Source organism: Amblyomma mixtum, chromosome 5, assembly GCF_055824585.1.
Source record: "Amblyomma mixtum isolate Tamu chromosome 5, ASM5582458v1, whole genome shotgun sequence".
Lineage (NCBI taxonomy): Eukaryota > Metazoa > Arthropoda > Arachnida > Ixodida > Ixodidae > Amblyomma > Amblyomma mixtum.
Genome location: NC_143016.1, coordinates 34,489,546 through 34,550,493, shown reverse-complemented (window position 1 = coordinate 34,550,493; position 60,948 = coordinate 34,489,546). Strand labels below are relative to the sequence as shown.

General features: G+C 45.6%; 4 protein-coding genes across 4 annotated transcripts; all 4 read right to left on the bottom strand.

Annotated features, from left to right (window-relative positions):
• Positions 1-2,431: 2,431 nt before the first annotated feature.
• Gcn5 (Gcn5 acetyltransferase) lies at positions 2,432-30,599 on the bottom strand. Its single transcript, XM_089543890.1, has 20 exons — positions 30,293-30,599; positions 29,964-30,161; positions 27,451-27,577; positions 26,274-26,419; positions 25,477-25,566; positions 25,139-25,329; positions 22,863-23,054; positions 22,054-22,163; positions 21,305-21,466; positions 21,128-21,187; positions 20,586-20,659; positions 18,605-18,813; positions 17,496-17,622; positions 15,228-15,338; positions 11,269-11,412; positions 9,291-9,405; positions 8,604-8,634; positions 6,155-6,224; positions 5,932-6,016; positions 2,432-3,411 (listed from the first exon to the last, which is right to left on the bottom strand). The coding sequence occupies exons 2-20, from the start codon at positions 30,144-30,146 to the stop codon at positions 3,218-3,220; spliced, it is 2,421 nt and encodes an 806-aa protein (XP_089400016.1). The 5' UTR covers positions 30,147-30,161; positions 30,293-30,599; the 3' UTR covers positions 2,432-3,217.
• A 7,740-nt stretch (positions 30,600-38,339) lies between these two features.
• On the bottom strand, positions 38,340-46,839 carry LOC149341725 (estradiol 17-beta-dehydrogenase 8-like). Its single transcript, XM_089543889.1, has 4 exons — positions 46,751-46,839; positions 44,268-44,480; positions 42,616-42,809; positions 38,340-40,888 (listed from the first exon to the last, which is right to left on the bottom strand). Exons 2-4 carry the CDS (start codon positions 44,416-44,418, stop codon positions 40,499-40,501), a joined length of 735 nt encoding a protein of 244 aa, XP_089400015.1. The 5' UTR covers positions 44,419-44,480; positions 46,751-46,839; the 3' UTR covers positions 38,340-40,498.
• Positions 46,840-49,161: 2,322 nt separating this feature from the next.
• Positions 49,162-53,960, bottom strand: LOC149341724 ((3R)-3-hydroxyacyl-CoA dehydrogenase-like). The gene is made up of 3 exons (XM_089543885.1): positions 53,671-53,960; positions 51,872-52,065; positions 49,162-49,648 (listed from the first exon to the last, which is right to left on the bottom strand). Exons 1-3 carry the CDS (start codon positions 53,819-53,821, stop codon positions 49,247-49,249), a joined length of 747 nt encoding a protein of 248 aa, XP_089400011.1. The 5' UTR covers positions 53,822-53,960; the 3' UTR covers positions 49,162-49,246.
• A 107-nt stretch (positions 53,961-54,067) lies between these two features.
• LOC149341723 (estradiol 17-beta-dehydrogenase 8-like) lies at positions 54,068-59,378 on the bottom strand. Its single transcript, XM_089543888.1, has 3 exons — positions 58,664-59,378; positions 57,483-57,676; positions 54,068-55,142 (listed from the first exon to the last, which is right to left on the bottom strand). Exons 1-3 carry the CDS (start codon positions 58,812-58,814, stop codon positions 54,741-54,743), a joined length of 747 nt encoding a protein of 248 aa, XP_089400014.1. The 5' UTR covers positions 58,815-59,378; the 3' UTR covers positions 54,068-54,740.
• Between the last annotated feature and the right edge of the window lie 1,570 nt (positions 59,379-60,948).

Below are 60,948 nucleotides of genomic sequence, written 5' to 3'. Positions count from 1 at the left end.
ACTCAGCTCTCTCCCCCCACCCCAACCCTACCAGAGAGGAATGGGAGGCGGCCCTGCTTGGCTGCTCGGACCTTCAGGCCCAAAAGGCTTTGGTCAAGAGGGCTAAGCTGGCGGCTTCGACCAATGGGGTCCCGGAATAGGGACTCCACCCATTGCGGGGCTCTTTAAGAAAGCCTCACCTCTTTTATTAAATAAAGGCTTTTCATCATCATCATCTAGGCGACGGGGCGGAGCGAGCGCGCGCTGTCATGTTGCTGCGTGATGGCGCGACTTCTGCTAGGCGCGGCGACGGCTCAAGGTCAGCGTAGCTATGGCACGACGGCGGCCACCCGAGGTCTCGCTTTGGCTGTCGAAGTGTTTATTTACGCCCTGTGTTATATGTGGGAAAGCACACTTGCGGAATTTCGCACGAGGTCAAGCTTAGCAGCGCCCGAATGCGATCGGTCCACGCGATAATCGCCGGAGAAGAATGCGAAAAGGATGCATTGTCTTCCAGACACTTTAAACTCGATCGTCGAATAGTTTGCCCATATATTGTGGTTTTCCCATGGTCAAATTTTTGAAAATAGGCACGGTAAACGATCGCTGCTGAATATCTGAAAATTCTTGTATACGAAACAAATATAATACGTAATCGATTCGTATTAGAAATTTCAAATATGCGCACCCTTCTACAATTTATAAATGTTTAGGTTTATGGGGGTTTAACGTCCCAAAGCGAGTTCATGCCATAGTGAAGGGCTCCAGAAATTTCGACCACTTAGGGATCTTTAAAGGGACTATGCAATAAATTAATTGCGATTACGTAAAGCAGACGAGAGATAGGCATTCCATCACTCGTCACCCCAGCGAAAGAATTTTTGAGCTAGCATCAAAAATAACGAAGTTATAGACGATTAAAAATCACGCTCCCCCCCCCCCCCCCCCCCCCCCCAGCTCGTACGCGCGGAGCACCAAGAAAAAATAAGGAAAACAGCTCTGGGACTGGGCCCCGCCCATGATACGTCATTCACAGACGTTCGGTTTGCAACTACCCAGCCCCCAGCAGCATAAAGCCCCAGCATGGCCCCAGCAGCAGCGTCGGCAGCGCCTCTCCGGTCTCTCTTCGCCTTCCTGGATCGTGGCGCACGTCGGATTTCTTCGCTTGTCACTGCGACAAGGGCACTGCGAGTGGTTCCCGAACTCCCGACAGAAAGAGGCGGCAGAGGTAAATTGAAAACATATGCGTGAAGGTAATGCCCTGGCTCGCGCATGACCGAGGGGGTCGCGCGGCGGCTCGAGCAGACGATTTTCACGGCTACCGGAAGCGTACCCGTGACGTCGTGGCTGCCGTGGCTCCAGCGAATGACAACGTGTGGTGGCCTGCCGACGTCACGGGACTAGTGACGTCTATTTTCCAGATTTTAGTTTCAAAGTCGGTTGCTACGATGACACCAATCGGCCCGCGAATTTTAAAAAACGCGGTTTTTAAAAATTCGTAATAAATTGCCGGCTCAGTTCCCAAGACTCATACTTGGTGTGAATGCTTCTTAGCGTCATTTCTAAGTATTGAAAACATTTACAAGTGACTTTTAATTCACTGCATAGTCCCTTTAACGTTCACCGACACCGCACAGTACACGGGCCTCTAGAATTTCGTCTCCATCGAAATTCGACCGCCGCAGCCAGGATCAAACCCGCGTCTTTTGGATCAGCTGCTGAGTGCCATAACCCCTGAGGCACCACGGTGGGCATTTTTATAAACGAAATAAAGGCTTTGATTGTTTGGACTGCATAGTAAAATGTGGAACATGTGAGGTGCAACTCCACCCTCTAGCCGTAAGCACTGCTCGTTCAATGCTGGCTGTGCGATCGCTTAGTTGTGTGTGTACAGTGCTGTGTCACACAAAAGTCACGCTGTGTGTACAGCATGACTTTTTTATAGTCACGCTGTACACACAGAGAGCAGTAACCGGCGGCGCGCAGCCCGCAAATCGCCAACATCACGATCGCTAGTCGCGCTGTGTGCCGCAAGTAGTGGGCTGTGGCCGCACGGCCGTAGATAAATCTCATAAGCTGCGAACAGATCTGTGTGAACACATTTCCCATACTTATGCGTATGAATTTTGTTTGTTTTGAATGATACCAAGTTTTGGATGACACAAATTTGTTCACGACCCTGCGGGATTCGTATCTCCAAGATCCTACTGCATCTTTGCTTAAACTAATACAGTGCCGAGGCACTGGTGCCAAGCACATTCACTAGGAAAGATGGAAGCAAAATCTCTTATAGAACATTTATTTGCAGCGAAATCTGCTTGTTCCCAATTATACCTCCATCCCATGAGACGGCAGCTCATGTGCATGCTCATGTGAGGGCAGATATTAAAAGTTCAGAAATTGTTATTCACACAATGACTGTAAAAGAAATAAATGAGATAAGCCAGCAAAATAACCTTCATGTTCTGTAATAACACAAGGAAAGTAGATACAACAATAAAACATACTTCATACATAGATTCTTCAGGGTGATGACTCTACTGCTACAAGATATTCCTAAAACATTGCAAAGTAGCACAGTAGAACATGCTTTTATACACTGAGAGAAAGATGGAACAAATGAAATGAAACTTTGGACAGCCAATTCACAAGCTGAGATCGTGCGATATAATACAGGGGAACTCTGATTCTCAAATCTGCAGCATTTAATTATTAAGAGTGTGGGAAATCACATTTTACACCAGGCAAAAGTACTGAAAGAGCTCCAGAGTCCATACTGAAGGATTTTATACACATGATCATGACATGTTAGTGCTAAGCACGAGTGAACACACGGTATCTTGACAGAAACTAAGCCCATCAATATACCTAAAAATGGAACCCCAATGCAACCCTGACGAAAGCCAATATATACCGCCCTACAGCAGATAACTGACTATTTAATGCTGAGCATTATAAAACACAAAAAAATTGATTAATGAGTGAAGAGCAAAGGCTGGCATAAGGGTTTTCGTTAAACCGGTATCTCGTGCGCTTGTATATTGGGCACTTCTATGAGAAGATCTAAAGTCACTGACACATGTTGAAACAAACAAACAAAAATGCAACAAAACACCAGGGGATATTCATCGGGTTATGCTACTGTACCCTGTGGTGACCCAAGAGCACACATGAAGGCTCTGTGAGAACAATGCGGGCAACGAAAGCTCAGTGTGTTGAGAGGCAGCATGCCGTGCTGTCACTTGTCCCAGAGACCTGCCTCCTTCATTTTGTTCTGGAAGAAGCGGTCCAGAGTGTTGGCGCACTTGTAGTACTCAGTGTCGGGGCTGTTGTAGGCACGGCAGTTGCTGAAGATCCTCTGCATGTCCGCAATGAACAGCCGCTTGTGCACATAGTAGTGGTTTTTCAGCCTTTCCGCCATCGTCTTCAAGTCTGCAAGTGACACAAAGACTCCACTCAGCTAATGATGCACACAGCGCCCATAATCTGTGAGGCTAGTTAACAACTTGGTACTACAAACAAAGAAAACAAGAAAGAAAGGACAAATTGGGGTCAGATTTAAAATTTCGACCATCCATGCACACAGAGTTCGGCTGTTCTCAAAAACGTACAGTACACTCAGGCAGAAGAGCGCTTTTTTTTCTCAGATGTCATGGAAAAAATTCATTCTACAGTGACTACAACCTGCTCACGACATTTGTATCAAATTAATTTATTGAAACAGTCCTTATGAGACATTCACTGGAAAAGAAAAAAAAACAGACCCAAGCATTGCATTAATCTATTATCTATTTATTGATGCCTCAAAATGATGCCTCTATCTTCTCATGGGCTCCATCAAAATTAAGACAGGGTCTCTTCCACATTTATGTGATCCTGATGCTTTCCTAAAGATACTACAATGATATAGCATCAATAAATTGATGCTAAATGAAAAATAAGTTGAACCTGGTTATAAGTAAGTCGAAGGAGCAATTTCTTCGTTACAGCCGTTACTTCACTACAGCAGTAGGTGACCGTGATCACTACTGTTGAATGCCAAGAGGCTTACGTGACCCCGTGTAGACCTAGGACAACCTAGCTAGCATTTAGTACGCCGCTTATGTTTTTGAGGGAGACTTAAACATATGCTAAAGCACCCCAATTCGGCTGACTATCGGTAAACAAACGGAACACGTCAGCTTCACCAAAGCGCAAGCATCCGTTTCTTATGCGACCCGAACAGGCTTCAGTGCCTTCAGAATAATGCCAAAGATGACAGGGAGACCTGGCTGCTGTGAAAGTGGGCAGGTAGTGGCGATTGCAGCACCAGTACCCGTTCCGGCTGTCTTCCCCGTGTGATGTAGGAGCACACTGGCCACAATACTTCACTGCACAGCAGCAGCGTCTTGTGGAAAAATGGTACGCAGGACCAAAGGCTAACGAAAAAACCATTTGAAAACAAGGGATCTCAGCTGATTTCTAGTTTCCATCAAACCGGGGGCAATGGGTATTAGTGACTGCTTCTCTGTTGCAGACAACTGTGGACAAAGTGCTCAACGCTATGTAAGAGTCCTTCGCTGTCTGACATTTCCTTGCGCCCCATGCAACTGCTTTGATTATGGCTGTCTTCTGGTCAAGAGAAATTGTTTGAAGAATTGAAAAAAAAAAACAGTGCAATGGAAGACGAGACAAGAGAAGGACAAACACCAGCCCGTATTTTCCCTCTTCTGGAAGAGAAATTGTCTTGCACTTGTGTTTTCCACCACTTGCGAAATCTGCGAAACGTCGATACATTCAAGCAGACCAATGCACTTCCTAACAGTCTAACCATGTGACCGCATTGTGTAAACGAAAACTATACTGCAAATGGCACCTGACGAGCACAGCACGCTCACAGAGGACGTGTGTTTTTTTTTTTTGCTACAGTGAGGCTTTGACTGTATTTGGGTGACATCTATTGCATTCTCACACAGAACCAACCACTCACAATATTAAACAGATGCATGTAATCAACACTACAACTACTGTCACCCAAGGCATTCTCCGGATTTAAGCAGCGTTCTTAGTAACTTACAGCCACAAAATAACTGTGAAAGCAGCTAGAAAGCAGAATTCTTATAAACTTCAAAACGCACACAAACAGCACCTAGGCACCACTAGGAAAATGCAGCACTTAAGCAAAGCCACTCGCTATACAGGGTGTTTCACCTAAGACTTTCTGCAATTTTTAAAAATAAGCTATTTGAATTAGATGCGCGCTTTTTCTGGCATAGCATTGTCAGTGGTGTAGTGCATTATAATTCAACTAAGACGTGCTAACTAGCAGGCTTGTTAACCAATATTTAATAGTTAACTTTTAAACTATTACCGTTGGGCTCCTTAATTATTGAGAGGCATGCAGCCCACCGTAAGTAATGTCCATATCCGTTTTTAGAAATTCGAGAACGCGATTATCCTCGGCGCTGTGGCCCAACAAATTTCGCCTACATCGCGCCAAAATACATGCGGTTTGAGAAGCTTGCAGGCAAAGCAACCTCTCCAGTGAGCCTAACTCGTCCAAATAGCCAAAATTTGTTGGGCCACAGCGCCGAGGATAATCGCGCTCTCGAAATTCTAAAAACGGATATGGACATTACTTACGGTGGGCTACATGCCTCTCTATAATTAAGGAGCCCAACGGTAATAGTTTAAAAGTTAACTATTAATTATTGATTAACAAGCCTGCTAGTTAGCACGTCTTAGCTGCATTATGATGTACTACACCACTGACAATGGTATGCCAGAAAAAGCGCGCATCTAATTCAAATAGCTTATTTTTAAAAATTGCAGAAAGTCTTAGTTGAAACACCCTGTATAAGTAAAGAAAGGCTCAAGTTGAACACTGCAAGCATCGAGGTTATAAACAAGAAAAATGTCAAGGTTATTCACTGTTTACTGTCGGTAGCCTGTTCCCTCACAATATCAACTCACCCATTGGATACTTGATGTGATCATAGTAGTCAGGTGCCTCAGATTTCTCCACTGGTTTCACGAAGGGCCATGCACTACTGTGATTCTGAAAGGCAGGAAATGGAAAACCCACATAATGGCACCAGAGTCCTCCTGGCCAAGATAACTTTTAAAATTTTTTACACTTTGGAGTATCTGACACTGCATTTGAAACACCAGGCCACAAATAAGTAGAAAAACTCACCTTAACTTGTATCAACACAGACTTCATTGCTTGATATGCCTGATCAGGGTCCATTTGCTCCTGCTTTACACTAGAAAAAAAAATGAAAAGTAGCCATATGTTCATATGAGGCATGCCAATGAACATACTGACAGAAGAAAGAAAATGGGGAGAAATATAAGGAAACAAGAGATTAAGCACAATATTTTCTTGAATTATAAGGGTAAGTAGTCTGTCCATTTTAAGAAACAAGGGCGAAAGTTGACCATATTCAGTAAAATTTTATTGCGTTTCATTTAAAGTAAGGTTGCATGCAAAGAAGAGTACTTTCACATTGAATAACGCTGTTCTTGGTTCTAAACACTACACCTTCGAAGGCCGGCTACCTGAAGGTTCATCACCATTCAACAAGTTGTAGTGAAGGTACGAAATGTGGCAAAAACTTCAATAGGTGGTGGCACTGGCCCCATAACCCATCACCGCTTTGTACATTGGCCCCTCGAGTTTTTAAGCAAGACCGAGACATTGTCCGTAGTCAAATGCAGACATACAGGTTCAAGGCAGTTGTTATTAAATAAGCCAGAGCTCGAAAAGAAAAACTGATTTTTTGCTTGGTGTTAGTACAACGCTCAATGTGTACCACATAGATGCGCGTAAGGGCCGTGCTTGTGTGCGGGCCACACTCTGTTTTCTTGAAGGAAATAATAAAGAAAAGATCAGCGTAAGAGCTGCACCCAAACATCCCAGGACCCACGCGGGAATAGCCTTCAAAATACACACACACAGGCACTTGCATGCGCTGCCCATAGATGGCGCCTGAGGTCATGGGTCATTATCATCATTGTCAACTTTTCTCTCCGCCGCAATCTCCTGCTATGCACTATTCATATCAGCATCAGTCTTTTGTGGTTGTCAAAGGCATGGGAGTTGACGTAGCGTGGTATAGTTCGCTGCAATTGTGGCTTTCATGTGCTGCCACCGAGCATTGCAATTTTAGCACGATTGGCAAGCACCTTAAAGGGACACTGAGGAGAGCTCTATTAATATTTTTTTTATAGCAAAATCCGATAGTTCGGCATTTCATGGCTTTGTTGCCACTTGGCCGGCAGCGAAAGATGCATTTATTTCTAAGAAATTTGGATTCGAAGTTGAAAAAGTTTTTCCCGCCGCTCTGATTCAAACTTGGGATTCTCCTATGACAACACAGGACTAAGTGACGTGAAACATGACGTGCACATGACGTAACGCAGACTCCGTGATTTCTGGTGGCCAGCAGTGCGGCCCAGCAGCAGCCGAAAAGAAAGCTACCGCCAGCCGCACGTTGAAGGCATCTATCGGCTATTGCGGCCGTCGCTTCGTTTACGTTTACACCGGCGTTTTGCCAGCGTTACAATGGATCCCGTTCTCGAAGTCGTCAACGAAGTTCTCGCAAATAGACACCTTTAGCATACCGTGTACCTTGTTTACCGTTATCGGAATACCGGGAGCCCACATACCGCTGTGAGCAGGCGCTGATTGATCCCGGCGCTGCAGGAGCGCGCGTAGCTGTCGGGTACGTGGCACCATCTGGCAACATCAAGGAGATTTGCGCATGCATTTGCTGCGCCTCAGTGATTCGTGGCTTCTCATGTCCTAGTGTTGCTAGAACTATTGGTTCTAGCAACACTGTTTTGTCCTATGACGTCATGGAGCTTGTACTTGCGAGTTTGGCCTGTGGCGGCGATACCTGTATTTTGGTTCTTGCTCTTTTCTACGTTACAAGAGCTTTGTTGTCAGTATGAATGGCGTTTTTGTAATCAGGAGCTGGTATTCTGTCGATGCAAGTCAACTTCAATTTCTCCTCAGTGTCCCTTTAATGGATACACAGCTGAGAGTTTTATCTCGAACATGGCAAGCATGCAGCGGGCAGGAAATTTGACGTGGACGAGAAGGGTGTCTGACAATGGTGCAACCAAAAGGATGCATTGAGGAACACAAGCTGCAAAAAGCACGCTCTCCGAGGCAAGCCGTGAAAGTTTCCTCGAACTGGAAGAAGAGCTGCTCTGCTATGTGATGGAAGTGTCAAAACAACGGTTACATGTTGACAACAAGAATGCTGCATGACTTTTTGGGGGATGAGCGTGCACCAGAGCACAGCACCAGCTCGGAGTCGACATACTCTGCGAGTGATGGCTGAACGTAGAATAAATGCCGCTCATTCCCTGATTGGTGCTTTTTCATTAATTTTTTTTTCGCACATCACGTACACGGGCCGCCCCGCAAAAATTGGCCCTCAAATTTAGAAAACAAAAGTGCGGCCCTTACACACACTTATACAGCATACACATGGAAGCCCTTCCCTCAACTGCCACTGCATATGAATCCATTTAGTTTACATTTTTTACAAGTACATCCTGAATGCGATAAAATCTGTGTACTGTAATACAAAACAGAAAAGGTCATTTCAGCACTGAGTTTATGCACAACTTACTATTTCTTGTCTGGTTTCCAGCCTGCTTCTCCTGTAAAGAAATCAAGCAAACATGGCTAAATGCAATATAACCCTTGCATAAGATGCATTTTATCTCTTCACCCACTTATTGTGAAAAAAAACCAAGAAGTGGAATCATTTACCCCAAGCAGACAAGCACCATTCCAATTTGTGCACTTAAAGACTGCCGCCGCTACCACCACTGAACAGATCATCCTCCCCCAATAAAATGAGCTAACCACGACAGCTAGCACATGGTAGAGCGAGAATGAATTGGTCAACAACTCGTTAGGTGCTAATGAGTAATCGCTCCTTTATCGCAAAACTATTTCATATGTGCACAGATAATGCACAAAGCTGTGGCTGCTTTGCACCATGTGTACAGCACATATTCAACAGCTGCCAAAGGGAGTGTTTTTTTTTTCAAGCTATAGCTGGAAGTGAAGCTAATGGGCAAACAGTCAGCACAGTAAACCTGGCTAACAGATGCATATAATCCTAACGAATCTTAGTAGACAAAGCAATAAACAGGTACCTGGCACCTGGCAAAGATAAACAAAGATACTATTTACCACTGCAAGATGATAAAAAAAAGAGTGGTTCGTGTAGATTAGAAGCAAAAAGATGACTTTGAAAGAAGAAGAGGAAAAGACTTTGAAAGAAGAAGAGGAAAACTGTTATGCATACGGAGGCCTGGAATGCTCTCAAGAGGAATCTCCCGGACGCCCTCCTTGAAGCAAGGCACACCAGGGTACACTTTCTGCATGTGCTCCTGTTGCTTCTCGATGAACTTCTTCACTATCTGCAGCATTCGCAAGGAAAGGCATGGAAAGAGAAACTAAGCAGAGGCAAGAACAGATTTGCCCAAAGATGGGACCTGGAACTTATATTATGCCATTTTACTTAATTATCTCAGAATACTGTAGGCCTACGCATTCAGCTATTTTCCACACAATGAAATGAATAAAACTATACATAATTTAGCAGCATGTAAAGAGACGCTCTAGTTCACTGAGAAAACCTTCTGACAAAAATACACACGCTGGTTGCGTGTTGTGCTATTTTATGACGCATAAGCGACTAAGGCTATCATGCGGCAATTGCAGGATAGAAACACACGCTGGCAATGAATTCCAGCCTTCCACTGTTCTGAGAAAAAAAAAAAAAAAACAGCACTGAAAAATTAGTTTAAGCGAAATGGGAACAAGTGTGTTCATGGATGTCATGAGTTCATCTCTATGGAGTAGGGTTAATGTATTCCGAAAGTTTATTTTTCCCTGATAAGCTATTATAGAGAAATGCCAATCGACTAATTTTCCAACAGGCTTGCCTTTATTGCATTCACAGTCACCTTCACAGGTGGCAAAGACATTTCTAAAGAAGCAAATGTATCTTGATGCATATTAAGTTAACGAGCTTTTACTGCGTATGTACAGATGAAACCTGGTGTTACACTTGCTAAATGAAGAAAATTTCCACCAGGTTTAACGAAGAACACAGAGATTTAGTGTCTGTAGACAGCAAAATTACTTCCAGCAAGGACACATCAACGAATGAAATTATCACGTAGCAGAGCTATGGCAGAAACAGTAAAGGAATGACCCTAACATGAACAGTGAAATCCCTTCATTGCCATTTCTCAGAACAGTGATCACATGTCCAACATGGGCCTGGCAGGGCCCCACTTGCATATGGTGACAATGAGGCAAGCAACATAAAATGCATAAAGGGATCTCTTGGTCAATGTCTATAAGAGCAATCACAGTATGCCACAATGGTATTCTCAACGAACTGCTCATGTGTAATGTTAGCCCCAAAAAATTTTAAATAAGGAAACTTTCCACTGTCAACGAAAATGACAACACATCTCAGCACATTAGAAAACAACGGGGAGAAAAAACATGACCACAATACCAGAGGCATCAACTTTTCACAACAATCTTAAGCAGTCCCGCTTATAGAGGGTGTTTCACGTAACTTGAACCAAGGATTTTAAAAAAAAGCGGTAATCCGCAGCCCGCTGAAACCAACAATACATTGTTGGCCATCATGTGGCGCTCCTCTGAATATTCTTTTTATTGTGCTTAATTAGTTAATTAACTAAGATGAATTATGCACATTTTCGAATATTCATTTTAGTGCCAAAACCATTACGTTAGGTTGTAGAGCAGGTTTATAAACAACCAATCCAGTTTATTGTAGCATCATAGCCTCAGTCGCTTTGGGACGTTAAACCCCAATAAACCAATAAACCATATCTCCTACGGGGTCCTTTTTTCCGGCATCTAAAGAAAGCCCGCGAAATATGAAAAAATATCACACGACTACGCTCATGTGCTACCAAATTGAAGCGCTCTCAACAGCGTTTCGAGCAAACAGAGCAGGGCCGCTGACCGTGGCGAAGTTAACGGCCGCCGCTCTTAGCAGCGGGAAGTGCTGACACACTGTCAAACCGCTGTCTTGGCACTAAAATGAATATTATAAAATTTGTGTCATTAAACTTAGTTAATTAACTAATTAAGCATAATAAAAAAAACATTCTGCGCAGCGCCACATCATCGCAAACAATGTATCGTTGATTTCAGCGGGCTGCGGTTTATTGTTTTTTTTTTTTTAATCCTTGGTTCAAGTTACGTGAAACACCCTGCATAGAAGTACAACCTACCTCCTTCTGCTTGCGGATGACATGGCTGAAGGCTGTGTAGGATATGCGCTCGTCCAGCTCACAGCCCATGAGGGTGGCCCCCTCGTAGTCCTTTATGTATCCCGTGTACACGGACTTGGGTAGCTTGATGTCCTTGGAGAAACCCTGAAAGCACAGGGTACGAGAATATGCACTCACAAATAACTGCACCATCCCAGCTTGCTCATCAGAGATGTACGACAAGATGCCAAACACAAAGGAGCCCTGGCAGTTCTGTAGCACAAGCTGCATGCCATGTCAAAAGATTAGCAGCAGGCTAGTCCTCTGTTTCACTCATTCCTGCTTACTTGCTTACTTTCATTATAGCAGTTCAAAACTCCTTGCAAAGCAGAAATGAGTAGAAAAGCAAAACAATAGGCTAGATAACACCCACTGCCATCGCCAGCAGAGGATCGTGGCCTAGTATTTATGCACAGTTTTCGTGTATTGCACGAGGTAAATGTAGGTGGCACATAATGGGAGCTGTCATTGAGTTTTTTTGCCCCGCTTTCTACTTATCTGTCAACTGAGAATGTAGCATTTCAAGAACAACACAGAGCAAGGAAGTAATGAACAAGATGGAAGAAATAGTAATGATGAACCAAACTGAAGCAAAATAAGTGAAAAACACAACTTTAAGCTGAAAAATTGCACTGCTTCACCCATACGTAACTGTAGCCTGTTCTTTTTTTCACAAGACAAAACTGGGTGCACCATGGCTGGTGATGTGTTTAAATCACACAATTAAAGTAATCAGCTTTTCACCATACTGAATTATTAAAAAATTTACATTTTCTTTACAAGTGGCAAATCTGCAAAAACTCAGTACATATTTATTTATTGTACCCTCAGGGCCAAAGGCATATAAGGAACACTTGTGGCCATGCACTAGTGCCTGCACGATACGTGATATACCTAGTGTGCTATCCCAATCCTAATTTCCCTTCATGAAAACAATACAGTTCCAGGGCAGAAACTGTTAATGCATAAAGTAGTGCCAGAGCAATAACCTTTCTCAGGTTGTGAATCAACCATTTGCCAATACGTAATTGCAATAAACATCCTGAACTCAGTCTATGGAGATAAATTAAGCTTTTTTTGTCTCTCTCATTACATAGGGTTCTCAGAGGTGTTTGTTATTTTGGCACCAAACATAATGAAACTGTTCGTCCTTTCACCTTCATAACTCTCCTAGTGCGAGCTTCACCATCTCGTTTTTGGTCAAGTATGGTATGCGGGAAAGCCCACTTGCAAAATATATGGAGCTCCCGAAGGAGCAATTCGAGGTGCCACAGGAAGGCAAGCGATAATGCAAAAATCCCACCTGTTGCATTACAACCTGTGCATACTTAACTGTGTGTAATGGCAGGTGTGACGATGATTGGAGGGCTTGTTTCTAGAAAAAAAATTGCTTGGCCGCGTAGTTTCTCTTTCTGAGCTTTGCCACTAGCCCGTGGTGACGGCGGCTGTCGGCCCGCGTATTCACCGGTCAACTGAACCCAGCTCCGTGCTGCTTTCAGACACCAACTGACGTGTCACTGGTCATTTTTTTTTCCTTTTTAAAAGAAGTCTCACTATTCCGACGCCAATGTGCATTCCCTTCGCTTACGTCCGCAATGTTCTTCCAGCCCGCCGAAACTGCGCGTTCGTCACAGGCTTTTCGGTGCTCGTGCAACAGAGCCCCGTCATAAGGTTTGACTTTGCTTTCGCATTTTCAGCTTTATTTTTTTTTTCGGAAGCGCAGGGCATTTTATAAATCAACCTTCAGCTAAACTGAGCACACCTTCCGGTTCCTTGAAATCAAAATTCCTTGAAATCAAAATATTATAATAGTTTTATTAGCTATCATGTTACTTTAAGTTGTCAATCATGTGACAATTCAAGGATTTCATTTTGCATGACCACATTACATATTGCATACTGTTATGCTGTCTAATCAAGTAGTACACATTTCTGTGCATGTGATGTTATTTTTTACATGGTGCTGAGTCAGTCTAGTTTTGTTTATATCAGTTACAAAGAACGTACCGTATAATGCGGAATACAGGTCGAGGCAAAAATATAGGTCGAATATAGGTTGAAGCAAAAAAGTCAACATAAAATTTATGAGGCACAAAACTTCGTTTTATTCACTGGTGTCACCAGACTCGTAGCCTCCTCATTCGTCCGAGCTGTCTGAGCTCTCGTCCGAAGAAGACTGCTTCGCGCTGGCTGCGTCCCACAGCATGTCGTCCTCGGTACCGTCCAACGAGTTGCTAATGCAACATTTCTTGAATGCATGCACCACCATATCGTCGGGCAGTGAGTGCCAAGCCTGAGCCACCCAGGTGGCCACAGTGGCGAGAGGCGGCCTGCGCAGCCGGCCGGTGGGAGTCTTTGGGTTGTCGCCCGCCATCCACTGATTGTAGAGTTCACGCACGCAGTCTTTGAAGGGCTTATTCAGCACGACGTCCAGTGGCTGAAGTGTTGAAGTCATGCCCCTCCGAATGACAACGAGCTCCGTCCTCCCGTCGCGGAGAGCCTGCTTCACACCGGCAGTCAAGTGCCCGCGAAAGGCATCCAACACAAGCATGCTCAGACACCGCAGGAGTGTGCCGGGTCGTCGATTCCAGACGGTGTTAATCCAGTTGACCATAAGGGCCTCATTCATATAGCTCTTTTCGTTCACGCGAATGATAACGTCCCGCGGGAAAGCTTCTTTCGGCAGCGTCTTGCGCTTGAAGATTATATATGGGGGCAGCTTTCTGCCATCTGCAGTGCACACGAGCATTACCGTGAAGCGCGAATGCTCGTTCCCTGTCGAAAGAAGCTTAACTTCCTTCGCGCCATGTTCGCACACTGTGGTGGACGACGGCATGTCGAACCACACCGGCGTTTCATCGGCGTTGCCGATCTGTCCCAGCAAGTAGCCATGCTGCTGCCGGAGACAGATAACATACCGCTGGAATTCGACCAGCTTGTCCTTGTATGCCTCTGGAAGCTTCTGGCAGATTGATGTGCGCCGGCGAAGTGCAAATCCTTTGCGTCGCATGAAGCGACGAACCCAGTAAATGGAGCCCTTGAATTGCTCCTGGGACAGTCTGGATTCACGGGCGAGCTCGATAGCTTTGATGCGAATAAGCTCTGCTGTCACTGGCTAGGATCTGGCACGATGCTCGCGGACGAAGTCCACCACCTTGTCTTCAAGCTCAGGGTGCACCGCGCGACGCCCGCGAAAGGACGTCTTCTGCGCGTTGCAGGCAGAAAGCTCGATTTTCTGTGCTCGCCAGTACCGGACGCTCTTCTCCGAGACGCCAAAGTGTCGCTGGGCGGACATGTTCCCATACTCTTCGGCGAATTCGATAACTTTTTTTTTAAACGCCACGGTGAACTGACGTCGAGTACCGGTACTCATTTTGTGGGCTGTCGTGAAATTAATACGTTACAATGCCAAGAACGATTACCGCCGTCAATGTTTAGCCGCGTCGGTTGACAAAGAGGAAGGAAAGAATCGTCAACATGGAAGCAATAACGATGCGGAGGCCAAAATGTCCGCGGCTCACACATGTTGCCAGACGACTATTCAGTTTGTGCCAAAGGCCGGTATATAAGTCGAGGGGTGACCTTTTGGCAATATTTTTCGAAAAAAACCTCTACCTATATTCCACACTATACGGTACACTATTCCGAGAAAAAAAGGGATGGGGCAAAAACATTTGCCTCTTTATCTTTTTCTGTAATACTTTTTTGTTATTGAACAGATATTTGATACTTGATTCAATATTCGAAGCCATCTTTTCTTCATATTCGTATCTGATTCATATTCGCATACCCTTAGAAAAGAGACACCTGCCAACATGAAATCTAGAGTGCAGAACTACCGTTGGCAATTATATGGCCTAATGGCTTCTAGTATTTTGCAGCCTGCTATAGCAATAAACCATAAAGGGTCCCATACAAACCTGTTTTTTGAAATAGCCAATAGCAAATTCGTCGGCAAACGTCAGAAAGTGAAGAATATTCTGTTTGACGTGATAATCTTTGAGGTGGTTCATCAAATGTGTTCCATAACCCTGGACACAAAAAAGAAAGAAACACACCACATAAGTACCAGACAGCTATTAACTGTACAGTATTAAATGGGACAGCAGTCATCACTACTGAAAACAATAAAGTTCCCTTTCCAATCGTGAATGGAAAAGGCAGAGCAATACAGAATGTGTCACTCCTACCAATATCTGTCTGCCAGTAATAAATATGATCGAATGATAGCCCATGAAAGAGCACACAACACAACAGAGTGGATAGGAGTGCAGTGCTTTAACAGCTACCAGTAATGCTAGCCAGATCAGACCACTCAAAGTTTGGGTAAGGACACATCAGGGAAAGAGTACCTTATCATTGATTTTGCATTCAATCAATGAATAAAAAAGTACAAGGCTCAAATTGCTGGGACATTGCAGTGCATCGCATGTGCTGTCCAATTACTACACTCAGGTATCACACTTGAAATCAACAAATAAAATACCAATATCTCGTTGTATCACTTTCAAAGTTTATTAAAATAAATACCGTATTTACATGATTGTAAGTCGACCCATTTTTCAAAATTTGAAAATCCGAAGTGGGGGGGTCGACTTACAATCGAAACCAAAGCATCACACTATAAATAAAGGCGAGACAAACGAGACAAGTGTGGTTGCATTTTTTGCTGCGCGGCTCCGTCGCATCGTTCTTGCCTTGAGCAGCTATGTCAACGCGCAGAACCGGCATCCCCGCCCCGCGCGAGGCGGCCAGCTGATGGTGGCTGTCGATAAGCAGCAAACCAGCACCAACCCACTCCCCACACGTGGCCGCAGATTGCGTATGCTGATAAGCGGCGGCGGCCCGATAACGCCTTCGCGTTCTACTCCTTTTTTTTTTTTACTTTCAACCGCGCAATCGGCGCCGAAGGGAGCGTCTGTAGTTGATGGAAGGGCTGCTGTTCCAATCGTGGCGGCACCCCCCTCTGAACCGCAGCGGCACCAGGGAGTGTCGGTAGCCGACGGAAGAGCCGACGCCGCTCGCGCGTAATTTCTCTCTGGCTCTGACGCATTCGACTACTGCCGGCCGCGTTTCACAAGTTTTTAATGTAGTGCTTCGTCATTTGTGCTCCAGGTCTGATAAGCGACCGGCGCTCGTTCGCGGCTACATTCAAGATGTCTGTCATTCTTTATGCCGAAGAAACGAACTGCGCGCCGGGTCGCAAGTTCGACCTTCGCACTGAGTGATACAGGAGTGGCAGCTACAACGAGGCAAAATTTTCAGCTGTTCCTCGCGATGTCATGATGTGGCTTTTTGCGAAGTGCAGGATTTCTCTGCATGACGATGTTAGAACGACGAGCTGTGGGACTGCAGCAGCGATGACGACATGACGACGGCAGCGCTAGCGAGGACGATGGCGCAAGTGTGGACGAGTAGCCCAGTGACTAAGACATTTTTGTTTTGGAATGTGCCCACGGGCACTTCCGCGTGCGGCAGCCGATAGCGGCTGGTGATCAGCGGAGGCCACAGGATAGTACTGTCGCGTTCTAGTTCTACTAATAAAGGCCAAGTTTAAATGACCTCAAGTTTTTTTTTTTTTCACAATTGTGATGTGGGGGGGTCGACTTACATTCGAGTCGACTTACAATCGTGTAAATACGGTATCACAAAAATACAGAGCTTGCCAAGCCTTGCACACAGCAATGAAAGTTACTATACTCGAAAGACTGGAGCTTAACTGTAAAAGAATACTTGGCCCTTTTTTAACAAGCGGTTTTTCATGTTTTCCCGAGCTTAGAAAGCCACGCAACATACAAGTTTCAGAAGAATAGGGATGTAAACGTACGCTTCGCGTTTGTGAACAATGCATCCCGTATAATCTCATGCAAGGGTCGCACCACTCTATGGGCCACATCCTCTGTTCTGGACTAGATAATTTAGAAAAAAGTACATTAATACTTTCTTTTTGTATGGGCCACACCTTCAAAATTCACGCCCAAAATAAAAAAAGAAAGTGCAGCCTTTCCATGAGTTTATACAGTATGAAAATGAATGATATAGAAGTCATAAGTTAATATCCAAATGAAAATTTTCCAACAAAAACTTGTTCCATATCTCACTGACCTATGTGCCGCATGCGTGCCAATATGCATGCACTTTTCGACAACAACAGCGACAAGAATGATGAGTCAAAGGTGGCAGAATACCTTGACTTGCTCGTTGGAAGTGACAGCACAGAAGACAATTTCCGTGAAGCCTTGCCCCGGAAACATCCGAAAACAAATACCTCCAATGACTCGACCTTCTTTCACCAAGGCAAGGGTGCGATGCTTCCTGGTATACATAAAAAAAGAAATGCATCGATATGACTAGAGTAGGATACAACTTAAAAAAACAGAAGTTGCTAATACTAGGCTGCGGCCCGTGGCGTCCTGTATTACTCTGCTGGCTAATCACAACTTTAAACAAAATAAGCTTTCTAATGTTTGACTATATCGAACAATCCACATATCAAAATTCTAGAGCACACAATTTTTTCATTGTGATAAGCTTCTTGTTTACGTAACAAGAAACTTTTAAGCAGTGGACTACTTTTTTGTCGTGGAGGAATTCTGTGCGTGGAGGCTGAATGTGGGCGGAGCTTCTCTGCAGACTTAAGGTTTATCCGACTATAGCTTCCTAGCCTGGTCATAACAGCACCACTACTATGTCTTAGATTCAACACAGTCACTTAGCCGATATACACCTTATCATTAATAGTATGCACATCATGCAGCGTCATGAGTGTTGCAGCTGCAAGCCATTATCCGGACTTTCCTCAAAGGCTACAACGATGACGAAGCTATGTGTAGCTTATCAAGATGCGAAGCCCGGGTCATGAAGCTCCTGCACAGCAACGTGAAGTAGAGCAAAATAAGCAACTTTTTTCATTAAATTTCGTTTCTGGAAAATAATCTGTGTGCCCATTTGTCCATTTTCACGACAGCAAATTTCTCGCGAGAATGAAAAAGTTTTCCTTCCCCAACAGTTTCGTTATTGCAGGGTTCGACTCTATAGTATTCCACTGCCGACTTGACGGCAAACTACGTTCAAACACCACAGCTATCAACTTCCCATCACAAGCATACTAAGGGCAATAAAACCGACCTGCATAACATGGCATCCAGACCAAATTAAGAAGAGCACTAGGAGGCAAAATCTGCTTAAATGGGTTCCTGACTTTCCAGCATCACCTTCAGGCCTGGTTCAGAATGACCACATGTCAACAAACCGCACAAACAGATCCGGCTAAATGGGTTGAAACAGTGGGCCTTACGGGTCAAAGACGAGCCTGGTGATGTACTCCTTGGGCATCCTTGGCAGCTGGTGGGAGAAGACGTTCTGCAGCCCCACCAGCCATACCAGGGACTGCTGGTCCACCCGCCGGCTCAGCGAGTTGGCCACCAGGTGAAACTCAATCACCCCTCGCCGCTCCTCAGCTCGCGCCGCCTCGTCTCGCGCTGCCAGCTCAGAGAAAGCATTGTTCTGCAGCAAACACAGCCACAAGGTTCACGCACGGCCGATTACTTCTCAAGGCTCAGTCAATGATAAAAAGTGCTAACTGTTGTCTGCTGTCCAGTGACATACACCAGGCTACTGCAGCCAGCAAGCTGGGAAGGTTCCATATGAGTAACAACAACTGCTGTAGAGTCGTGCTGCTATTGTAAGCATCAATGCAAGGTCTTAGCCCAATCTTTAAATGAAGCATCTGTACCTGAACTGTGCCTGGGCTCCAAAGCATAGCCGCTACACACAGCAACTTATACACCGTCATACTTAAGGAGGCAGCATTGGCATCATACAAAATTCAAGTACTGAACTTGCCATGCTAAGACAAGGACTCTGAATGCAATGCGTGAGTTCAAGCCACTGACCACGACAAGTCAGGTGAACAAAGCGATACGACTGTCATGGTGCAAATCACAGCTCCAGGTCGCAGACAGAACAAATGTTTATGAATACAGGACTCTGCTGGAGTAGACAGACATGTGAGCAAAGCCAATTTGTATAGCCACATTATCTAAAAGCACAACTTTAGTTGCCAGTTAGTGTAGGAAAGAGGTTGTATATGGTTTGCACCACTGTTATCAATGTTTAGAACAAATGTTTATGAACACAGGAATCTGCTGGAGTAGGCACATGTCAGCAAAGCCAATTTGTACAGCCACATTATCTAAAAGCACAGCTTTAGCTGCCAGTTGGTGTAGGAAAGGGGTTGTCTATGGTTTGCACCACTGTTATCAATGTTCGCAATCAAGGTCCACGCAACGTCATCAAGTCACCGCCTTCCGTCATCGGCACTCTCCAGGCATCCCCACTCCCGATGCGTGAATTATCGGCGCCAGAATCACGCGAGCAACCATGCATGGCCTGTTATTTTTCACTGCTTCAGCTATTGTTGCAGTACCTTGCGGTATGATCCTCCAAAAGCAAAACAGCGGAGATACACCGATGACACTGGAGCATGGCACATGTCAACTGCAGTTACACATTGCGGTCATAGCCGTTCCTCTCATGTCAGTTCGCAAATTATCGCATGAAACTTTTTTGCCAAATTTCGAAACTCAGCACAAACTAACAGATAGTCAGCATAGCGATTTCGTTATATCAAGGTCAATCGCCGCAACACCTTCGTTACATGGAGGTATCAAATTCACGCGCTTCAATGGGGGCGGCGTTGGGGAATTGAGAAACTCTGTAATATTGAGGATTTCGCTAAACCTCCACATAAATAAATATGAAGGTTTGTTACATCGAGGTTTAAGTATATCTCAACACCCTTAGTTTGTAAGGTCAGTGTAAACTCACAGGAGTTTCGGCATCGGTACAACCAATGCTAATCCAAAATGTGTAAAAAAAAAAATGGGCACCCACTTTAGCAAAATTAACAGTTGTTTTGATTCATTTCTTTAGTAACCCTTCATACTAGGTATGTACTCAGAACAGCTTTGGTACATAGTGATGGGTGTAGTACTGTTCGAATATCTATTATCACAAAAGTTGTAAATATTAAGGATATCCCGAAGTGGCAGGGAAACCCTTACCTAAGTCCAACAATCAATAGGTTGAAGTAAATGGGAAAAAAAAAAATCACCAGGGAAAAATGCGTGGCTGTTAAGTTGTGACATTGCATACAAAATAATAAATGAAAACTGCTTACCAATTTGTTGAGCTGTGGAAATATGAAATCAATTAGCCATAACTCGATATAAGAAAAAAATTAATGAAGAGAAACATGAACAAGCAGTATGGTTTACCTCAGGGCCAGCCATTTCCTTTGGATCAGTGATTGTGGCAATCAACTGAGTGAGCACCTCTTCTGGAATGTCCCCTAAAAGTAAGAGCGCAAGTCATGGAACAGAGTAAAGCTAATCAGCATGTTTATGCAGTTCAATGAAAATGACAAACCCAACAAGAAAGAAGTTCGCATTAAAATAGCTATCTTTCATCAACACAAGCCTTTAACAAAACTTTTCAAGAGTAGCTGTCCTGCAGTAACCCTCTGCTACACCCGATAGCACAGGGTCTTGATTTAAATCGCAAAGCTGGTCTTTACTTCTTCATAACAGTTTTCCTTATTTTTTCCGCACTCAAAACACAGTTATTATAAAAGGAAGTTGGCATATCATGACAGCTTGTAGTACTTCAGTCAGTGACAATGGTTACAAAAACAAAACCTAGGGTCTTTACGGGCAAAAAGGAGCCTGTTCAGCGGACATAAAACTATCACTGCCAAAATATCAATAGTACAAACACACATAAGCTCTTCACAGCAAAGCACCATTGCCTCCGTTTTTACCTTCAATCTTGCGCCTCTTGGGCTCTGGTATGCGATTATCTTCACTCGGTCGTTTCTCGCCTGCATATCAAATAAAAAGCAGAAACATATTTAAACCACATGTGACTAGGCTGTTTCGCGACAGCGACAATTATGAAAAGGACACAAGTCATGCGACCGAAATGATTTAAATCTCACCTTGAGCATCAGCAGTGCTAATGGACTTTGACGAACGGCCGGTCGCATGCAAACCAGGGCTCTGATTGAAGGTGGTGCCATTCTCATTGCCTGAACTGGGCGAGTTAGCAACAGACAGCTTCTCAATGGCCCTGGCATGAGTTGTTCCATTGCTTGTTACACCTGCGCATGTTTATCAGTCCTGCATTCAACAATTCATAATGCATGGCCGCACAACATATGGTCCTACTAACATAATCTATGATCTCGGAGATGCTGCAAACACCATCAATATTACGCAAACGCATTTTTCATAAAGTGCTGTCGCAACAGGCTAGAGTAGTAAGTATGCAACAACAGTGCACTGGGGAAGTTACAAACTTGAGTAAGGCAGGCTTTCACCATACTACCACCATACTACTAGGAGCTTCTGTACCACAACAAAGCAATGACAAGTATTTTCAGCTCTCTGCTTAAATCTGGCAGTCTGGGATTACACAGTGCAAACTAACTACATCCAACCTGTTCTTGGAATTACTGATAAATGGCACTCAGGGAACACTGGACATTCTTGGACGCATGCCTAAGCAACTTAAGAAAGGAATAAAGTGTACAAGTGGCTGGTCATGTGGTACATCACACAGCAGTGAGAATAGCTAGCCAAAGTCAGGTACCTGTAAGCTTAAGCAGCATGACCCTCTGTATTTCAAGGAGTGCTTTTGTCTAGTATTGTGGCAGTTGCGCAAGCATGACGGGTAAAAAGAACTCACTTCTGTCGGTAGCTGTATTGGTGGCACTGCTCAGAGGGGTTTGTTTGAAATCAGGGTCCCATATAGGCGAGTTGTTTCCATAAACTTCTTCCTCGAGCACAGACAGGAATCTGGGTGCATAACAAAGAGACTGCCATTATACCTCATTACCACACTGAAACAAGACAAGGGTTGTTAATATGTAACTGCACTGAATTAACCAATCCATAAAGCAGCTCAAATCTTGGCCATTTATTTTGAAACCAAAGAATGGGAGAGTGAAATTAGTAAGTTAAGCCTAGATAAAATGATCCTGTTCGACTACAGCTACTCCCTGCCACCAATCAATAATTGATAGCACACATATCCACGATAAAGTTATCGTAATGATATGACCAAATGACATACAAGCTTAAAAGCATGCAAATACACTACTTGCTGAGCAATATAGCATGTCCCACATATGGCACACTTAGAGAATTTTCCTCTTCTTCTGTCTTAACAAAACAATTAAAAAATTCTATTGCTTCTCACCACTGTAGAGCCCCAACACTAAATACCACATAGCTCTCTCTTCAAATTCAGCTTAATGAAAAATGCATCACTAAATCTTCCACTATCAGCACCAAAAAAGAAAGCCCACAGAGGTAAAACTCAAAAAGTACAGCAGTGATTGACACATACAAATATGATTTGTGTCTACTGAAACCTCTTAGCTATGCTGTGCACCATTCTTGAGTAAAAAAAAAAATATACACTAATAATAATGCTTAATGACTTGACAGCATGGCTTTTTTGTGAAGATAGTCTGCTACCATCAGCAAACGAACCGTGGGAAGTGGGTGAGCACAAGTGTTCGCTTTTCTGGAGGCATCTTGTCCTTCTCAGCTCGAAACTTGTCCAGAAGCTGACGGCGCATCGTCTGGAAGACTGAGCGGAGCAGCGTACGGCCAAAGATGATGGTTGTTTCAGAATGAGGCAAGCTGTCGCAGAATGCTGGGACATGGCAGAAACACAACCACCTGAAAAAGACCCACAAAAAAAAAATTGACTCCGTTATCCTGTGCATAAAGAAGATAGTTCTGAATGTCTCTTTGCAGTGAGTTAAGGCACTGCACAAAACAAAAGCTAAGCAGCCTACAATGGAAAGAGAAAAGAAAAATGAAAGTAATGCCTCAAACTAGACAGGAAGTGGTAGCTAATTTTGTAAAACTCCTTTGTTGTATAACTTCTCAAAGACTGTGGCACTCTAATGTCAAATGTACCAAATTTTTTTTTCTGACTCCAAACGTCTTTCCTTGCTTTGGCTTTGCTATTGCGCACGATTCCTATCCTAGTGTGCAATAGGACAAAATGAAAGCAATCAGCTTGTCTCTGCAAAACGGATTAAAGGGGCTCTGGAAGAAGCTCTCAATAAAGGTGAGGTATTCTAGCAATGTTAAAGGACGTCACTTCATGAATGACCTCCAGCAAAAATTTTTTTTTAATGCGTTTTGTACAAGTGAAGTTATCTGGAGACTAAATTTGAATTTCACTGTCTTTGCACCTTTCATTCTCCTCTCGTCATTTTTTTTTTGCACACTCAAAGGGCAGCGTTCCTTCACCGCTCCCAACGCTGACACGTGCAGGAATTCTCAGGGGGTGTGGAGATTCCTGACTCGCCAAAGCAATGCTGCTCACTGGCCACAGCCAAGGTATCAGCACAACGCCTGAAAGAATCTGAAAGAAAGTCAGCGAAACGTCGATAAACCTGTATAAGGCTGAAAAAGCGTTTTTTGATCGCTGCTTATCCTCACGAAGCTGAATGTCTTCCTTGCGCATGCGCCGACAGTGACATATATGTACGTGTCTTTCTGCACATTAAATCAGTTGTGAGTGGCGCTCTGTCTCGTCTTTCTTTCTTCTCCTGTGTGTGTGTGTGCGTATGGTTTGGCGCCTTTGAATTTAATTATGAATAACTACCAACTAGCCCAACAACAAGTTCTTCTAATCTAACGAACAGCCATCTCTGGACAGAATTACGCAGGGGTGTGCAACGAAGGAGGGCGCAAGAATGAAAAAGTCGGCAGAAAAGACTCGCCAACTTTCACACGCGATTGTGGGTTCTCTGCTGCGTGTAAAGTGTATTATTTGGCTCAGGTGTTCATGACTGCAGAATGTAGTGATTGAGCAAGTTCACATACTCGCCTTAGGAAGTGTTTCTGAGCCCCTTTAAGGCTGTACCTCACCAATTGTACAACAGAGCTTCTTACAATCAGTGTAGCTCTAATAGGACCTGAATAGCATTCTGAAGGCAGATGAGATATACTTCTTCCGACTATTTCAATATATTCACAAAAACCGACTATACGCTTCTATTCCTGACAACTCTTCCACAATGTACCACTTCCGAAAGCAAAGAAAACTGGTACCTAAAATCCGGTCCAATTACGGTAAGCAGACACTACGCTACCAAGTTCCTACAGCCATAAATAATTTACAGCCACCTCTTGACTTCAATTCTTCCGCATCTTGGTCCAATAAGAACCTTAAACATTACTTAATAAGCAGTAACATTAAATTTCCATAATACTTCACTCAAGATTTCTTTACAGCTACTGTGTATTCTGTGAATCATGCTACTTTGTTAGATGATTATGTATTCTGATCAGTAAATCTTGGTTGTGTTGCCTGCTCTTGCTCTGTGAACTTTATGTACAGAAGTGTGTGTTGCAAATTGTTTTTTTTTGTCCATTATTGTATTACAACCTGCATATGCGTCCTTTTTTTTTTCGTAACTTGTATTACAAGTAAGATTTTTTCAAATGTTTTACTTTTGCCACTGCATTGCCAACCGTGTATGGGTGCTGAGGCCTTCGTCAGGCAAGTCAGCCTTTTGCCTCATCTCCTCTTTCCATGGAAAGAAATAAACTGAATTGAAAAAAAAAAAAAATGGAATGCTGTAGCAGTGAAATTTCCACAAGCACCAATATTGCTGGAATCTCGTTCACACACAAATCGATCGTGAGAATGTGTTACTGCGTAGTACCCAGTGGAATGTAATGATATGAAAGACTTGTTGCTTATTGTGACAAAAGACCAGGACACAAATTCTGCACTCACTGACCTGGTGTAATTTATTTTGTATGCAGCCGCATCTTCGTTGGGTAAATGTTGGCGCTGCTGTTTCCTGGCTGACGGTGTCTCCAGCTTCCAGTGGTTAAGGCAGTGCAGGAACATCTTTGCGAGGTCATACATGGTCTGCCACTCTTTCTGAGAAAGGTGGCCAAACTTGTACATCACGAAGTTTATCACTGCCTGTTGTTGTCCAACAAAAAAACGGAGTAGTGGAGAGTCAGTCATGGGTCGGACAAAATAAAAGCAAACACGTGATTGGTGCCACATTTTTATGGAATAAGAAAGGAGTCGGAAAACAGAACACAAAGCTAGAAGGGAATCAGTCACCTTAGCAATGCTTGGTTTCTCAAAAGGTGGATTTCCCAGGGGACCTTCCACAGTGGGACGAGTCATCAGAAGGATACTTTTTCGTAGTAGCTGCAATAAGAGTGCCACATGCAATGAAAGAACACCTTTAATTTCAAGCAGTGTAAAAAGTTAGTGGGAATGATTCAAGAAAGCTCCCAGCATACCACTATGAAGGAAACATTTGAAGCATACAACGTCAAGAAAAAAAGGCACGACCTGCATTAGTTAAATGCAGGTCTTCTAGTTTCTGTACGTCTAGTTTCTGACTTCTAGTTTCTGTACTTTCTGCTGTACAAGTTTTCAACAAGACTGCCAAGTGCATGTGCTTAAAGTACATAATCTTGCTGCATAGAAGTACATAATCTTGCTCAGTTTGGTCAATAACTAGTGCCTGTATTACCCCATTCATTTCTTCTGCATCGATCTTTTTCTGCCATTACACCACCACTGAAGAGTTGGGCCAAGTACTCCTTACTTACTATCAATAAATTATGGTAGTAGAAAAAGAGCTGAGAATGTGAAAGCAAAGGAGGAACTGGTACACTTCCAGTATGCCACATAGGCACACTGAAGCATGACAAAGCTGGTAGACCTCGCGCTGCATTTCTGTCCAGCATTTCCTAACCAGTTGATGGCCTTGAATCTTTGTGACCAGACTGCTGGAGAACCCTATGCTGACAATCAAAAACTGCTCCCCTTACATCATAATAAAAGTGAATCGTTCTTGGAAGGTTCATTTCAGAATGTGTCAAGAGATAAAAAGGTGGTGCACTCACCTTAAATAAATAATAATACACTTGTTTAGTATCAGCATCCTCTTCTCTGTGGACACACATGAACATGTTTTCAACGTCCACAACTATCCCAAGAAGCCTATTGAGCTCTTCATCAGGAGCATTCTCTAGGTGGGACACATGTGCTCCTGGAAAAGCGATTGTTCCTTACAATACAAAACATTTGACCACGAGCAATCAACTTGCAATACATTGCCATATCTTCAGTCAATCCAATCACTGCCTGGTTTCACAAATGACAACAGTGTTGTCACTATTTGTAGTTTAAAATGTTATTTATAACCTTATGCCACAAACAATAAAAGAAACAGTAGTGTAAAAAAAAAATTACTGTTATGTGCCAAGGCACACTCCAGTGAAGGGCATTGGATTAATTTCTACCATGCGCCGAAAACTCATCACACGATAATTTTCACAGTTTGCCTCCAGGACGCAGCCACGGTGGCTTAGATATAAATGCCCTCAGGCTGTCACGGACAATAAGCGAGAAATGACAACACTAAATTAGGTACAGATGAAGCTCAAGATGCACATAAACAGTGCTTTATATCCTTGCCCCTATATGTGCACTTGCCTATGAAAGTCAACTCTGTAGAAAAAATTTAATTTCTTTATATCTCGTACTGCTTTAGATTTAATGTTGCACTGTATAATTCGCAAACTCACAATCAGACTCCATGTATCTCTTCAAGAATGGTTGGAAAGTCGCCAATGAAATATTTTTTGCTAATGTAGCCTCCTATTAACCTTGGCAACAGGTGTTCGCAGTGTGTTATCATACACCTAATTTCAAATTCCTTGAAAGTTGGCGCAATGCGTTACTATGTATTATTTAACGTCGCTCAATGTGAAACTCTTCTGACTTTCAAAAAAAGTTACGATATGTACAGTGAAAAATTATAGTGCACATATTTAGTCACATGATTCTCGCATACAAAATGTAAGAGCACGAAAAATGAGCTAAAGGTCCATAAGCTTACAGGAACAAAAACTGAATATTTCATCGCAACCCATTTTCCACTGGTTCTCGATTAAGAGTACTACATCTGCTTATATGACAAGCCCCCGCTCGACACAGGAATGCATGTAACGTTTGGAAACTGCATGTAATCACTACATGGAATTTACGAATAACCACTGTTCCCAAAGCCCAACTCACCCAATATGTGGCTGCAACTACGACATGGATCATTTAGACTGGCCAAGGGTTGAGGTCCTTCAGGGCGCTGCGGTGTTTGCGGAGGGTTTGGGTTCTTCCATCCATTACATTTGCAGCCATCATCAGCCTGCAGTAGTTAGAGATCAAAACATTACAGGCATTTCTGGCATGACTTTTACATTTTACCTTTAACAACACTGTTTCATGGCAACACATGCTTCCATAATAGACTTGAGAAATGCACAAAGTAAAGCTGAAGCAAAGGAAGCAACAACTAGAGCGCTTGCCACATTCTTGAAAAAAGCTGTTGTAATGCATATGTATCTAATGCACAATATGCAAAAAATAAAAAGGCCATAGTGGTGTCAACCAGTGCATATGCTCAAATTGATGAAGCCCACCATTAAGAGCCTAGCAGCACCATCACATGCACTTAGCTACAAAATGGCATTGCAATGGATGTTCTGTCATGCAAAAGTGGAAGTACCACTGAAGGTGTTCATGACAGATGACTCCCATGGACATGCGCCACTTCACTTCAGATCGTGCATCACATTTCTGCGCATCAATTGATTTTGTTATTAAAGATGCATGTAGAGATGTTCTGAAATTTACTTGTGAATATAATGATGCTTGTTCTGTTTCGACAGACATGCCACACCTAAGGAAGAGTCGCAGTGACCTGTTAGTACATTAGGAGGATAGCTATCCAGTACCACTTGCAACATGATTTTTCCTGAGAAATTCAGCATATGCCATGGCTTGCGCATCATGCAACACCTATGATATTAGAAGATCAACTACACATTCTGATTGCCAGCAGCAAAAGCGAACACATGTGGGGAAATTACGCATAAATTACAGAGGCATCTCCAGATGTCACTTGCTTACATAGATACATTTGCTTAAGTCACTGCCGGTTATAACACGAGTCCTAGAGATGTAAAATTTCAAGAAATTTTGAATGGCATGAAAAAAACCATTTTTTTTCAGGGTTTTTTTCATGAAAAATTGGAAATTTTGCAAAACATGACAAAAACAGATTTATTTGCAACAGCACAACGATGATTAATAATGCTCCGAAGTTTAGTCGAATATGCAGTTATAGATGACATATTGTGAAACGAACTTCTTGTTCTATTGCACCGAGAAGATAAATAATGATTTCCACTTCAGGCGAATATGGAGATATATCATATTTGTGGTACGAACTTCTTGTTCTATTGCACCGAGAAAGGGAACATGAAAACTGATCTACAAGTCACTCCATATCGGACTCAGTGTCACTGGATGCAGCACTACGCGCAGGAGCATGGATTGAAGCTGTGTCCACAGCTACGTTCAACTGCACATACACAAGCTTTCGAATCCGTACCCCTGAAAGCCTGTTGCGAATCTTTGTATAAACGTGTCCGAAACGTGACCAGTTTCGTTTGCAGCTGGCGGATGATGGTGGTATCTGCAGCAGTCGGCAAGCCAGAGGAGTTAGCGGCTGGTTGGTGCAAAGGCCTTGCCACCAGGTAGATGGGGCCACGTGCTTCGCTGAAGACCCCTGTCCTGGACCAAATTCCTGCGGATGTCCTGTACTCTGCTACGTTGGAAATCAAGAAGCTAGGCTTGTATTTGGCTAAAACCACTTACGTGCACAGCAGCCTATGTTATTTATGCCATGTGCGTAGCGCTGTAGAACTTGCAGCCATTTTGTTCAACTTCAGCCGTGAATTCAAGTATTAGTGTGTTTTTAAGTCAAGCCTGGACCTTATATCCGACCTGGCCTTCAACCCGCGCACTCGCAGCATGAACGTTTTAAAAGCACTACCTGGCACCAGCGATGACGACTGCTCTCCAATTGCTCAACGATGCACGCTATAATGGTTTTCAAAGCAAAAACAAAAATCTAAACTAAAAGCAAGCTGTCATAAAACCTTGAAATTGCATTGTGAAATTTTCGATGTTTCTTTCCATTTTTCCTCGTGTGAAAAAAACGAAAAAAAAAACGGTTTTTTTTCCAAAATTGCAGTGTTTCTTTCAGGCCTTCACATTTCTAAACACGACAGAAAGCTGAATAAAAATGCAAAGGTCAGTACATAGTTAAGTGCCTCGTTCTGTAACTGCTAAGCATGCAAACGCTAAAAATTTGGAGTTACATACAGAACTACTCCCAGTGATTTCAGCACACAGAGCAGTTTTGTATTTTGAAATTTCAAAAAGGTATGGCACGGTGATATATCCAGGGCCAAGCTTGTGTAGATCCGCTTGAGCAGGGCGCAGCATACAATGAGAGAAATTATAATGCACCTCACGGTTTTCAGGCTATATTCTTCAGCACATCAGGGCTTTAAGCGTTGTTTCTAAACTGAAGAAGCTGCGGCAAAACTTCGATTTTCTTGCACTTCAGTCCGCCGCTCAGGAGTTTTACATCTGTTTGAAGCCGATTGCACACCGCGGTACGCAGATAACCCGTTTGATAGATGTAAATGAGAAAGAAAATGCACTGAATAACGGGAACGAACCTTGCATGAGGAATAGATGGCAAGTTTCTCAAGTTTCTTATTCAGTGGCCAGCTTTTGACTTGCGCCTTTTTCTGGGCGATTCGTTGCAGGTTATTCTGCCGGTTCGGCTCGCCGCCCGACGATCCCTGCTGGCTGTTCTGGCCCGGCGCAGTTGCAGCTCCAGCTGGAGCCGCGGTGGACATCGTCCCTGGGTCGCACTGCAAAGGAGCGCCCAATCAACGCGTCAGAACCAAACAACCAGACCGGCCAGATATGCACCGCCGCTTAATGCAAAATCAAACGCCTGCGGCACTACAGTGACGGCCGACTAGGAAGTGGAACAACTCACGTTTTTCTCAGCGTGACCCACAAGGAATCGCTGGGTGCTGGGAGAACTTCGGAGGTGCTAACGCTTTTTCACTACCGCTTGGCATGGAAGTGCGTTGCATCCCAGCGCCAGCGTATGCTACCCACCAACGGAAATTGTCATAACGACTAAAGCAAGCTTTGTAACGACCCTCACGATCGCGGTTATGTGATTAACGCCAGATCGTGATCATAAAGCCCGACCGCCCGAGCACGAGTGCAATGTTTACGTTGGATTTGCCAATGGACGCTTCGTTTGGTTCTCCGCTCGCCAAGCATTGGCCGCGAGCTTCCATAGGCAACGGGCGAACGTAACTCCGGCGCCGACGGAGGCGCCTCTCGCGGCGAGCAGCGCAGCGGAGACAGGATACGCTCGCCGTCGCACGCATTGGCAGTCAGCTCCGTATGCCATCTGATCGCCGCGGCTGGGCTGCGTGCTCTTTTTGCGAAGAATGCCGGGGTCAAATACGAATGATTCTCCTGCTGTTGTCAATCTGAAATAACAATGAGAGATGCGAGCCAGAAAAATACAAGCGATGAACAGACGTAGCTTACCTCGAGATCTCCACGCTCTTCGGCGGCGCGTTGATTATACCTGTTCTACACGGGTACTTTCGAATGACATCTGAGTCGAATGGCAGTCGAGACTTGGAATGGAATTCGAACTCGACGGACTCCCGCGGTGCTACACGGCACTTTCCAAACGCATTCGAAATTCTCAGCTCGTTTTCAGTGTACAACGACGACTACGGTCACGCTAGTCCGACAACGGCACTATCACGGTGAACAGCAGCATGTGATTATAGCGAACTATCTAGTTTATTATAATATTATTGTAGTGGCACAAGTTTTTTGGCTAAACGACACCGACTAGTCCGATCAGCGGACGGTCAGCTTTCATGCCCTCGGGAGTTCGGCGGCTGAGCGAAAACGCGCTGAGGTGACGGTGCGAATACATGCGCGCTTATACATTATGCGGATTGGAAATAAGCGAAACGAGCGCCTATATTTCACATGTGCACACATGGACACTCACTAGCGACAACCACTTGCCAAATTAATTTCAGTCGACGACGACTCCGTTCCCTTCAGCGACGACTGGCGAGCCCGCAGGGTTGGATCGGTGATTGTGAAGAATGAATTCACAAGTTTTAGCGAATGCAAATGGTCAACGAGTGTAGTTTTGACAAGAGTGACATGAAAGCAACTATTGCTTACATCGCAGAACGAGCATACGATGAACGGGAAGCGGCGGTGTGACTCGGGCTGCCGAGCAGTGCTTTACGGCCAGCAGCAGTCGTCGCCGTCGCTAGCTTGTGGGTATCAAGTTAAGCCATTTCAGTTAACGCGAACGGTCACCAAACATGCTTCTGGATAAAGTAGTTTAAAATAAAGTACGGGGCATGTCGGAGGAAGCCGGGCGAGAAGCGCCGGTCCTACGCGATGTCAACAACCCGGCTGTCAAGTGTTTCTCAGGCGAGCGATCGTGTCGGCGCTTCCCACAGATTGTCGCACTGCGTAAACAGGCACGGGTACAACCGGTACAGAAGAGAGGAGATTATTTAATAGAACTAAAGCGCATATTTCGTTTTATGTCTTGCAAACCAGTACAAGCTGTTCATACGCAGCGATGTAAACAGCAGCATGAGTACAGTCGTCCTGATCAGCGCACTCCTGGGGAAATTTCATGCACACGCGGTAAATGTTCGTTGGTGTACTATTATCTGCAAGCACTCACTTAGACGGAACATGAACTATTTGCTAAACAAACAGCAGAAAAAAGCGAGTAGCGGGTATCGAAATGAACAGCCACAGAGCCAAAAGGAGTCGCGCGGCTGTGGGCGGGGCGAAGCGACGGCGGCAGCGACGGCTTCGGTCGCTTCGGGCTGTGCTCGCGTTTCGAAGGCAAAAATCTGGAATGTCTCCGCGGAGCTCCGTCGACTCGAATGTCATCTGAACCGAATGCCGTTGAAAAACTTCGTGTAGCAGCGTTAGCTCGGCAGTCGAGTCGAATGACATTCGGTTGGAAGGCATTCGAAACGCCCGTGTAGCAGGGGTCTGCGCCATGCATTTCCCCCTTATTTCGGAGCCGCTTGAAAGCACGAGCTCTTTCACGTTGTGCACGTGACCGGCTTCAAGCAAAAGCTTGCCCTTTTTCAAGTTCGCTCCTCGGAAGAAGGAATTCAAATCGTCCAAATCGCGAAAGGCCGCCGATATAACCATCGGCACGCTTTCCACCGCCATTCTACCAGCCTCGCGCAAGGCTGCCATGCCGTCTGCTACGGCGGAGCAATCCTGCGATATGTTCCCCGCCTGCCCGCTAGATGGCGCTGGTTGTTCAGCGATCGTGGCGGCTCCTGACGACTGCCCGTTGCCTATAACCGCCTATGCTAACCGCTAAACAAAAAGGGCGCTGTAAGTTCAGTAAAATAAATAATGAATGTAAATAAATTTTAGTTTCATTAAAGTTGTATTCATTATATAATTAAAACTTTGCAATTATTTTATGTTTTTATTGCGTGCATTTTTAGAGCAGTGACGGGAACTAAAAATTGCACAGATGTCAGCGGTAGTCAGTTTCGGTTTCAGTTACTTCATCGCGATATCTCGAGATGACATGCTGGCGAACTTACGTTGAAAAACGAATAATTCCTGCGCATACAGCATAAGATTTTTTTTAATAAGCTCTACATTTTGCTAAAATGAGTCTTTATCTTAAGGAAGGTAATAGCAGCGCAAAAAACGGGGACAAAGGAGAGACACAACCAACAGTCCTGTTGGTTGTGTCCATGGTTGTGTCTCTCTTGTGTCCCCGTTTTTTTTTTTTGCTCTGCTAACCACCGACTAGCCCATACAAAAATTTTGATATAAGTCTTTACAACGAATATGTTGTGACTGTCTGCCTGTACGGTCTTCCACCGACGCACTTTTTTGGGCGACGAGAGCAGGTGCTAATGCGTGCCCACTCGCGGCTGCTGCGAGTGGCGGAAGGTGAGAACGACAGCGGCGCGGATTTTTGAGCGTGCGGCGTGCCTCAACTGTTTGAACATCGACCATGCACAGAGACAAAATCACGTGTCATGCGCTGCAATGCAGTGCCAGAACATCGGAACCAACAACTGTGCCAAGTTCATCCGATTCCCACTTGATCAAAGGTAAGCCAGCCGTGACGAGTGCACGTGTTTTATGATGCGAATATTGATATAAACAAAAAGTACGAAACCATGCTATTATGAGAAGCATCCCGCTTTACGCCAGCATTAAGAATAGACAAGAATAAAAAACAGGCAGAAGCGCTGAACGGTGGGTAAGAATTCAGTAACGGATTACAAAACAGTAAAAACCGCGTAGTAAAACAAAGTGCAGTAGGTCAGCGTTAGAAGGGAAAGGTATACGAAAACCTAAAATGTGTCTAAAGATTTAAGCTTAGCTTTGCATGCAAGCGTTTCTTCTACTGTTCCAGCGGCATTGGGAAGGCCGTTGCAATCTTTTACTGTTCGGGTGAAGAAAGTCTGCGCATATGTTTGTGACCAGCTGAAAACAGGGAAGCTTAAAAGGGAGCTTAACGAAAATGAATAGTAGAAACGATGAAAAAGGACTTAACTGGCTAGTTTTCGACGGTGCTTTAATAATGGCAAGCTGAATCGGTTCTTAAGATCGGTTACACTTGTGTAGGATGAACAATCGGCATGAACAAATCTAATGACGTGATTTTGATTGCTTCTAACCTCCCAGAAAGGAAATCCTCATGTGGGTTCCAAATGGTGGCTGCATAATCTAATTTTGGGAGCATTAATGTGGTGTAGGCTAGTAATTTTACATGTTCTGGGGCAAACTTCATTGAGCGTTGAAGATAGCCAAGGATCGGCTGGATGCTGCAGTGATGAGGTTGATGTGCGTTGACCACGTAAGATCGTCAGACAGGTGCAATCCATGATATTTGTATGCTTTAGTAGCATGTACACGAAAACCGCAGATAAAGTAGCTATATGGTATTAAGTTGGAGCGTCTATGGAAACGCATGACCTCACACTTAACAATATTTGAAGACATTTGCCATTTTCCACACCAGTTTCCTACTGCTATAGTAAGTCATGCAAGCTAATACTCTCTTCCAAAAGTATTAGTTACATAACAGGTTGGTAGTTACACGAGTTCAACTCGTACGTGACTGTCGAGGTATTGTGGTCCTGCCGTTATCTCACAGTTACATTTGCGCTTCATGACTGGCACTATCATTCAATCTGAAATATTGTGAGACAAATATATCTGTCTGTTTGTGTGCTTTATAGGGGTTTAACGTCCTAAAGCGACTCAAGCTATGAGGGACGCCGTAACGAAGGGCTCCGGCAATTTCGACCAGCTGGAGTTCTTTAACGTGCACTGACATCGCACGGTACGCAGGCCGCTAGAATATTTCCTAAATCGAAATTCGACCGCCGCGTAAATATATATGAATTATATAAGTTAATGGTTAGGTGAGCAATATTCATACATAAATCATAAATAGATATGAATTACATATGAATATTGTTCACGTAACCGTTAGCATTCAAAGCATGAGTTATGGTATAACATCTTATCGTTCGCCATTGATTTTTTAACAACAAAGAGCACAAAAATTGTTCTACAAATAGAGTGCAAATAAAAATCGTTTTTTCCATTTTTTTTTGTTTACGGAAGTCAGTCCGCCCACCCTAGAACCAATCGCTGTGACCGCCACTGGTACGGGTCCTTTCCGGTGACTTTCTCATGCTCGCGCCCTCCTCCGACTCACGCTCCTACGTATTTATGTTCAGAGATGGCTATTGGTTGGTTTCTTTCAGACGTCACGCAGCTACCAAGGCCGCGACCAATCAGCCGCGGTCTCCAGCGGGTCAGGAAGCTCCGCCCCCCGGGCAATGCCCGCGTGCGTCGCCAGCTGGCGGTGGGGCCGAGTGGGAAGGGCCGGCGGAGGAGCGCCGACCTTTGAGCATGCGAAAAGTGTCGGGAGAAAGAAAGGCGCGAAGACGCTGAAATTCAAATTTTGAGTACAATTAACTGAGCTTTTACAAAACGCATTAAACAAGTGCTTGCTGGAGGACATTCGTGAAGCGCCGTCCTTTAACATCCCAGAAATACCGCACCTTTATTGAGAGCCCCTTTAATCCCGCAGGGGAATCTGTTAAAGAGACGCTGAGGACAACTCCATCAATATTTTTGTTTTTTCAAAGCAAAATCCGATAGTTCGGCATTTCAGCTTTGTTGCTGCTTGTCCGGCGGTTAAAAAGTCATTGATTGCAAAGAGATTTGAATTCAAACTTTTTTCCGCCGCTATGTATCAAACTCGGGACTCTCTGATGACGAAATACCCGAAAAGTGACTTAAAATAACGCAAACGTGTACTCCGTGATAGCTGGCAGCAAGCGGTGCAGCCCCAAAAAATACTTCCGCCGGCCGGGCGTTGAAGGCCTGTATCAGCCGCCGCTATAGCGTCACTTCGTTTACCTTTGCACCACCGTTATGATGGATCCCGATCCTGACAACAAAGTTCTCGCAAAGAACAGCGGCCTACAATTCCGCGGCCTCAACCCCACACAGTGTGCGATGGTGCAGTGCTTTTGAGGGCTGAGGCGGCGGGTCTGGCAGGATATAGTCCGAGCGCTGAAGAGTCGGCAGCGTCGGCAGTAAGCCGAGCTATACTGGCGTGGCAGGCATTTGTCACCGCTGAGCCATCGTCACGAATGATGAGTAGAGACTGGTGCATATGCAAATTATGTAATAATAGTCCTCGTAGCACACGTTGTGCCGCCCAGCGTCTGGGTACATTGACAATGCGAACACGCCAGGGGCGTTTGCTATAGGCACCCTGCACCCGCCAGGCACCGCCACCGTCGAGGCTGCGTTCAGCTCCCCCGCGCGGCCAGTTCCTCGTCCCTGTCAGGAAGGCTCGCCCCGCGACAGCGATGGGATGGCATCTGCTAGCGGCTGCCGCTGTTCGTAGAGGCGGGATTTCGACCTATGCATTCATGAGGCTGAAAAATTCTTTCGAGGAGCGAACGTGAGGAAAGGAACGAAGCTTTTTGAAGCAGGCCATGTACACAACGTGAAAGAGGCGGTATCTTGCGACGGGAGCGAAGTAGCAGCCCGGTACACTGCGCAGACAAGCATCCCTTCGCCACCGAAAACCATCAAATTAACGCTAAGAAATATTTGTATCTGGTGCCTGTTACCGCTGAACTCTCACTCATTTTTTTATGTACCTATATTCCAGTAGACAGCTTGTTACCGCAAGCTGTAGTTGCAAGGCAGGCATCGTAGGCAAATGTAAATGCGCTGCTGTCGTTGCCGTGTTTTTGGAGCGGTGTGAAACGCTCTCCAAAACGAGCCACCCGCAAGCCTGCAGTGTTCCTGCATTTAAAAAAACTTACCCTAAACTTTCAAAGACGGCCAGGCGGCATAACATTGAAGGTAATTAGAAAAGTCCACTTTTTGAGCGAGCGGCGCAAACTTGACTTCATAACATTCTCGTCTGCCGCAACTTCGGTGTTCGATCTGAAATGCCCTGTTCAAACTACGCCTTGAAATGATGTACCCATGGCGTAATCTGCCGCTCATATTTTCTCATTTTTCCAGCAACTGCCAGGTCCTTATCGTTGCAACACGTGCGTCAGTGTTTTGATGATATGAGATGTCCAATGAACTAGCTTCTGCAAGCAGAAAAGGATGCAAGCTGCGGCGAAGCGCCTGTGCGCACTGAAACTCAGTGCGGAAAACATAAAACTTTTTGACTGGGATTTTGCAAAAAAAAGGAGTATCCCAGCTATTTCATGCAGGATTCTTGCAGAATGCGTGGGCTCAAAAAGCGGGATTTCATTACAAGCTTTGTTTAATTTCTACACATTCAGTACAAGTACCCTCAATTTTCGACATTAGAATTGTACTAAATTATCACCCAGTCGTTCAGATGTGGAGGCAAAGATTTATCAAGAACATGTTGCCGTTGCCTCTTAAAACGTGCCTTTACTGTCGAAAAAGACGCTGGACGACACGGCGCAGTGGAAGCGAGCAAGGATTCCGCGCATAACTGGAAGTAAGGTAAACGATTCTTAACTGCTCAAAATTTCGGCTTCTTCCACAGGCGTGACTGCGGGCGAGTTATGCGTGGCTTTTCAAGACCACATATTGTGTACAGCCATGCATGAGTCAAGTAAGCTTCTGCACGGGTTTGACCACTGCTTGACCAGAAACCGCGCGTGCGTGTTGCCCGTCGCGAAAGGTGGGCAGTCTCCCAATGTCGCGTCGGAAGTCCACAAAACCTTGTCCCAGGAGAATTTATATATGCATTATTGCATCCTGCAACACAGCAGTGTGTCCTGCCATTTTTTGCTCGGTAAGGACGCCCAAAACTGCTTCGGGACGGCGCGCGCAGCACAGCGGGAGCTGTCGGGCTGCCCCAGCCTTCCTGACAGGGACGCGCGCGCCACCGCCAGTGGCGCGCGCGTCGCGCTGGAGTTAGATGCGCAGGGTGCCTATAGGGTGGAGGCTCGTGTAACAAGCCACAGTTGTCTTCTTCGTCGCAGGTGCGTGCCGCGGCATGAACTTCGTCGAGGAGCACTTGGAGTCCCTCTGCTACTTCGCACTTGTAAATCGAGGCGCGTCAAAAACGAAAACACGCGGGCACACAAAGCGCATAGCCGCGACGCACCCCAAAACACACCTAAACTCAACTGGCCGCCTGTTGTGCGGCCAAGTGTAGGTTTTTGTTGGCTTTCAACAACCAGGTTATCTTTTTTGAAGCGAAAAGCTTCACTACGCGGGTCAGAGCCGAGCTTCGCGTGAGCAGAACGGCGCATGCGCGAAACCGAGTGACGTCACGCGCCGCGCAGGTGGTCGCTCCTCGCCATGCTCCTCGCCGCTGCTGCAGCCGCCGCCGCCGCCGACTCCGACGCCTGATCTTTCGGCGCAGCCGCGCGCTACTGCGCATGTGCGTCGCCTCCTCGCGGTCGCTACAACTGCGCGCTTCGCCTCCTCGCCCACCGTTTGACCTTTCGTTGCAGCAGCTGCGTATTGCAAGCGTCGCACCAGGCAACCCTCTCCGCATTCCTGCGGGCAGTTTTAACCGCGCCGACCGACATCCGTCTCCTCCTCCGCCTCCATACAGGCAGTGCGTGGACGGCTGTCAAACCAAGCATAACTGAAGCTTGGTTTTCACTTGTATATCCAGGCTTAACCAGAGCTAAGCCACTGCCTAATTTTTTCTGTCCTCAGCGCGTGATAAATGGGCACTAGTGCATGGTTTCAGGATAAAACATATATACTTCAATATCCAAACGCGAAACCTTCATTCACATTTGTCAACCTAAGAGATCCGTGGCGTAGATTTGTAATGACCGAGTAACTACACATTTACAAAGTAAAGCTAAATCTCAGCTTTCCTTCGTAGCCGTATTGCTGCGCTTTGTGGTCGCTAATGGGTACTCACTCCCTTACTGCAATGGCGGAGGATCCTCAAGACTCTACTGCAGCTACCACTGCGCAATCTAAAAACTTTGGAGCTGACAGCAAAGGCCATAGTAGCCCTGGACTGAGGGCCTCTCCCGGCATAGGGGATCTCCTAGCGAACCAGTTAACGTTTTTCACCACCACCACCATCCAGGGTTGCCGTTGGTGTCCACTTCGCGCTAAATTGACTACTTTATTACCCCGTCTGGCGATGAGTATTTCAGGTTGGCTGCATGGCTACCTTCTGTCCACTTTGAACTTTTACGTTGGTGCATTTACTATCCAGTTTTTTTATTCGCCGCCAACGAGGCATCGAAGCCTCCCTACGCGTGGCTGTAACTACGCACACTGTATGCGCACGTGGCGCGACTCTAATGAAGACATCGTAAGAGAGAATATTTCAGTAGACCAAATGCAGTGAGAGAGCGCTGCTTCAAGTCCTTGAAGCAAATGGCGCGCGATACACTAATACAGTGGCTTCCAAATGCCTCGTCTGCACTTCAGAGGCTGGATGCCGTCAATCCTTATGACAGAAAGCGCTAAGAGCCGTGAAGGCATACTGCAGCTGCCGCTGCATGCATTTTCATGGATGTTCCTCCTTCGAGCTGGAGGCAGAAATACCACAACTACAAACAATTAGCGTGCACTTGATCACACATCATGCTTGAGTTCACGGGATGCACAGGGATCGTACCGACGCTTGAGGTGAATGCCTTTTTCCACACCTGGCGCAGGGCACACTGAAAAGTATGTCAGTTCCAGTTTCTGACGCTAATGCTGACGCTGAGCGCGTCTTTCCTGTGTAAACATGACAAAAAACGCAGATTGGCAAAAAATGAAACGGTACTGCCTGGGCTCTTACATGAATTAAGTTCGGCCTGCGACTTCAAGGATAAACAGCCTCAACGTCCTACTGGGTTTTTGCCTAGAATTGGACAAAATCAGTATCTACATATACTAAACACTTAATGATTCATTTATTTATTGGCAACGTACCTGTGGCTTGAAGACCAAGCAAAAGGGCCAGAATATTTGTGCCTATTTTCTTTTTCTTGAGCTGTTTCAAAATGCCGATATCCATTGTTTAATAACAACTGTATTCCTAATAACGCTTCTGTTCTATATGACCATAAATTTGTTGCCAAGATTAAATGGTGTGGCTACTTTGGCTTTTTTATCTAGAGTTCTGGCTCCTTTTAAATTGCGCCCAACGGCAACTAGGCCACCATCAATAAGACGTCTTCGTATGCGCTATGCCGTACCTGCAACGCATTTCATGCTCTGCTCTCGACAACAAGGTCGACTGTTATTTGTGTTGACTAAGGTCGGCCCAGCTGCGACACATGCTACAACTGCGACAAGATGCTTCGCACTGCACATGACAACGACTGACCGCCACTCTTGAGTCACAGAATTTGCTCACGACGGCCCGAGTACGATGCCCCTCTGGCAGTCGATAGCGGCCAAAGCATCATCCGCCTTGTCCGTCGTCATGACTATACGCGAAGATGTCACGAACGAGATTGCGTTTTAAAGGGCGTCGAATAGAAGAACGTTCCTCAATCAACTGAATCTATGATGTCATGAGGACAGAGCCCATCAATGCTTGAATCGCTGATAAAGACTTCTCGGATGCAATCAATTTAATCCTTCAACAGTGCTCAACCGCAGGCTGTCAGAGTGCGTGCATCCCTCACATGGCGTATCAGCCAGTGACTTCCAGCGTGGCACCGGTCACGAAGGAACTCTGCTGGCAGCAGAGGAAGAGGATGGCTGCGGCCACCTCTTCGGGCTGCCCGATTCGCCGCATAGCGGCCAACGCGATGAAACGTTTCCGGATTTCTTCGGGAATCTGATCGCTCATCGGTGTCTGTATCAACGACGGCAGCACGGCGTTGCAGCGGATGCCGAGAGGTCCCAGCTCTTTCGCCGCTGTCTTGGTCAGTGCCACGACGCCCCCTTTCGATGCTGTGTACGCCACTAGATTGGCACAGCCGGTCCTGCCCAGGAGGCTGCCCACGTTCACGATGGCTGGGCTGGCGACGCCAGACGCAATCATGGCCCGCGCTGAGGCCCTTGTCACGAGAAAAGTGCCCTGCAGAACAAGGCAGAACCACGTGTAGGAAATTGAACTGGTGTTATACGGTCAATGAGAGATTTCCGTGGTGCGGTCCTAGTCGCACAAAACTAATTAAAATGGCACAGCAGTCCGGAGGTTGCCGATAAGGTGGTAAAAGTGTTTAAATTACCTCTACAAGTACGACCATTTGCAGCTCGCGCGTGAAATGGTTTGCTTTAATGGCTTCAACTGTTAACTCATTATAATTTTGCGGAGTGTCCCAGGAAGCCCGAAGCCTTACATGTTACTTTCTTTGTTTTCGTTAAACGTTAATACATTGTTCTTAATGTAGTTTTCCAGCGATTGAGAAAGGTTAAGACAAGGTTTGGAACAACATTTTTTTTGCGTTATTACACGTTTAAACAATAATTGTGTAACTTTCGATGAAATAGCAGGATCCTGCAAGAACAGACCCCTCGACTGTGATGCACAACTTCAATCATCAGTTGCAAGGAGCATGGAGCAACGAGGCCGACAAACACTGCAATACACCATAACAAATACATGCAACTCACGCACATGTACCTGGCCTCGAGCTTATATAGTTAGCCACGAAGGGTGCCAGTGGAAGGGGTGGGTGAGTGACAGGCTAACATCTCTAATAAAATTTTGGGGCTTTCAGTGCAATCTATAATAGGCATGAACGCAGATATATAACTTCAGAGTTATGCCAGTTGTAAAACATCAGTTCTGTGCGAACGATAGCAAAATTACTAAGACATAACGCTTAAAAGTATTATCAACGTTGTTTATGGTCATAATTTGAACTTTATCATAACAACTTAATTTCGAACACGGCATTAGCATAGTTTCAGTTTTAACGGGTAACTAATGTTTTTCACTTGACATATGACATTATTTGTAATATTTAAACATTAGTGTAGCATTCAAATGTAATATATAGACTGGAACTTACACAATTTTATAATATTATTCATTTTTTGCTGCTAGGTTGTAACATCAGGTCATATTACTGTCATTGATCATCCCAAAATTAATATTGCACACTGTTTTCAGTGATGTAACTGTAAAACAATGCATTGATGTCCACGAAGTTAAAGGAATAAACATCACAAACAATACAAGTCATGTACCATGAGCGGACGCAACTACACAAGCAGTCTCGTCTTTCAGTCAGGCCTACCGCTATTTCCTCAGTACTACTTCGGTGATACGGCTGGAATTATTATTTTTTTTAGAATACACTGCGCATGCTTTTGGTCGAAGTCGTCCACTAGTCTTATCCTAGAGTCACTCGAAATCTTATCTGCTTCCTTCGAGACTCCCCAGAAAGGATGCACCCAGAGCAGCATTTCAGGGTCTAGACAGAGGTTAGGTTGTGCTAGAGGAAAACAAATGCCCTGCCTGCAATGGTCCAGACAAGCTTTAGTGTGGGCAATTAAAAGAAATAAAAATAATAGTGCCCTGCCCGCACCGCTTACAGCACAACGGGCAATGGTCCAGACAGTCGCAATCCGTGCAATGTAAATAAAATAGGTTTTCTCGGTGGAAGACGGCTGCAAACGTACAAAAAACTCAGCACGACGGCAGCGCCTGGAAGCATGTAGCATTGAGCAACACCCAACGCTGAATTGTGTAATTTACTGCACGTGGCCACCTCTGAGGTCAATAATAAGGTAATCAGTTGTTGCTAGGGGCCAGCCGCCATTTTCAAGTTATTTCATCATTGTTAAGAGGCTAACCTTTAGGTTGACTCGAATGATGTTGTCGAAATCCTCTTCCGTTGTATCAACCAGTGGCGAAAGTGTGCCTATGCCAGCGCAATTCACCACGATGCTGACAGGCAGCGGCTCCGTATCCTTGATGTCAGCGAAGAGTTTGTCCACCGATTTCGAGTCGCCGACATCCACCAAAGCTCCTCTGTGGGTGACAGAACCTGCGAAAAGCACGGCTCAATCTTCAGTCTTTACGATAATCATTACTGGTGTGCCACTGTCGTAATCCACTGGAAGTTCATCTTCAAGGGTGAAGGAGGAAACTGTCTGCGTTGCGCTCCTCCGCATATATTTTTAACCGTAAAGGCCACGAGAAATCAGGCTAATAATATTTAGTGAAAGAACATGTTACTGATTAGCTGTAATCTATGTTATTGTTTATTACCTGATAATCGATTGAAGTTTTAATATCAAGGCTTAAAGAATTTCTTCCCGAGCCCAACCAGTTTTGCAAATGTTAATTAATTGACCTGCAGTCATTCTCAAAGGTTAGCTAATGTTTTCCTCCAAATTTTCTTCAAACTTTAAACATTATTTTCCCACTACATACACAAAGCTTGAACGACAGCTCACCAGCTATACTTTTTACTAGTAATTTCTTGCTGTTGAAGCACTGAATTCGAATGAAAATGAGGTTCAAAAACGGCCATAGACTGAGCTTCGAGTGCACCATTTCAAGCTGACCTGATGAGTCTCAGTGCTGAGTTTCGATCACCTGCCATCCTTCGTGATTTCCACTGTCTACTTTTTTGTTGCGTCATGAAACAAAATGGCATGTTGGCGCGGCAGGAAAAGGAAGCGCATCTACTACCGTTTACTCATAAAAAGGTACACCTGTTCGAGGATTATGTGTTGTCCATGCTGTTCCGTGGTCTCTTCCTGCAACTGCCTGCATACAAGGGCGGATTTCAGGGTACCTCTTGGAGGAGGCTGTTTGGGGGGAGGGAGGAGGGTGCGGTCTTTTTTGAACCATGTATTTCTCAGTCTTTCTTAACAGAAAAAAAAAAGATATTCGGCAGAGTTATACCATGTAAAATATCTCGCTTGGGAGAAGGGGCGGTCACTCCTCTGCCCTCCTCTCCCTTTAAATCCGTCCTTGCAAGCACGTACTGATTAGACTGATTAGTTCCGAAGGAGTTGCATTGGTAGGGAAAAGTACCTCAGGGCCCTTCTAAAGAAACAAAAAACGGTTGCGATGTAGATATCATCTTTGGCTTCTCATCAGTGCACATTGTCTGAAATTCTAAGCTTTTCCGTACGTGAAACATCTTTTCTTTCTTTTGCATCTACCCAAGTACGTGACGTCTGTCATCACAGCTGAAGTATATTGTTAACGCCGAAGATAAGGTCTCGTCGATTAAGGATAAGACTTTGGGTTTGGCTCCGATTATACAAGGCCGCGGAATCAGTGACCGTTCGATGAACTGCACTTTACTATAGTTCATATATGACCGAGCACTGAGGTTCCTGCTCCAGGCTTGACCCAGTACGGCTTCTCCAAGACCACCGGTCACTTTACTTAGGCATGTATAAGGTTGCCTGCTTCGAATCTCTGCGAAGAAATTGATATTGCTTGAGGGCTGAGCGTGGGTAACGAAGATAATACTCCGAGAGCCTACCTGGCAGTGACTGGGCCACCGCGTTAGCTGCGTCTAGGTTTAGGTCGGCGACTATCACGGTAGCGTTCTGGGCTGCCAAGGCGTCGCAGACACACTTGCCAATGCCACTGGCCCCTCCGGTCACCACGGCAAGTCGACCGCAGAGAGACATGCTGACCGTTCCTGGTACTGCTGCTGCTGACTTGAACCTGGATCTGCAGAATCGCCGCCTTCCTGGTAACAGATGTGCACCGTCGACTTTCATACGTACACGCACAAAATAGTGGATAGCGCTAAGCGCCTTCGTAAGCCCGACAAAACTTATTCACAAGACTCCATGTTTTAACTGCTAGCGCTGTTTCTGTCATCTCATTCGAATGCGAAAGAATAGTTTTACGGTGTTAGCTGTTATTAGGTGTCTACTCAGTTTTCCTCCTGAGCAAAACTTAGCAAGCCCATCGCCGGACACCCATCGTTAAGGGGGGATCCGGCAATCAAAACTATTTTCGTTATTTATACATAAAATGTAACAAAATTTGGCACATACGTATAATTTTTCACGCAACTTAGTTCTCAACATACTGGATGGTTATGTCAGCCAACCATCACTGAAGTTGGGTTTGTATGATGTCGCATGTCATTTCGGCAATGACCGCAAAAAACCGCTAGACATTTTGAAAGATATTGGGCTCAAACCTGGTCTGCACAGACTGAGAGCTATCATGACAGGTGGCCAACATAGTTACTGGAGGTCTTCCTGGGACCTCAACCTTCGGAAAGTGGGCCCAGCACGTTCTAGGAAATCGCCCTGTTGGCAGAGGCGGCTAACGTTTGCTACCGAAGTGGTGGCCTTGTGGCAGATGCCTCGCATTCGGGAGGTTCAGGGTTCGATCCTCAGTGCCCAGTGCCTCCGGAAACCCACCGGTTTTCTAATGGGTACAAGATTTCCTCCGGCCTGGAGTTGGATTTTCTGCTGTGAAATGCTTGGGGAAAGGGTCTTGGACCAAACCCATGTGTTGACGGGCCAGTGATTCGTTCCGCCATCAAACAGCCTTAAATCTGCCTCGTGAGGACTTTCTTTTTCTTTAGTGTGTCTCTACAAGGCCACAGTGGCGAGATTTTAAGGCGCAGGCTCATTTTCCAAGCCATGGAACCCTACGAAGCAAAGCACCAGGCCGGGGCATAGCTTGTGCCCGTCTTGAGAAAACCGGTTGGCATCCGGCCGGCAGCGGGAGTCGGACCCACCACCTCCCGAATCGGGTGCTCTACCACGAGGCCACGTCTGCAGTGGCCACGAATCAGATGGAGACTCGAGGGTTACGAAAAAAAATGGAATTCAGAAATCAAACGTTTTGATCAGATCAGATTGGCATTTTATGTGCTGCGTCCACGCTAAAGATGCCGACTTTCGGCCACGTGACCAGCACCTGCCGCATATACGAGGAGAATGTGCTAACCACTAGGCCACCGCTGCGCTGTCCAATTATAAGAAGACTGCGCCTACTTCATATCCAGCGCTTGGCGTTTTACGTCGCCTTTCAGAGGTCGTATCTGACCTCGTCAAGGCCTTGGTGCCGCATACCAGTGCTGTCGCAACTTTCTAGTGGAAGAGTGGCCTTCAACGCCGCTATGCTACAACTTGCAGCCGACCCCGAGGAGCCGGACGATGAAGAAAATGATGTAGTGGTAGACGAAAAAGGCAAGTGGAAACATTGGAGAATTCCCTGCTCTCTTGCGAGGCTTTGGATTGCATGAAGTTTGCTTATACCTCCACAATTACGTAGTAGCTGCCGGTAGATTACCTTGTTAATTATATCTATAATCTCCACATTTAAAAGATCTTCCGTAATTTTGATATATGCAATATTCTGATCTTGTCTGCTTTTTTTTTCTCTCCTCGTTAGTTAATCTTTGCCATATTACCCAAAGCACAGCCATTAGCTTGGCACCAGTTTACCCCCTTCCCTTGGCCCTCGTCACCGAACCTTGACCTATCCCCCGTCGTGGGTATGTGCCACGTCACTAAGGCAACAACAACAAAAACAAGAATACTGCGTGCAGAGAATACAGGGGGTTTCCATGGACAATACGTGAGAATTAGTTTTTTCATCATATTCACATTCAGCGTGCATATTTACACCCTTTTTTACACCCGAATTCACAACATGTACTCCCTGTGATACACACCGCGAATCTAAAGAAAGTCTGAAGAGTCATCTACCTCAGGAACTGACCTGCTCATCACATGCCTTTTAGGTTTAGTTTGGTTTTATTGTGCTTAGCGTTCCAAAGCAACTCAGGCTACGAGGGACGCCATAGTGGAGGGCTCCGGATAATTCCGACCACCTGGCGTTCTTTAACGTGTCCTGACATCGCACAGTACACGGGCCTCTAGCAATTCGCCTCCATCGAAAATGCAACTGCCGCGGCCGGGATCGAACCCGCACCTTTCGGGTCAGCAGCCAAGCTCCATAACCACTAAGCCACCGCGGCGGCTTACGTACCGTTTCGGAACGTGGGTGGCCAGCAATGCAGAACAACGTCGAGGTCCACTTCACGTAGCCGCCAACGCTGGAGTTTGGGGCACAGTTGTTTTGCACTGAATGTGATTAAATACAGCACACATGTAATTTTTTGTGACGTGAGTAAATGAGAAAACAAAGACAAACTCGGCGCAAGTGCACACCGTTTTAGCTCAGTTGCGTAGCGGCACAGATGTCACGCATGTGTTGTCAGGTTGACCACCTCACGTATGATATACGTGGCAGCTGAATGTTGACTTTCAAACGTTCCGCGGAACAGCAGGTTTGAAAAATGGCGTGAACAGTAGCGGTGAGACCGAAGAGGGCATTATTGCAGAGGTCCCCATTATACCCTGCGCGGTTAAACCCTACTGCTCCCGTCTAGTCAACGATACTGGAATGTTTGATAGATTCCCAATAGACCGAAATGAAGGAAAAATAAGTACTACATGTTTAAAACGACCTACGCCGCCACTATATTTTGCTTGCATCTAACTTTCACAGAGACCGTCGACCTGGCCGCCGTGAGCAACCTAAATAAATCATGATAAACGCGCCCAAATGAAGAAACGTACAGGAATAAAGGTTCAGGAAAGGCAAAATAATAAAAATGCGGCCATTTACAGAAAGAGGGATTAAATATTTAATTACAGGAGATGCTTTCAAAGCGGTAAATTGGATGAACGGCAGTGAAGACGCTTTCCCCATGCGGAGCTTCCACCGCTGCTTTGAACTCATTACGGCTGCTCTTGTGACAGGCTTTTAATTATAGCACCGGAGGGCTTGCGGGCTACAGATTCTAGAGTTCAGATCTTTAATAGAGCTTTTCTAGTTTTGTTCAGTAATCGTGACACCTCGCCCTTTCAATGCGAAAGTCCCGAGAGTGAAATGGATGAAATTAATTAAACTCGGACTGGCGCGCCATGCTATCTTTTTTTGTATTATTGGTGCTTGCGGGTGGGCAGAATAAAAAGTCCAAAGTAGTAGTTTAGACAGCCAATCAAGTAGCCAGAAATTCTGACGCTGCGGAATTCGCTCCAACGAAAGAGCGATAATGAAGCTTCAGAAGCGCCACAATAGCTAGCAGTCGCATGCCACGAGAGCTTTACTAATCGATTGGCTCTCGGAAAACGCCCAGACTGAAGAAAAATTCAAATGAAGGAGCAATTGCAAACAGGGTCCAACTGAACGTAGTCATCATATACGGCTGGTAATTGAGTGGCAATTGTTACTATATAACACTACTACAATAACACAACTAATAGCCCTACAGGTACACAGCAAGCTGTAGAGCGGCAATAAATGGCAAAATTTACTAACAAAAATTGGCAAAAAATGTGGTAAGTAACTAAAAAAAAAGGTTTTGGGTATTGATATGACGGCATTTATTCAGTGGAAGCTAATAAAGACGTTCGAGTATACAATGATCAAGTGTTTTACGAAATGAAATTGTTCAAGTTATTTATTTTCAAATGAAACAAACTTGTAATAAATATTTTCAGATTCCCGGTGGCTTCGAAGTTCAGTTTCTTGAGTTTGACATATAGACGGAAGAATGAATTGATTGTGAAATGCAGGAAATTTATTTACACACGATAAGAGCTTGTATATATTTTTGGACTAAGGAAGAAATGTCAGGGTATTTAGGCGGCAAGAGATGCAGCAGGCGGCCTTTTTTTCTTTGAAAAAACCTAAAATTTGTAATCTTTTACCTCTAAGCAAACGAGGTCTTTTTCGTTTTATGTAGTATGACAGTAAATAACGAATTAATTGTTCCCTATCAATGCCCATTCGGACTCTGCCATAATTCTGCAGCAGACACTCCCCTGAAACCATTTCCTGCCTACAACAAAGTACTGTGCTATGCGACTACTGCCATGTACACTCGTTTAACTAAAGTTCTTTAACGTGCACTGACATCGTAGAGTGCACGTTAAAGAACTGTACGATGTCAGTGCACGTTAAAGAACCCCAGGTGGTCGAAATTTCCGGAGTCCTCCACTACGGCGTCCCTCATTGCTTGAGTTGCTTTGGGACGTTAAATCCCAATAAACCAACCAACCAAACCTAAACCTGCAGAGCAAGCGCCATTATCCTTACTGTGGTTATGAAGGGGGCATACAATCAGCTGCCTTTCGCCCTTGCCAGCGCTGCATGTTAACAGTCACACAGGGGCCAGGTCAGTATGGTTGTCTGCGCCAGTGCTTTTTCTTGCAGCAGTCCAGGCATATGCACTACCTGCTGTTGGGCGGGCTGTCCTCATCTGCGTTACCTGTCACGGCACCCTTGTCTCTCGTTTGAGCGACACGCAGCGACGCCATCGCGACGTGCGGCTGACGCAATCAAGTCGCCCAGCGGGAGCACCGTGCACAGAAAAAAATTTCGAAGAAAAGTTCGCAGGCTCAGTATTTATTTAATTCAAATATACAAGATGCTTTTCGAGACCACACTTCAGTGGTGCGTGTACTCGGGAATTCTTCACATGGCGTAACCGCCCGTGACTTCGACGGTAGCGCCCGTCAGGTAGGAGCTTTGCGGTGAACAAAGGAACAGGATGGTTTGGGCCACTTCTTCGGGCTCGCCCATTCGCTGCAGGGGTGTCCTGGTGACGAACCCCTTCTGGCTCTCCTCTGAAAGCGAATGGCTCATCGGGGTCCTCGTCAGCGATGGCAGCACCGCGTTGCAGCGGATGCCTTGCGGACCCAGTTCTTGCGCTACCGCCTTAGTCAATGAAATGACGCCCCCTTTCGAAGCGGCGTACGGCGATATCATGGGAATAGTAGCCTTCCACAGGATGCTGGCGATGTTCACGATGGAAGCGTCGGCGACGCCTGACGCAGTCATCGCCCGCGCGGCGGCCCTCGTCACAAGGAAAGTGCCCTGCAAGAATTTATGAGATGATAGGCGTTTATATTATTTCACTGGATTTATTCTTTATTCACCACTCTGCTGGCAGATAAAGAGAGGCAGGCTAAGTGAAAGGTGTATGCCATTTGGTGTGAGCCCGCCATATAGTCCACGCTGTGTGTACCGTTACTGCGAGAGTGAGTGAGTGAGTGAGTGAGTGAGTGAGTGAGTGAGTGAGTGAGTGAGTGAGTGAGTGAGTGAGTGAGTGAGTGAGTGAGTGAGTGAGTGAGTGAGTGAGTGAGTGAGTGAGTGAGTGAGTGAGTGAGTGAGTGAGTGAGTGAGTGAGTGAGTGAGTGAGTGAGTGAGTGAGTGAGTGAGTGAGTGAGTGAGTGAGTGAGTGAGTGAGTGAGTGAGTGAGAAAAACGTTTTAGAGTCATCGGATAATTTTTAGAGTACCGCGTTCCATTTCCCTGTGCCACCGAGGAAGAACTTTTGGGGACGCTGAAGTATCGTTTAGACTTTAATGCGATTGCGCTGCTAACTATGCAATATGAGGTGGTCGCATAAACCCCCTAAACTATTATATTGAAAGAATGTTCCTCAGTGGCCGAGGGGTAGCGCGCTCGGCTTACGATCGTAAGGGGCAGGAGTTTGAGTCCCTATTCAGCGCAATTGATTTTCGGAAGCACTACGTAATGGTGGTGGAATGACGTCACGACAATGTAGCCCAATGATGTATTGTGTGGCGTCATCACTGCTGTACTTTGAGGGCGTTGTGGCGTGTTTGAATTACCCACGTTAGGCACGTGGTTGTAAAGACACGAACCTGTCGATCAATAGGGGAATTTCCTTGTGTTCCTGGAGTCTTCGTCGAACATCCGCTCTAACGCTACCGAGTTTAACGACTTCAGACATGGTAGTTGTCATGTCTGAAATATTGAACCAACTAGCCCGGCAACACTTTCTACTGAGTTTAACGATGAGCCGCTAAGACTCGAAAAAATTATTTCACTTAGACTTCGAACTCGAGCACACTTGGCCAATACACAACTTTGAGGCTGAATACGTGTGCTTATCTGAGGTCGCTAATGTCAAGGTAAACACCCTCACCGAAAGCAAAAGCGAGGTTACAGATACGACGTTTCGGCTCCGCACTTGAACGAAGTTCATACAAACTTCACAGTAAGGTAAAAAAGGTGAGTATATAATAATCTACAGGAACGGATTAGCCATTCTTTCATGTAACCATGCTCTCATCTGCTGGGCGCTTTATTGTGAACAAAGCTCTCTTGAAGCTGCCCAAACGACGATGTTTTCAGCCTTTCACGCATGCCTAGCTGAACGTTCTGTCCTTGGTTACGTGTTAATTTTGCCCTACCAGGCGAGTTTTTAATCCAGGATTGCATTTAACGGCTACATTTTCACATCTTTTTGTCCGGAGATTTTTCTTCGTCCATATGCGTCTGTCCACACCTCTAGAAAACTCTAGAAAGTAAAACACACGCGTAAAGGTTTAGAACTAAATGATTCGAACCCCCGCTTTTTAGGCACGTGCCAGTATATGGGAAGTGGCAAGGCGGCGTGCTGAGGTTGTTTGTGCCAACCTGAGCAGACAGCGTAGCTGCTACTCTCTTCACTGGCATGCAGGTCGTCGAAGCTTATGCGAAAGGAACTTGCTTTTGTAATAACCTGCAATTAGTTTTAGAAAAACAAAGAAAACATTCCCAAAAACGCGCTAACTTCGTGCGCAGCGTCCCACAAGCAGAAAAGCGAAGATTTATATAAAAGAGGCCGCACGATAGATAATTTTTATCCTACTATGAATGGTGCCACCCGTGTACGCAGGCCCTTCCTCGCGTATGTGTGCCACGTCTGTCGTCATCGTTTAGGACGCGCCGTTGTCCATCGTTCGAGGAAGCGCCAAAGGAAGGGCGCTGCACAGCCGCGTGGATCAAACGCAGAGCGTTGACAGCTGGCCGTAAAGGGCAGCTGCATTACAGCGTCGAAATTTCGATAACACTTGGTCGCCGTCAGCTCCAACAAAAACGCAACGCAGTGGCTGCCCAAAATTCTGATTACTGATAACGCTCGGTGGCTAAGCATGTCAACAAAACACGGCGCAGTATGTAAACATGCATTCCTGCAGTGGTGTAGTTTAGGCGTAGCACGCACTAGATACCACCAATTTTCTTCAACTCTATACTTCAGCACTGATTCCTTAGACTTTGGTTCTACCACTGCTGTTAAGACGCTAACCTTTAGGTTGATTCGGATGACCCTGTCGAAATCCTCATCGGTTGTGTCGACGAGGGGCGCGAGATGGGCAACGCCGGCGCTGTTCACGACGATGCTGACGGGCAGCGATTCAGTGTCCTTGACGTGGGCGAAAAGCTTTTCCACCGATTCCAAGTCGCCGACATCCACAAATTCTGCTCTGTGGGTTACAGAACCTGCGAGGAACACATTTCGTTTACTAACTTTATGTGCAGTATGTAGACGCGAATGCTACTTCAGCAGCGTCTAGCTTTGTGAGATAAAACGTCAACACGCTTAATCAAGGGCACACGGTGGGCTAAAAATTAAAAAAAACTATATATTTAACAGATTTTTGGTTGTCATCTTGTCTAGAGTGCCTATGCCTTCCAGAACATTATTCAACGACTAAAATGCTTCTCTGCCGCTCACTAGAGCAAGAACACACCGGTTTGGGAAACCAGGTGGCGAGTGGCCACGTCCGATTTCTTTGAAAGTTGACTTTGAAAGCAAAAATTTTTTTCTAAGCTCAGCTGGTTCTTTAAACACTCAGGCAAAACAAAAAAAGCACATGAGATTTTTTTTTAATGTTAGCCGCACGATTTCATCCTTTCCGTGCGGCTTGTTGCGAGGCTAGAAACTAAGAAAACATGTGTAAGGCTGTTCAGGCCATCTATTTCAACATGTTGGCTACCGGCAGCATTCACTGTTACGGGATATGTTCGGAAGACCTCAAGACCCCAACGCAATGCGTGTATAAGATCCAGACGACGAAAGAGCTCTTTTTACCACTACTAGCCCAAATCGCTTATCCACCCCATAAAATTCATTTTCTAGCAAATAGATCATCCAGAGCTTCGTAAGAAATGTCTCCAAGGGTGAATCCAGAATGCCAGCATGTCATTTAACCACGTCATCTGTGAGCGGACACCAAGGAAGAAGGAAGGAGAAGAAAAAAAACTATTTCAAGCCAAATTCTTATTTTTTTAGCTTTATCTAGACATAAATCCAAACCTACTCATATAAAATATTACAGACTTACGCAGCAGTTTATCGTCTAGAAAAGTTTCAATATTAAACGAATGCAAGAAAATATGCTTCATAAAAAAATTTGAAACTGGGAGTTTGTATCAAACCATATTTCGAGATCACGTTAAAGACGACAAAAAGGGTAAAAATAAAAATCAGCTGGATTCAGCTATGCAAAACTAGTTGCTGAGAAAACGAGTCTCAAATACGCCTCAAAAATGCAAGGGAGGCATAAGGCATAGGCGAGCATTTATCATTGTGCGCTGTCCTTAGCTACGCGAGTGGCATATTTGTAAAGCCGTGTTTTGTTTTTGTCTGTTCAGTAACGCGGGAGTGTCCGATATCCGAGAAAAGTTGTAACAGGAGCCAAAATCCGCCATGCACAGATGGAACAGCGTTATTGGTAATTTTTTCTGCTTGATTTTCTTCTCAGTTCTGTCCTTCACACTGAATACCCGCAACAAGCGTCATGCTGATTTTCGCGCCAGAGCATCTCAATGCAAGTTCGTTAGAGCGGCCCTGTTCTAATGTAGATACAATTCAGAAACCACCGTGACCCACTATTTCGACGCATCTAAAAAAAAACGCCAGGTTTGTGGAGCCCAGTCCATGATCCCCTCACTATTTCTTTTAAACAACCGCGGCGTTTTGGTCGGCAGTTTCGAAACAGAACACTTTTGAACACCTGCAGTGGGAAACACGGCATATTCGAACACATCTGCAACTGTATAGCAAGCTGATAGCGACTAAGGTATTAGATTCCGAGAGCCCACCTGGCAGCGACTTGGCCACCGAGTTCGCTGCGTCCAGGTTGAGGTCTGCCACGACCACGGTAGCCCCCTGGGATGCCAGGGCGTGGCAGGCGGCCTTGCCGATGCCGCTCGCTCCTCCGGTCACCAAGGCTAGCCGACCTTCCAGGGACATGTTGACCGCTGCTCTCCGCTTCTACCAACGGATCCGAAGCGAGGTACACGTGCTGCCGTCAGTTTAAATTGCTATGCAGACGCGCAATCGCGCCTTCTGCCTCTCAACGGATGCCGCGCATCCTGATCACAAGGCCGTCTGATAAGATGTCCCACAGAGACACTTAACCACTATCGTCTGCACAACGTTCTGAGTTGCGCAAAACACGAGCGTTTGCAGTTTTCCTTGCGATCTCTTCTGCATGTTTTTTCCCGCTCTCGTTCTTCATTCTTCTGCTAGGGCTTCCTACATGTGCATAACAGCGCAGTCAATTGTTTGAAAGACGGTCAGCAGATACAGAGTTTCCGCGCCACTGGTATACCACTAAAATGAAACGGCAGTGACGCCGTTGGTGGTTCATTATGTAGTCGGTGGAGATATAAGGTGGAGCGAAAGAGCTTGTCCACATTCAAAACATGGCGGATATTCTAGGTAGCTTGTGTATACATGGCGGCTCGGAAGAGTGCATACATGCCATTTTCTGCATACAGACCCGGGAAGGGCCGGGGTAACATGTGTCCCATCTGTTCTTTGCCTTTCTTCCGTCTTCGTGCACCGTTCGCAGGTTTTACTTTGGACCATAGGTCCATGAGCAGCCAAGTGCGTTGGCGAGATTCAGAAAGATTCAGAAGCTATCTCCTCAACTATGAGGCGCTTTTTCGCTCACTCCAACCGATGCCGACATGAAGTCCCCACATGCAGGGACTGCGTCACATTCCGTACTCATATTCAGAACGTTTTTGACTGCGTATCGTGCACTGAGAGAGCTCGCCTGAATATTTACTAGAAATGGCCATTGCAGGCTCGATATTTATTTAATACAAAAATACAAGGCGCTTTTCAAGACCACACCTCAGTGGTGCGTATACCCGCAAATTCTTCACATGCCGTAGCCGCCCGTGACTTCGACCGCGGCTCCCGTCAGGTAGGAACTTTGCGGTGAACAAAGGAACAGGATGATTTGGGCCACTTCTTCGGGCTCGCCCATTCGCTGCATGGGTGTCATGTCGACAAACTTCTTCTGGTCCTCCTCCGGCAGCGAACAGCCCATCGGCGTCCTCGTCAGCGCCGGCAGCACTGCGTTGCAGCGGATGCCTCCCGGCCCCAGCTCTTGAGCCACCGTCTTAGTCAGCGAAATGACGCCCCCTTTGGAAGCGGTGTACGACGATAGCATGGGAACACCAGTCTTTCCCAGGATGCTGGCGACGTTCACGATGACAGCGTCGGCGACGCCCGACGCAGTCATCGCCCGCGCGGCGGCCCTTGTCACAAGGAAGGTGCCCTGCGGGGATAGATGAGATGACAGGCGCTTATAGTAGCGGCGCTTCTCTTGCTTCCCGATCTATTCATGGCTGCGCTGGCAGATTAACAGATGCAGGCCAAGAGAATGTGCGCGAGATTTCGTGCGTATATGCCATATAGTTCACGCTGTGTTGACTCTTATTGCGCGAGCCTGACTGAAAATATACTTTTGTGCTCACGCGTGGTTTGGAGTTTTTTCCAGATGAACCAGTCCGGACCGGTTGATGCACGTACGGGCTTTCACTTGTGCCTTTAGCACCACATGACATGCGGTAGGGAGGCGCATAATAGCTGAAAAAGCTGCGTGCGCATCTGTTAAGAGCCCACATAAAACCAGGCGGAGCAGCAAAAAGGCTACTATTTTTATTCGGCTCGTATGCACGGACATGCGCAAGTGGCAGGAAAGTCTGATCTGATTATGCATGCAAACGGGTAAATACGGCAGACTGCATACTCTCTCCCTCCCTGTGTCCACATTCCCGCAGATAGTGACGAAATTGGAGTCAGAAAAATTCATTTATGTTATGGTTGCATGTCAAACAATAGGCTATATCATGCACTATTGGCCTGTTAGGGCATGCTGCTGAGACTTCGTAATTTAAAAAAAGTCATTAGTAGAGAAATCGGCTGTCAATGCCATTGGCGCTTTGTGAAATACCGGCGTGATGCAATCGATCGCATCTCCTACCCGTGACGTATCGGCTTGTAGGCTTTGGCTTAAAGAATAGGCCATGTGCTTAGCTAGGGCAAAATAAAGAAGTTGAGCGAAATAAATGGCTTCTGCCACGATAAATTCCGATCGAAACACGACGGCACAGTAAACATGTCGGGTAAGAATAACCAGTCGGGCCAAGAATGCGCGAAAACTAACTGTGGTATCGAAAGCGCTTCTATCATGACAGGAAAATAAAAAGTGTATCAAAGGCATCAAAACGCAATGAATCTGGTCTGAAAACCTAGCCTTTCATTTCTTTAAACCTACAACATTGTTTTTCATATCTTTTTGATGCATTTGCCTGGCATAGAAATTTGTGTGGTCATCTGCGGATTTAACGCGGTGCACCGACAACACTACAACGGTCAGCGGGATAGATAAACCAAGGACATACACGAATTTGTATAATGTCTTTTTTTTTTAGTGCGTTAAGATGCAAATGCGCACTCTTGGGCAAATCTTCAATGATGTGTTTACAAGCGGGTAAGATGGGCCCTATGCACCATGCAAGATATTTCTTTTTTACTTTCTTCGCAAGAAAAAAAAAATGCTTGAATCAGTACGGTTTTTCAATAGGCAATATTTCGCTCTGGGAGGAGGGAATAACGCGCAATACCGCTGAGCTTTCGCTTTGTTCTCGAGTAGGACACTTATGCCTCTAGTTACTTTACTTCTTACTTGCTTATCTCTTTCTAGTGTCACCCGATATCTCAGGTGGCGTTATATACAGCGCATAATGAAGTTTTGTGGAGCAAGGACAGCTTTGCGCCAAAGCTGCGCCGTAGCACATGGCGTTCTTTCGCTTACACAAGCTGGGGTCAAAGACCCACTTTCCAAGCATTTGACCCCAGATAAGCCGAGCATCAGGCCAAGGGAAGGCTAGTATCTCCGGCGTATCACCAGCAGGTATTCGGTGTCTCTGGCGATTGAACCCTGGACCTCCCGTCTACGAAGCGGATGCCTAAACTACTAGGTTAACGCCATGGTATACATAGTTACGAGTTAAAAGAAAACTAGTGTCCTAATAAGAAGACGATGACGGTAATTGTTTTCCAAAAACTATTTAAGATGGAACGCGAACACACATTCTTTCAAAAGGGTTGAAAATTGGGCGAGTTGGTACGAATTCATACTGGTGTGGTACCACAGGGACAGGGACAGAGACAGAGTGACAACAACACAAGTGCTCACTAACAACTGCCCAACCAATGCACAACTTTCAAGCCGAGTACGTGTATTTACCTGCGGGCACTAATGTCAAGATAAATACAGTTACCAAAAGAAACAGAGAAGTTATAAATAATGGCGATTCGGCTCACCTCTAGAGCCCTGTTCATAATGAAGTGAAAATAGGTGCGCATGATGATCTACATGAATGGTTCAGCCATTTCTTTATGTAACCATTTTCTGATCTGAGCGCTTTACTGTTAACAAAGCTCTCTTGATGCTTCCCAACGGCAATGTTTTCAACCTTTTACGTATCTAATTGAACGTATTGTTCATGCATACTTGGTGATTATTCCCGATCAGACGAACCTTTCTAGAATTCTAGACTGCAGCATTGACTCCTCGGGCTATGGTTCGGCCACTATCTTTAGAACTAACCTTTAGGTTGATCCGGATGACCCTGTCGAAGTCCTCATCCGCTGTGTCGATGAGAGGGGCATGGTGGACAACACCAGCGCAATTTACGACGATGCTGACGGGCAGCGATTCCGTGTCCTTGACGTGGGCGAAAAGTTTTTCCACGGATTCCGAGTCGCCGACGTCCACAAACTCCGCTCTGTGAGTTGAAGAGCCTGCGAGGAACCCATTCAATTCCCTGACGTTAGGTGCAGCATGTAGACGCGATTGTTATTTCTTCAGCGTCTCTCTCCGATAAGAACATGCTGAATTAAGCGCACATGCAAGGCTAAAAATGAATAGATTTGTGATTTTCAGCTAACGTCGAATGCCTAAACGTTCGTGAACATTTTTTCGCGATCCAAATGCCCCTAAGTAGAGCAAGAAGAACCAGGGTTTGGAAATCAAGAGGCAAGAAGGCACGCTAGATGTCTACGCTCTTTGCACTTGTTCAGATTTCACTAATAAAACTAAATTTCAGAAGCAAGACAATGAGTTTTCCCCAAGCTCAGCCGACTAAGTTGTGTCAGGAAAAGCAAGAAAGGTACACTGAATGCTGTTTTGAACTCTGATACAAAGCGTGGTCAGAAAATGCAAATAAAACCTCTGAAAGCTTCCGCCTTTCCACAGGACCACAGAAAAGGATGGAAAAGCATTCCTGAAGAGCCAAATGCCCGAATGCAATAGAAAACCAAGTACCACCCTACCTTAATAGGTGCTACTCTTCCCAGTGAGCTACGCATTTGTAAAACTTCCTTTTCGTGTATTCATTAATGCAAGTGTGTCGGATATCTGAAGACAGCTAAAACAGGAAAAAATCCGTCATACCTAGTTGTTCCGTTTCTGTTAGTTGTTATTCCCAGTTTCGTCCTTCACACTATATACTGTGAACAATCTTCCTGGCGATTATCGCGCCCGAGCTTTCATGGCCGCCGCAGAAGAAATTCGGAAACCACCATGCCCCACTATTTCAATGCATCTCAGAAAAAGGCATGTTTGTCAAGACCTGTCCACGGTTCTGCGCCATGAGTCCTCCTAGACGTCCGCGGGGTTTCCGTCGAAGGTGTGGAAGCCGCCCCTTTCCGAGCACCTATACAACTGTTAGTACCTCCATGCTGTTCAGCCAGGGGAGAGCGACGAAAGATTTGATTTCGAGAGCCTACCTGGCAGCGACTTGGCCACCGAGTTCGCTGCGTCCAGGTTGAGGTCTGCCACGACCACGGTAGCCTCCTGTGATGCCAGGGCGTGGCAGGCGGCCTTGCCGATGCCGCTCGCTCCTCCGGTCACCAAGGCTAGCCGACCTTCCAGGGACATGTTGACCGCTGCTCTCCGCTTCTGCCAATGAACCCGAAGCGAGGCACACGCACTGTCCGTTTATATTGCTATGCGAGCCCGCTGTCACGCCCCCGATTCACTGCGGATGCCGCGATGTCTAGCGACAAGGTTATCTGTTAAGATACCACACAAAGACGCTTAGCTGCTATCGTCGGCACAAAGATTTTGCACTGTACAAAAAACGGGCCCTTGTCGTTGCTACCGTCATTAGAATTGTCTTCTTAGTTGTTTCTCGGTCTTCATTCTATGCGGGGGATTTCTGTGCGAAGCAGTGTAGCCGTTTGTTCTCAAGGTGCATGCTGAGAAAATACAGTGCTGCTCCGCCACTGGTGCCGCTTACATGAAACGGCACGTGGCGTCGTTGGTGGTCCATTAGCGACAGATCAGCGTCCACATGCGAAAATTCGGGGGACACAAGCTCCACCTAAAGGGCAAGACGCGTTGGCGTTAATGGTTCCCTCCAGCTGCTTGGGGTCCTTTTTGGATACACAAACACTGTCGGCCAAGACACTCAAGTCTTCCCTTTAATCAACTCAACGAAAGTTCCCCGGTGGCCTAGGGGTAGCACGTGTGACGCGCGACCAAACGGTCACAGGCACAATTTCGATCTAACGACCTTGGCCAATTTTTATTCCAGCGCAATTAATTTGCTTTACATTATTTCATGACATAATGACGTTTGACTCATGTTGCAACCTTGTAATCATAATTTACTACTACTAATTTACTACGGCTACTGCTTTTTTCTTTTGATGTGTATTGGGCACATGCGATGCATTCTTGCTACTATTTTAATTTTTCTTGCTCGCGGTGATGTATGTCTTGTAGTTACGTTTTGCCCTGTATATTTATAATTGTGTTTAATTTTTGCCTTGTATCACGCGTTGTTGTTAATTTATTCTTCCTATTTGCTTAATCTATTGTTTTTCCCCCCTTACTCAATGCCCTTCTGGGCCCTGTAAGGTATTTTGAATAAATAAATAAATAAATAAATTAGTAAATTTTCAATTTCCCAGCTACACGCGGGACGTCCCGACCCTTTCGACCGAAATCGGTTTTTGAGCAATGGAAATGGCGCCGCAGTATCTGTCTCACATAGCTCGGTGGACACCCGAACCGCGCCGTAAGGGAAGGGAGGAAGGTGGGAGTGAAAGAAGAAAGAAGTGCCGCAGTGGAAGTCTCCGGATTAATTTCGACCACCTGGGGATCTTTAACGTGCACTGACATCGCACAGCACACGGGCGCCGTTGCGTTCCGCCTCCATCAAAATGCGGCCGCAATCGAGAAGCTTAACACGGACAGCACTTGACCTGTACTCACATTGGTTTTTATCTTTCGTTGTAACCCGATCACCGCCGCAACTTTCGTGGCAAGGGCGGAGACAATTCTTGTCGGCGACTCGCTAGGTATGAAGTGACGCAATTCAACTCAGCACTATTACTGCGACTGTTGCTGTTGGATTCTAGTCAGTTCTGCTCTGGTGTGGTGTAGCTGTTGAGAATGTTCACTGTTTTCATTCTTTACCTGATTTTTCTCCGCCTTAAGTTAGCGTAGCTCCTCACGTGTTTCGGCCAGTTCCTTCTTAAATCCATCAAAGTTTTGACTCATAAATTCGACCGGTTCCCGCAGGGCGCCAAGTTCTTGACTGAATTTATTGCCCATGGCTTCCGAGTTGCTATTAAGCTTCACAAAAAAACTTCCAAACTCTTCCACAGTTTTCGGAGCCTTATCGAACAGTCCTCCACTATTGTCTTTCGTGTCAGCCGTGGTACCAGACTCATAATCATCCATTGCTGCAGGACGACCAAGGCGCAAACTGCGCGTTCAAAGAAGCACAAATAAGCAGGTCTACCCACCTGTAATACGAGAAGCGCGATGAGTGTTTTGCCGATGCGTCCCTGCCCGATTCGGCGCTATCAGTGGTCCGTCCAGAGCCGGAAGCGCACCTTTTATGCGCCCCGCAGCATCAGTGGGACAGAATCGCAATACCTGAACAGGCGCACATGCGCTGACGCAGCAGCCACTGGGCTCGATGGTACGAAGCCCGCAGAAGCCAGCAGGTTGGCGATGGAAATAGTGTGCACGAGCTGGTCAACCGGGCAGCCGCGATCAA

Excerpts from the sequence above, each read along its gene's own strand:
- Gcn5 (XM_089543890.1), bottom strand. The coding sequence starts at position 30,146 with ATGTCCACCGCGGCTCCAGCTGGAGCTGCAACTGCGCCGGGCCAGAAC. Across the intron at positions 17,623-18,604 it reads ACCAGGCTCGTCTTTGACCC|GAAGCATCGCACCCTTGCCT; the intron begins GTAAGGCCCACT and ends TATGTATACCAG. Across the intron at positions 3,412-5,931 it reads TCACATCAAGTATCCAATGG|ACTTGAAGACGATGGCGGAA; the intron begins GTGAGTTGATAT and ends TGTCACTTGCAG.
- LOC149341724 (XM_089543885.1), bottom strand. The coding sequence starts at position 53,821 with ATGTCCCTGGAAGGTCGGCTAGCCTTGGTGACCGGAGGAGCGAGCGGC. Across the intron at positions 52,066-53,670 it reads GGTGGCCAAGTCGCTGCCAG|GTTCTGTAACCCACAGAGCA; the intron begins GTGGGCTCTCGG and ends TGTTCCTCGCAG. Across the intron at positions 49,649-51,871 it reads TCATCCGAATCAACCTAAAG|GGCACTTTCCTTGTGACGAG; the intron begins GTTAGCGTCTTA and ends AAATTCTTGCAG.
- LOC149341723 (XM_089543888.1), bottom strand. The coding sequence starts at position 58,814 with ATGTCCCTGGAAGGTCGGCTAGCCTTGGTGACCGGAGGAGCGAGCGGC. Across the intron at positions 57,677-58,663 it reads GGTGGCCAAGTCGCTGCCAG|GCTCTTCAACTCACAGAGCG; the intron begins GTAGGCTCTCGA and ends GGTTCCTCGCAG. Across the intron at positions 55,143-57,482 it reads TCATCCGGATCAACCTAAAG|GGCACCTTCCTTGTGACAAG; the intron begins GTTAGTTCTAAA and ends CTATCCCCGCAG.
- LOC149341725 (XM_089543889.1), bottom strand. The coding sequence starts at position 44,418 with ATGTCTCTCTGCGGTCGACTTGCCGTGGTGACCGGAGGGGCCAGTGGC. Across the intron at positions 42,810-44,267 it reads GGTGGCCCAGTCACTGCCAG|GTTCTGTCACCCACAGAGGA; the intron begins GTAGGCTCTCGG and ends TGCTTTTCGCAG. Across the intron at positions 40,889-42,615 it reads TCATTCGAGTCAACCTAAAG|GGCACTTTTCTCGTGACAAG; the intron begins GTTAGCCTCTTA and ends CTTGTTCTGCAG.